This window comes from Electrophorus electricus, chromosome 5, assembly GCF_041902795.1.
Source record: "Electrophorus electricus isolate QZ-2024a chromosome 5, ASM4190279v1, whole genome shotgun sequence".
NCBI lineage: Eukaryota > Metazoa > Chordata > Actinopteri > Gymnotiformes > Gymnotidae > Electrophorus > Electrophorus electricus.
Genome location: NC_137501.1, coordinates 15,851,420 through 15,923,508, shown reverse-complemented (window position 1 = coordinate 15,923,508; position 72,089 = coordinate 15,851,420). Strand labels below are relative to the sequence as shown.

The window sequence follows — 72,089 nt, the reverse complement described above, 5'->3', positions numbered from 1 at the left end:
AAGCAGTGTCAAACCTGTTTTTACATTTAAATGTTTTCACTTGGTTTTACATTTTAATGTTAACAAAATAAGAAACAATACACATTATAAATGTTAGATAGCTACATATTTGTACTTCTTGTACAAACTAAGAAAATAATAGAACACTAATTTAGTTATGTGACATATTGACACCTGAGCAAGACATGGGTGAGGGATAAAAAGGCAGGATATTAGTCACACAAAGCACTGCCAAAAAGTTTTAAAAACACAGATGTGGGGAAGCTCATGAAGACAGGCTCAGCTTTAGTCCACAGTATGCTAAATGGGAAACACTGGAGGATGGTACATGAGGGGTTTAAATAGGGAGAGAGTTAATTAGAAGCAGGTGATCGTGATGGTTGATAAGTGTGTGATTGTGAACCGAGCAGTGGTCGTGGTAGGTGATTTGTGCGGATATGTGTGTACGTGTCTGTGTGTGCGTTCCTGGTTCGGTGCGGACCAGAACCTGCCAACTTGTTTCCACTTGATATCAGAATTAGTTGAAGAGAATAGCTGGTCCTGTCCTTTATTGCAACTTAAATATAAACATGCTTTTGAGGGACCCTCTGGAGAATGTCTGAGGGGTACACAAGAGTTTAATTCTTATAAACTTTTTCAAGGGCAATTATGTAAACAACCCTCCTTTTTTTCCATATTGTTCTTTGAAGTTTGCACCATTATGCTCAAATTACACATGACATTATAAAAGCTAGTCACCTATGAACCTGCGGGCTTATATAGAAGGGAAAATAAACTATGGACTATTTGTGCTCTGCATTCTTGCGTATTTATTTATGCTAGGCTGTACATAATGCAGCCTTAAAAACATAGGATAAAAATCCCCATGTAACACAATTCAGGTTCTGTCTAAATACATGGCTAGCTAGCTAGATATTTTACAATCCCATTTAGAACATATATCGTCGTGAATGTTCTGAACAAAACACGCTGTACCTAATCCCCATAAATGACATATCTCTCACTGAATAAAAACTTGTATGCTTCAACAGTATACAGTGGTAGAAATGGCGATCACCTTTAAAATGATTTCTTACTGTAGGCCTATTATAAACAACATGGAGGAAATTAAAATAAAAATAGGTGTCTGTTGAATTCCGAGCGATATATATATAGAGGTTGGAAATTGGTTGTCTAAAAATGAATTGTGATTGTTAAGTCACATAGATGTAAGTGGACATGAAGGGAAAAAATAGTGTGGGTGCCAAGTATGGTGATTGTATTTTTAAAGCTGTAGGAAATGTTACATTCAGAATGTTTGTGAGACAAAAAAAAATAAGATACAATTACTATCCATGGTATAATTGACTGTGTTGCAGACAACATAGGCAGGGATTAGACTGAAAAATGTCAGAGTATTTTTAATGCTCTTTATTGCTGTCATCGGAGGTTATGCAGCCATATCCTCCCGAGCAAGTACGGCTTCTAATCCTAACAGTTTGGCCGCCTGCAGACACAAATACCGTGTTGAGCAATATTTAATTACATCTACTTGAAATGCATATTTAATTTCATTGTTAGTATTTATGGAAAACAAGTGTTAGGATTGCTCTGCTCCATTGCAGACTTTCTTACTCTAGCAACTGTGGATTCCATCTCCTCAATCAGTTGGCCCATATCATATTCACAGGAACCATATTCCATCTTTATAAAAGAATTCAGTTTCAACTCCAACTATGAAGAGAAACAGTGTTAAGCAATATTTAATTACATCTACTTGAAATGCATAGTTCATAGCATTGTGAGAATTTATGGAAAACAAGCGTTAGGATTGCTCTGCTCCACTGCAGACTTTCTCACTTTAGCAAACACGGCTTCCAGGTCCTCAATACACTTATCCCTCTCATTGATATTCATATCTTTAGGTTCCACCTGTAGATATGAGTAGAAATATTGTTGAACAGTATTTAAATACATTTAATTGAAATATGACTTTAATTACATTTTGATACATTTGTAATTTATAATTTATTTGTAATTTATAATTTGGACTGGAAAGGAAACAAATACAATTTTTATCGCATAGCCGTAATCACATAGCCTGCAGGCCTAATGATGTAAAAATGTGCCCCCAAACATCAAATGTTCAACAGAAATAACAGGACCTGACACACTAAGGTACCGTAGACCCATTCAAATTGTGCTATTGGAATAATAAATTCCAATGCATTCAGTCATTTTAGCTAGTGTTGATTTTGATTCTCGCCACAATTATATTAATAATCAGTGTTACAACTCAGCATGCAAAGTCACCGAACAGTCGACTGTTAATTCTATAGTAAGGAGAATGTAAAACAAACAAACAAAAAACCCACCAACAGTATTTTTTTTTCCTGTAACTGACAAAGATTGCATATGCTAAATGTATGTGTCCTAAATATATTCTAAATACATTTACATTAGTGTTTTTAATTAATTTCTCGAACATTTGTTGAAATGCATTTGTAATTTATATTCAGAGACATTTCAGTGTACTTAAGTACAAGCATTCAATTAGCATCACTGTTCACCATAGCTGTTTTTCCATTTTTTGTGGCTTTTGTCCATTGCCACAGTATGGCTTTAAATCATTTGTCTTGGTTCTACTTTACTTACTATGGCTGATTGAGTTCCCTCAGTAGTGAAGTCATTCTTCATTAAAGAATTTGTTCTAGTATCTGTTTAAAAAGTAACAGAAAATGTCTTATTAGCATTGTATAGATACTTAGAACACTTCTACGTAGATCTCTCTCTCTCAGACAAACACACACACACACACATTTCATCCAAGTGGTGGCTGTGCTCAGAACTTACCTTTAAAGAAGTCATCCTCTATTCTGGCAGGGATCTGGGCTCGTGTTTTTTTGTTTTTCTTTTTCCCATATTTACCAAATATCCCGTGCTTTTCCTTTTCATATTTCTCAGAAGGAACATGTTCCTTGCGTCTTGGATTGCAATTGTAACTACCGCACTGACCCATAATAAATTTAGTGTACCCGTTATCTGTGATCTGTAGTCTAAAAATGGGTCACAGAAATTGTTCATTTGAAAAATCTGTTTGACTACATCATAATCGCTTAATTGATGCGGCTGCATTATGACATCACACGCCACCCACTGAAATAAAAGCTGAGGATGTCATTGCAGAGGTAGGAGGAGCCAGAGTAGAATATTACAGAATATTACATTGCTTGAATAGTGGCTCTGTCTGCCCTGGGGGTATTATTGAAACCCAAAGGCTGAAAGGATGGGGAGAGAGAGAGAGAGAGAGAGAGAGAGAGCGAGAATGTGTGAACATATTCTTGTCACGGTACGCCCCCCTCCTAAACGTCTCCCCGTGTGTGTTTGCTTGTGTGTCTGTGTGTGTGTGTGTGTTCATCCGTGTGGCCATGCTGCCTTGTGTTTCACGGCTGCCCTTCATTGTGTTGTTATTGTTTGCGTATATAAGTCCTTTGTGTAAATGTTAACGTTGTCAGTGTTTGATCCCACGATAGCCTTAGTGCTACGTTGTCTTCCATGTCTCTAAATAAACATCGTTGTATGCATCATTGCTCCTCTTTTGTATCCTGCCAGACCTCCCTGCGTTACAATTATGATAAAATTTGATAAAATACTAGATCATAGTTTGCAGTCTGAAGTACTTTTGACCTGCTGAGAGTTAGCCTGATTTGACTTAGCCTGTTCCTAACCTTTGTTTAGTATGTTGCATAAAAGCTCATGGAAATATTTCAGATGTAACATACATGTAACTGACCTAGTAGAGCAAAATTACAGAATTGTAAGGAGGAAGTGACGTTCTTGGGGCATATCATTAAAGGGGGAAATACACACAAGCTAACTCAAAACCGACCACAAGCCATAATTTCGCTACCTAAACCATAGTGGCATACTCCCCTCTTACTGTTTTAGTCCCACACGCATTACACCGAATACTGCAGGACCAAAGAGTGTCACACTTATCAGCCCAGTGGTAGCTGAGATACCACACCACCCTCTTAGATATGCCTAATATAACTGTCAAAAGGTGTATAACACTGAACCCAGCTACACTCCTTCCTACGGAGGAGGATGGAGATCCACAAGACTGCACAGCAGTCTTAGCTGAAGTATATATACCGCGGGTTGATCTCTTTGAAGAAGCCATAAGTAACCCAGACCTATGCCTCTATGTGGATGGGTCAGCATGCAGGGACGACACAGGGGTCAATAGGGAAGCATACGCGGTAGTAACAGATCATGAAATACTTAAAACAGAAGTATTACCATCCTCCTATTCAGAGCAGGCTGCTGAACTAGTAGCACTGACGGAAGCATGCAAACTAGCTGCAGACAAAACTGTTAATGATTTTGGAGCCATATGGAAACATAGGCAATTCCTGACAAGCTCGGGTAAATATATTAGACATCACCATCTTGCTAGAAGCCATTTCGCTGCCAAAGACAATTGCAGTTGTTAAGTGTGCAGCTCACAGGACTACAGAAGACCAAATCAGCAAGGGGAATACTTTTGCAGATAGAGTAGCAAAGGCAGCTGCAACTAAAACCGCTGTGCAAGCAATACAGGAAACCGCTGCTACCCCGCAGGCCACATTACGGGAAATTCAGTCAGGGGCTACCGCCACTGAAGGCACCAGGTGGAGACAACTAGAACCTCCTGTTAACAACCCACACTGCTGTCAAAATAGAAGGACGAGGAACCTGGGTACATCACACACACTGTAAGAAGGCTCCGACACCAGCCCCAACTCCAAGCAGCAGCACCCAAACAGACTAGGTCGGAACTGTGTTGAGTAGGGTGTTAAAGGCAAGGCCTACCCTTTCGACACTCGGAACCGTCAAGAGACGGTAGAGAAAATCAGACACAGCTAACACAGTCAGAACATAGACTGAATATTAATATGGATGAAGAATCCCATGACTTATGAGAAGACTTGTTACCATTTCAGGGTCCCAACGCCACTGAAGCAGAATGATTAGCAGCTAAATGCCAACAAAATACAGCGTGTATGTCAGCCATTGTGCATGCCCAACATATCGAGCAAGAGTACCTGGTGTGCCAGCACACCAGTGTTCCAAGGACTGTAATCCCTCTGAAAAACGCAGACGTAGGAGAAGTGAATATGACAATCTCTATGTGCCAGGTTATTAACCAGACCTCAAACTGTCCCAGTCCCACTAACCCCGCACCACCGAAAATGATGCTGCATGTGGCAGCTAGTAAGGGTGAGATATTTGTATAGCAGATGAAGCAGCAGGTGCCGGAAGTCTGGTCCAGATGCATCGATTATGTGCAGGTGCACAGCAATGGCACTTGCAGTGACTCCAATAGCAGTTCCCTGTGGAATTGCTCCATGACAACCCTGCAGGGGTATTGGAATGTAATGTGGGTCGGTGGTTCGGTGGCCTATGGTGAATTGCCACAGAACTGGACTGGTTGTTGTTATCCAGCTGTAGTGCGCCCAAGGACGCAGGTGTATACACTTCCCCATGCCAAGCAGCACAGGGTGAGGAGAGACATAACCAGCACAGACTATTGTGGTAGAATTCTGAGGGACCCATGGACCACTCCGGGTGAAACCATTGGTTGGTCCCTTTTCCTGGGCGGTGGCACAGTAGCAGCCCTGCAAAAGATCCATGGCTTAGCTTATCAGTTACTGCAAGTAGTTAATGACACCTTAGCAGCAATAGGTGCCTTAAAGATAGAACAACAAGTGATAAGGGCAGCAGTGCTTCAACATAGAATAGTATTAGATCTCCTAACCATGAAGGAAGGAGGAGTGTGCAAAATGATTAACACTTCCTGCTGTTTTTACATTCCAGATCTCAGCGCTAATATTACTGATTATATGAATCTTATGTGATCTGCCTTCACTCCGCAGCCTACAGTTCCAGTAGCGGCTGTAGCGTTGCCCATTCTGCTACTCATTCTTCTTCTTTTTCTTCTTCTTCTGTGTTTACCTCCTTTTTTGTCGTTGCGTGTCAGACGTCTTTCTAGTGTGTTTACCATGCCAGCGCTCAGCTGCCATGCCAATGAACAATGCCAGCTCTTTGAAGACATTCTGCTCCCCAAGATGGGCGGTACTGGTGATCCACATGAAGACATCGTACTGCTATTTGCTGAATAAATGTGTGATAATGTGTGATATAGAATAAAGGGGGGAAATGTTGTGGAAATTTACCTTACTTCATTTTGTGGAAATTTACTTTGCTTTATTTTACTTTGCTTTATGTTTCTATAGTCACAGCATAACAGTCTGCAGATAAGCATGTGAGTCAGGGACACCAGCTGCTCACATACCGTTCTAACCATAGCGATAGAAGAAGCCTTCAGCGCTCAGGCTAACCAAAACATGAATTAGCAGATACTCTGTAGGAGTCGTTTTTCTTTTTTTTCTCTTTCTTCTGTTCTCTGTATAAGGGGAGAGGGACCCTACTGCGCGTCAGTCCTCTTACTCTGTTAACAGGGGACAGAACTCAATAAAATTTTACTCTTTACTACTCAATGCATAAAGCTGTCTATGTTTGATGTGCTCTCATTTTTCCACCACATCCATTTATCAGTACTTCTGAATAACCGAAATGGCTTAAAACAGCTGACGGGATGTTTGAAACTGAGTAATAAGATGTTCAGCAATTTATATATGATAATACAAGGCAGTAAATTAAATTTGGATGAACTGGACAATAGTACCTGGCATGAAAAGTATGTCGTAGAGAGAGTAACAAAAAACTCAACCTCTCACCTCGCGCTCTGAGATGTCTCCGTCACTGTCTGTAGTGTCCTCTAGGATACTGCTGCCCTCACTAAAGTGTGTCACCCTGACCGGGTCAAACATCTCTTGAACATAATAACTACACAATGGAAAATCAGCTTCAAGTGCTGCACTGAGCAAGAGTGCACTGTAAATGGCCAGATATAAATGGCAATGTCAGTAGTAAATGTATATATGCAGTCATGGAACAGGACCTAGCTGTAGAGCACAGCTTTAAGGTGCATATTATGATGTGGTCTTACCAATCATCCTCCTGGCTGTGTCTTGCTCTTTTGGCCAAATGTTTCTCTTCCAAAGCAGACAGACCAGACTTGCTGCATATTACTCCGTGCACTATAAATAAACCACATGTATAATGCCTTGTAAACAATGGAACAAGGGAAATTTGAATTGTGACTACTCTGTTAAAGGGGCGGATAAGGCAACCCACCCAAACCCCCCCGAAAGCTGTTCTGTTATCTCTAATTGCTATGCAATAGTCCTGTGATTAACTCAAAGGCTGGAAAAGTTTTACCTTTCTCTACTTGAATCCTGAAGGCTGTTCGGTTCTGTCACCCACAATCCATCCTGTGTAATTAAACATTCACATCATAACTCGACCCCGTGCAATAGGGCAAACTCACTCGGATGGGGGAAACTGGACCTTAGCCACTGTCAGCTCACTGACCACTGCCTGCAGATGCTGTTCCCACACCAGCACAAAGCCCACATCCTGGAGTGAGTGGACAAGCGGGAGGAGGGATGTGTAGAGAGTCTTGATTGTTGAGTGCACAGTGAACACTAACATAGAACATAACACATTTTACTCTTTTTCTCACAATTTAACACAAAATCCGGCAGGGTGACTGAACATAGAAGCTGTGTGTGTTCATTGTAAAGCATTGTATGTTCCTTGAAAGGCTCTATATAAATGTAACTTTGCTCATTCAGTCATATCCTGTGTTCCTTCAAGGACTTAATTTTTCAAAAGCAAACAGCAAAAAGCCTGATTTTCTTGGTGATTTTATTTGGAAATGACGACCTCTCTCACTGGCTGCCTGGTTCACTGATCACTGCCTGTACTTGGCAGGATGGACCTCTGTGGTCTACAGAATATCCAGACTGCTTGTAGAAACACATGTTCTCATTAAAAAGAGAAATAAGGCATAACAGACTCTTTATGATTTACAGTTTCATGCTTGATAAATAACAAGTCATTTGTACAAGAAATGAAAGAATTGATATTTTGTTTAAAATGTCAAAATGCATAATTATCTGGCCATTAATGACTCAGGTCCACTGACACAAATATACTATTTATTGCTTTGCTTATTCATTCATTTGCTAATTCAGTCATTCGTTTATTCATTCATTCGTTCATTAATTTAATTCATTGATATATAAATCTACAGGTGTTTGTACTGCTACACGGTGATTTAGTAGAGGGAGGTGTGTTTGGGAATCCTGAACAATGTGGTAATTATAATCCATCTAATTTCAGCCTCAGTCACAATGACATCATTGATGTGTCAGCAAAGAGGATCTATGATACTGTCTCCACCAACAACAATATTCACACTGTGAGGTAACTGTGTGTGTGTGTGTTTAGGCATTTAAAATAAGGCTGTATTTATTTGAGTTTAAAATTTCAAATTTAAAAGCCTATTTTGATTTTATAGGCTCTTCAACAACAGAATTACAGGCATACAAATCTTCCTCTCAGACAAGTGCTTTGAAGTCTGGTGATGTTGATGTGTTGTTGGCACTGTAATGATGAGATTTGATTTTACTAGATTATTGGGACTATCCAAATTATATTTTTGTTTTACGTGAAAAAAAATGGAATGATTAAAAAACAAATTTTAGTTATCTTATGAATTTTAAGATTACATATAAAAATCAAATACTCAAAATTTATTTATAAAGTACTTTTTAAAATTGTATTTTATTTTATTTTATTTACAACAGGTGCTATTACAAAGCAGCTTTTCAAATGTCCAAGTCCAAGCCCCCAGTAAGCAAGCCAAGGGTGACAGTGGCAAGGAAAAGCTCCCTAGAGCATGAGGAAGAAACGTCAAGAGGAACCAAAACTCAAAAGGGGTCCCATCCTCCTCTGGCTGTTTAAAGAGAGACATAAATTAAAAAATGAAATAAGCATTTAATGTTTAGTCCAACTTTCTGGAGGTTCTAGTCTTGTCCCGATAGTGTGCATGTGTCTGAGACCCAAGTCGCAAGAGAACGTCCATTAAGGGCAACAGAGAGTAGTTGGTTGGGGTGGAGGTGGTGTGGGCTACAACAGGGGACATCAGGGGATGATGGGAATAGCCAAGGCATGTGAGACAGGATGAGGCTCAGTAACATCACGACATCAGGGGTAGGTGTACCTCAGCAGAGTCCACTATCAGTCCAGTGTATTAGAGCAATGATGTTTGGTTCCTACTCAAAGAACATGTGATATTTCCAACATTCACTTTAGGTATCAATGAAGTTGTGACATCAAGCAAAGAAGGACAGTGAGACATGAGTAGACAAGCACAAGTTGGACTTATTAGGGACAATGAAACAAAACCTGAAGACAAGACAACAGAAATGAAAGCCTGAGTGAGCTAAACTGAACTGAATCAAACTCCTACCGCTATATGGACCTAGCTCTGTAATATAGTTGAAACTGTAAGTTGCTATAGATAAGCGTGTCTGCCAGATGTCTGCTCACATTAAGCAGTGCAGTTGTGCAGTGTGAACATGACATCTGTCTTTTACAGCAAAATCTAATTATTTTATTATTCTTTAAATGTCTTTAAATGTCTTCATGGTCTAGCAACTCATAATGGCATTAGCACTTGAAAGCAAAAAAAAAAAAAAAAAAAAAAAAAACCAACAGCAAAACAAAAACATCTCAAAACACACTTATTGCATTGAGTTCTGTTTAGATGACTTTTGATTTTATATTAACACATCTACTGTTATCTATTTACCTTTTCCTTTTATCATTATATATGTCATTTTATTTTTTATCCTTTGGGCAATTAGTCTCTTCTCAATGCGTTTTATTTTTTGTGTGCAGAGAGAAGGGGTAAGAAGATGCATATACAGAGGTCTGGACTAGCCGTGCTGTCAAAGGTTAGGGGAAATGAAATAAATAAATGTTCCAAAATGTTTTTTTAAATAGTTTAGTATCCAACATTTTAAATTCTAACATTTATGGTTACCCCCAGCAGTGATCAGTGGTAGCTCAGTGGTTAAGATACTTGACATGTAGTCAGAAGCTTACCAGTTCCAGCCCTACTGCTGCCAAGTTGCCACTGTTGGTTCACTGAGCAAGGCCCTTAACCCTCAATTGCTCAAGATATACTCACTCGTAAGTCACTTTGGATATAAGTATCAGGTAAATGTATGATTGTGTTTTTTATAATCTTGTACACATAAATGTCATATTCAACCAGAATATGTAAAACACACTGTCAAATCGTGTTTATAAAAATACGTTTTAGTTTTAATTTTCTATAACTTTCTATAACTTCATGTCACTTATGTTGATATGGTTGTTGGCTCAGACAACAATGGCCACAAGAGGGAGACAAAGAGCTTCCCTAGTAATCAATGAAAACAGGAATACCCTGTAACTGTATGCTATACTATTCTTTTATTTTATATTTTTCCTTGATGTCCACTTACAATGTTTGCATGGCTTTATGTTCCAAAAAAAATCATAATCTATTTTACACAAATATTTTCCAACCGGTTTGTCTTGTAGAATTAAATAGGACATGTATTACATGACGAATAAAGAATTCTGCGCTTAGACATTGGTAATATAACTTGCAGTTATATAACTTCTAGTGAAAATCCTTGAAGCAGTCAACACCATCATCTGAGTGAGCTCCATTTAACCCTCTGAAGTTAAACAAAGAATTGCAGCTAAATGTGTGAACATTATCACATGTGTCACTTCATAACAAGTTAAGCTTCATAATAGGTCACGAAGTCAAGAAAATTCATACCTAAGCATTACTTTGTTTGATATGTTTATGGATGTATTTGGGTATAACCAGGTCATTTGCCTGTTTTTATGTATTGATCTGTATTGCTCCAAAAAACTACTCACGTCTTCCAATGTTCTTGATCCCCACTTCTAAGAAATAGTAAATGGACTAATCCTAGTTGTGGATAAGTATAAGACTAAACAGCTGTGAACTAATTCCACACGAGGGGAGTCATCACTGGAAAGGTGTTCTGGTGCGAGGCGTGCAGTGGTCCCTGTCCTGCGAACACAGAGAGACACAGAGGCGAGATACCAGTTAAAAAGGTTTGAGAAAGCACATCCTCCACTGACAAGATTCTGTTGTTTAAATGTAAATGGAACAGGTCTGCTCCTTCTCTCAGCCAATATAGAAACAGCAAACTGCACTACAACAAGTACACAAGGTGTAATGAACTTGCTATGAGAATGATCTCAGTAAGTAACTCAAAAAGGAAAGGAGCTTCTCCTTCCTGTTTTCTTTGTTCTCTTCTTGTTAGTGTTTGTATTTGCTCTTTCAAAACACTCCTGCACACATTCCTCACACTAAAACATGAACCTGGTGTTGTTTACACAGTGACTTGGTGTGAGGCATCTGATCCATGATTTCCCCCTGGGGTCACAGGTCTCGTTTGTCGCCTTTTTTTTCTCCTTAAGACAAAAACAAATTAAAATAAGAGCAGAAAAACTGAGCAGAAATAAACAACTATTAAAATTCTAGATGCACTGTGGAATGTTCAGAGAAAAACAAGACACTCCAGTCTCTATTGTATTTAATATGTGGTATTTAACTGTCAATATGGGGACATTACGACAAGGGAGTGGGCTCAGCTGACCTGTCTATGATTTTATTTTATTTTATTTTTTTAATCCTAGTCTTTGATTAAGTTAAGGAATTTTTCTTTCAAAGAAAAGAAAAGGGATGGAACATGTGAAACACAAACAGAAAAATAGGTATGCATTTATCTAATAAACTGATGACTACGATTAGGTGAGACAAGTTTTAGGATATAATAATAAGTGTATAATTTCCATCACACTTTTCACCTGAGTCTCCTGTGTTTCTGAATAAAAGAAAGTAATATAACACAAGCAGTTATACAATTTCCGAAAGGTATATTATTTAGAAATAAAGAAGAACTTGGTTATTATTTGGTTATTAGGACACATGAGGAAAGCATTTTAGTTGCATTCATTTAGCCAAAAACATCCATGACTGAAACAAGCTTCCTGTCACCACTGACCACCCTCCTAGCGTTCATGTCTCCACGGTTTCCCTGTCTAGTGTCTTTATTTTGATTTACTCCCTTGTTGTGGTTCCATTCCTTCGTTTCGTTTTCTGCACCCCTCATAATTTGCACTTGTGTCTGGCTTAATGCTCATTTGACCATGTTTTTAAGCCCTGTTTTAGTTTAGTCTTGTTACTATTTATTGTAAGTCCAGCTGCTGTTTGTTAATCGAGGCTTCCGTGCATGTGAATATAAGCCTGAATGTTTATCCTCGCCCCAATGTTATAGCCTGCATCCCTGGTTTGTCTTCGTGCACTTTTCTTTACTTTAGTTTATCATGAATTCTCGGACTTTCCATGTTAATAATTTGACCCTGGACTTTGGATTTGCCCCTAATAAATCTCACTCTTTTCCACACAATGCGTCCGCCTCCCTACCGCTCATCGTTACACTTCCCCAACCTGCTATATTTACATTAAAACTCCGTCAACAGCAGTCTTTAGCGTTGAGGTTTTTTTTAATCTGCGTAAAATTACATAATTTCTGCTGTTTCAGAAGTGAAGGATTTGCGTGCTCTAAATTTTCATCATGCCAATGCACAGAGGTTTTGGTATGGAGATTTTATCCCGATCTATAGGAGCAGGTGTGATGGACTATAAAGTTGACGAGAAAGAAACCATCCGTTTCCCCGCCGTTTATGTCCATAGATGCTGCTATTACCAAAACTAGTACTGCGCTGATTCTTAGAGGACGGTTGATTTGACCGGATGTCGCAGCAGTACGGCCGACTACTCCTGATCATAACGTATTCATGACAACTCAGCCCTTTTTACGACTGAGGTGCTCACACGACAACGCGTGATTTTGCACCTTTTATGTGTTTTAAGAAAAACGCTCAGTGTTTTAAAGTGCAGCAGCGAATTTTCCTCTAAGGCGTTACTAAGCTCTGTGAGCAGAGTAATTTCTCCCATTGTGTTGAAATGAACAGGTGTCTGTTAAACTCATTCATGAGCGTATTTTAACGCGCGTTCAATATCGTCCGAGCTGTAATCTTTTGAATTCTGTAACCATGCGGCGTCATACGTATAACATTCTAGTCGCGTGGTGTGATAGCAACTGCTAGTCAGAATAAACAAGACAAACAGTAGTAGAAACATTTAAAAAAAGATACGATTACAAAAGTGAGATGCATTTTTGGCAGAACAGCGTTCATCCTTTTGAAGTTAGTTGCAGCAATTCTCCCACTTTAGAGCCGACCTACATTGTAAGACATCCTCCTGTTGAGCTGGATATCAGTGTGTTAAGCAGGTTTCTGTTTTGTAGGAGGACGGTAAGCAGCTGGAAGATTCCACCGTGTCAGCGCATCGTAGAGTGAGTTATCAACACAGCTGGCGACTGTTACAACTAACACACCACTTTAAATTTTGATATGAGCCCTTTTTAGATAGAGATTGCCTTTTAGGGATTAGAATGAGGCTCTGCAACATCTCAGATTGAAAAAGAAAAAGAACGCAGAGAAGAACAGAATAACTATATAACTATATATATATATATATATATATATATATATATATATATATATATATATATATATATATATATATATATATATATATATATATATATATATATATATATATATATATAATCTTTGTCGGCTGAAGATCTCTAGGGACCGAATACACATTGCTGGGTCATATGTCTCTGTATGTTCCAAATGGGAATCCATAAGGTGGAGGAGGAGTTGAGCAAAGAGACCCTGGGTGAATGTCGGAGAAAGACATGGGAGGACAACCGACGGAAGGCTGCACGTGTGGGGCGGTGTCTTGGAGGTCTAGACCTCGAGCTAGCAGTGCGAGAACTGCAGAGGGAGAATGTGGAGATCAAAGCTGAACTGAGAAGGCTGAGAGCACAGCTTGAGAAAGTAGGAAAAGAGAAACACTTAGTTACACTGCAGTGCACATCCAATGAAGCAATGTTCTGCTATACACAGCAGATGGTTTTAGATTGAAATAAGCAACTATAATTAAAGTCCAGGTAAATAGTGAGCATAAATGTGTTAGGGCATATCAACAAATGGATTGCCTATGGCACTACAATATCACTTACATTATATTTTTGATAGTATATCAAAGTGTGTGCACATGCATGTATTTAATAGTGATGCTAAATTAAATGCTTTTTCACAGTTGGAAAGCCCAAGGCCCAGTTTCCCCCTGGAGTCTCCCAAACCACGAGACAACAGGTTTCCCTCACTCTCCCTCAGACAGCCTACCAGATTTGCACCTGGTGAGCCCCACTGGTTCCAAGAAGCCCCATCATCCAGACCCTACAGGCCTTGCCGTCCACTACTGCCTCACTCAGATGTGAGGCCAGCACCAAATGCACAGGAGAAACAGTTCAAGGAGAAAAAGACACATGGGAAGAAGAAACTGAAACGTCATCAAAAAGACATAGAGCAGACATCGAAAGAAGCGAATGGAGCCTCGGAAGCAAGAACATGTGAGAAGAAGAGATTTCGAATTAGGATTGTATGGAAAGGATTTAAAGGAATTAAGTCTTTCTTTCAAAAATAGCTGTATGGTATAGAATTTCATGTCCTTTCCATATTAACATAACTTTACTCCTTTACTGCATGCAATAAGCCTGCCAAAATAATTTTCCAGGCATTTTTCATAGATATTTAATTGATTTATAATATGAATGTCTAACTTCTCATTTCAAAATGTGCTTATTAGTTCATGTCTGTTTTATAATGTAAATAAAGATATTTTCTTAAATAGGTGCAAAGTCTGGCATCATCTTAATAGGTACAGTTGCATCATTTAAGTCCATTTAAGTTCCAAGTAAGATCATGTCATGATTTATTGACAAAATATTAAAAATGTATAGTTTTGAAAGGATTAACAGCTCAACATTTATTCAGTAAGAGGTTCAGGAGTAGAAAAAATGTTAAGAAGCCCCCTAGTCCCCCAGTCCCAGAGTCACATGCGAGGTTTAACCATCAAATATTAAAACCCTGAGAAATGATCAGTCTGAGATCTGAGTGAATAGTTTAAGGAAGAGATTTGTCCAACCGTCCATGTTCTGTCACAAAAATGGGGTTGCGGTCTGGACCTCCTTGACACCAAGAATTGTACAACCGTTTCCCTTTGTAGATGATGAATCTGCCCAACAACATTCCCAGTGATGTGGACGGTTATCTGTTCCCTCCCACTTCCACCTGTAGTCTGCTACATAATCTTACAGGATTTGTCATGGACCAGTGACAAATCCTGTCTCATCTACATTGTAGATATTCTGGGGTTTTGTTGTGAAATCTGTGAGATAAGCATATCAAAGCAGTGGGTGAATATTCCAGTATCAGCTGAGGTCCTCACTGTAGCCACAGGAAACTGTTCTGATTTGTGAATGGTCTGCTCAGGATGATCTCACATAAAACAATAAAATCATTTTCTCCCATTGGGGAAAGGGCTCTCAATTCCACTAGCCAGATTATAATCCAGAACAAGATGTAAAACATCTGTTTCAGTAAAGCTCCAACCCCAGTCACACATAACCTGCCAGGATTGTAAGAACACATGGACACATTAGCCTAAGCCATTTTATGATCACATCGTAACTTCATATTTGTCATTCATTTATTCCATCAAACAGCATTTATTTTGCATATCATAATTTCTTACTTGCAGCCAGTACAGTGAAAACTGATGCAAGTTTGTACTTGAAGGAACTCCTCATTAAAACACTCTAAGGTCATCTTAAATGGAGTGTAGTGGGCTTAAATGGTTTCAAAGCGACTAATGGTGAAAATAGACAATGTGTTCATTTTTAAATAAAAGATATATTTACATGCATGGAGCCTAAATATTACGTGGACTAAGAATCATATTATTATTTTGCCCACATACAGAAATATTAATTTATTCTAATTCAAGGATTGCTTGTTGCCTATGGTTGGCATGCTTTTTGTAGTGCTGTATCATTTAAACCCACCTTTTAAAGAATCAAATTTTTGAAAATATTCAGATGTCCAGAAACTAGATGTCTGCTTATTTGTTAATATGTTAATGTAATTAGAAAACTGTGTACACACGTGGTAATGTTTAAATATAGGTGTATCTGCCAGTGAAGTTTATGCTTTGACCTTTAGATTAGCTGTAATGCTGAGACAGGCAGGGCAAGACACAAGCGTGTTGTCGAACTTTGTTTATTAGGAGGAGCAGAAACATTATCCAAGAGCAGGTTACCAGAATACATGATAAACAAAAAACAAAGTGAGGCTAACCAGGAAGAAGAAAACATAGAGGTAAAAGTAAGATAACACAGATATTAAGAACACGGGAACGGAGAACAATATGGAAAACGAACAGGCAGAGAAAGAATACATATGGTAGAACTCCAGTGTAGTGATGGGATGTTAGATACTGAGGCATCAAAGCTCACTATTGCAAAGCACATTGATTCAACACTGTATTGAAGATTGTATCAAAGTTACTATTAGCATATGACTAATGAGGTCTAAGCATCAAACGTCGTCTAAACACTGGATGAAGTGGCACTGTTTCACAGGTCTGGCACTGTCCTATAACTTGCAGGCTATAAGAGACTGTAAAATCTCCAGACATCTTTTTCCCACAAAATTTGAAATATGGAAAATATGGAAGCAAATCTTTCCATATGAGGATAAATAACATAAATTGATCAAGTACCATTTCTTAATACACAAAAATTAAAGCATTAAAATCTCATTTGACATAATATAAATGCAGTTACCAAAAAGTGGCTGAAAATAAGCAGGAAACTGGGCGTGTTATAAAAACTTATATACATTTACATACACTTATATATTCATTTATGTGTGTTTTGGAAAGTTTCCAAGATGTCATTTTGTGCCAGCATTGTTTAGGTTTTATTGAGACTCCTGTGTCAGGTAATCAACATATTACAGTCCATGGTAATTGGTAAATTCGGGTGAAATATTTATATTAATCTGAAATTAACTGCTCTGCCACTGTGTGTGTGTTTGTGTGTGTGTGTGTGTGTGTGTGTGTGTGTGTGTGTGTGTGTGTGTGTGTGTTTTGTTTTCTCAGTGTTGACAGGCTGCTGCTGAGGCTGCTCCACTGCTACAGTGTCTCTGACTTCCAGCAGGGGGCAGCAGCAGCAGATCTGCTCTCTGCTCTGCAGCACAGACTGGACTTCTCCTGCAGCTCTGCTCTGGACCTGACAGCAAACACACAGACACACACTCTGACTCTGAGCACCGAGGACTGCACAGTCGTCTCCATGGTCATCCAGAGAGCTCACACATACATACCTACATACACACACACACACACACACACACACACACACACACACACACACACACACACACACACACACACAGCTCACTCTGCATGACTGTGAGATAGAGGAGGCTGGAGTGGAGTTACTCTTCCCCATTTTACACACAGTCACCCTGCAGTAAGCCACTGACAAACAATTTAACACAATATCCAGCATGTGACTGAATGTAGAAGCTGTGTGTGTTCATTGGAAAGCATTGTATGTTCTTTGAAAGGCTCTATATAAATGTAACTTTGCTCATTCAGTCATATCTTGTGTTCTGTCAAGGACATTTTTTTGAAAAAAAACAGCAAAAAGCCTGACTTTCTTGGTGATTTTATTTCTCTTACTGGCTGCCTGGTTCACTGATCACTGCCTGTCCTTGGCAGGATGGATATTGTGTGTCTCTGAAAATGTATTAATATTATTAGTATGTGCCTAACGTTCCTCTCTATTCCAAAGCTGACCCGATTTCCATAATTCTCGTATTGCATAAGACATTTATTTCCATTATATGTTTTAGCAATCAGGTGGTCATTTTTCTTTTCAACAGTTATTGGCGGGATCCAATAGATCCAAAGTCAAACGAGTACGCACATCATGTGTTGAACCCATCCATAGTATTTTTCTGCTTATCTAATATGCCAATATTTGCTCGTAACCATCCCACCAAGTCCTAAAAACACCCAAACCTAAATGCTTAGTAACTAAAGTAAAGCTTGTGTCACTGTCTTAATTTATATTCTGCATTAGTTCATCAAATGGTTATTTATTGAGAGTGAGTCTGTATTTTGTATTTGAAAAAAAAAAAACTGTCACCATTAAGCAGGTTTGTTGTCAGGTTTGAAGGCTGTGGTTGTGCTATTTTTCTGGCCTTTCTGGTCAACTAATTTCTGTACCCAGTCATTTCATCAAGGGAGGTGTGTTGCTATTGAAATGTCTAACTTCCTTCATCTAGGGAATTCATGACATACATTAGAATTACATTTATTATAGCTGCAGTTGGCAATTAAGGGGTCCAATCATTTTATCACATCTGCACAACTTGGTTGCTGATAATATCCCATATAAAGTTCACCAGCCTTTGTGGTTGGTTTTGAGGTTTTGTTTCCAGGAATGTTGTATTTTGAAACCAATCTCTCAATTTTCTCTGCTGAATTGCTTTATATAAATATTATTTTTCTGATTCGACATGACTAAGAAATATAGTTCCCCCAGAAGGTCAGTTCACCCCAAATGTACTTGCATTCACAGTAGGTTCATATACACCATTGAAGTTTGGTGATAATCTAACACTCTATGGCTAAGTTTTAGCCTATTAATAAAAATCCTGCTCTTGGGGATTGATAGTTAAATACACATATTTTTGATCATTATTTACAAGAAGATCTGCATTTTTTACATTTAAAAGGTATCTCTAGATCAAAAGGTCACTGACTTGTTTGAAAGGTGCATTTGCCCAACTAATTTAGGTATCAAAAATCAGGCTAAAAAAAGGTTTATGAAACGTATTGAACTTTTTTTATGAAATAGTCACAAAGTATTGCACTGTATAAACTGCATTTCTCATGCACAATTGGTACACAATGGGATTGACTCATTTTTCTTTTTTAAAATACCTTTTCATATGTCAGAGGGGCTCTGTTGGCAAAAATGTCCTATAATTGCCATGCTAGCTCAAAGTCCATAAATCAATACTCATGTCAAGTTTCATAAGAATTACTCAAAGAAGTCTTAATTTTTTTTCAGCTGTTTTGAATGAATCAGTACACCTTGGAAGGATTGATAGGTATGTAGGGGCCATATACCATACAAATATCAACATGTTTCAGTCTCATCAACATTTTGATACCAAATTTGTGAAGATTGGAGAAAGGTCCTACGACTAGTGTGTTACAGTTCATCAGCAACATAAAAAGTAGTAGGATATTTAAATTTAAAGTAATTTCTACAAGAATCAACGTTATAGCAGTCCACTGAAGCCAGTTCTATGATTAGCCAATTACCTGAAAAACATTAGCCAATGTTTGAGTCATCCTTAGGAATACTTCAGCTTGCTTACAGAAGCAGTATGCAAAATTTCATCTTGATCAGAAGAGCAGTCGTTGAGAAACAGTTATTTGCATATTATAATGCCCCATATTGACAAAACTGCTACATTTGGTAAGCTACCTCAAAGTCAATACTGGTATAAGTATTTTAAATTTCATGAAATCTGAACATGTCCTTCAGGAGTTACAGCTAGTTAAAGTTAAAGTTAAAGCCTGACCTTTGTACTACTACTTTGTACTACTAATATTAGACTGGAATAGGACAGCTGTATTTTTTATGTCAGGTTTTTGTTTAAATAATTATTGAGATTCAGACTCTTGCAAATATTTTGACACCAATTTCACTCAGATTGTTTGAAAATCCTAGGACTGGTTTGAAATTAGCAAAAAAATAAAAAAACAAACAAACAAAAAAGTGAAATCTAATGGGCAGAGCCTATCTGAATTTAATTCTTGTATTGTCTTTTAGCACACATTGGCAAATGTGTCCATCCTCCTGTCGATTGTCCTTGGACTTGTCCTCGGCCTCACACAGCCAGGTGAAAAAGGCTGTCACGGAATTGAGGGCCACACCTTTGCCTCTTGTTGTGCTTGGACAGCAGCTGCTGGTGCACCTTCCTCTGCTCCTCCTGCTCCTCAAGTTTGGCCTCCTTATGAATCTGCTCGATGGTCTTGGGCCCGTGGTCAGCTCGCTGCGACACCCAGTTATTCTAGAAAAGCAAAATCAGCAGATGCATACTTTTGCATCACCATGCGCTGGAATGGCAAACACAAACACACAAACACAGGCAGAGTCTCTAACCAGTCGCAGGTCGATGACGTCCTGGAGCAGGAACCGAATGCGTGAGGAACCCCTCCTCTCCTTCACTGTCTTTTCTATATATTTAAAGTAATGATCCATTTTTGGCTGAGAGAGAGAGAGAGAGAGAGAGTGTAAGAGAAACGTCGACAAATTTCAGATTTTCTTCACCTTTCGATTCGATCAGGTGTGCTCTCAGCTGAACTCATGTCACAAGACGTTTATGACTCTTATGTAAACCCTGCTGCCTTGCACGGTGGTCAGTGCTGTAAAGCAGTTCACTGCCACTGTGGGTGTAGCTGTGCTGTCATCAGCTGCACTTGGCTTTGGGGAATCCAGGGTGCAGCAGCAGGAGGTGGCAAACGTGGAGGAGGCTGTGAGAGCAAAACCTTCTAACAGCTGACCAGTCCTGAATAAAAGCCTTTCATTTTGTCAGCTGCAGTAGGAGCAGAGCTAACAACCACACTAACAACTTCACTAAACAACATGAACTTGGACACTTTTAAAATAATTGCCAAGGCCTAATAATACACTGATATCAGCACAGCATGCTAGTCGCACTATAGATGATGATCCTAATTAGTTGGCTACCCTGTAGTCAGAGTGCAGGCTTTTATAAACTTTTATAAACAACATTTCAACATGCTTGTTTTTTGGTTAAAAACGTGCATGGAGAAAAAAAAATACAATAAAAAAGACCAGGAAACTTGAACACAAATAACTGTCACACTAGTTGGTGACTGAACTGTCAACATCACAACTGCCATTCCTACTAGAGACAAAATTGACAGTCAATATACAATATCCAAAACTTCTTCATCCAGTTTCGATGTGTAAAGTACTTGTTGTGAAAAACGCAACACAGACCAAATCTGGACAAAATCCGCACAGCCGCTGCACTGCACACTAGCACTCATGTACACATGTGCCGTAAACCTTTACATGACATATTAAAGATAAACCGATGCAAGTGCTGAGCATCTGCTGAGAATATTAAATCAACCCAGACCAGGCCCGCGGCCTGCTTACCCTGGCCTTCTCCAAGTCCAGGTCTTTGCCGATGGCTGTGAGGAGGTGGCACAGACGCTCCAGGCTCTCCTCGCTGTGGTTCATGAACAGCTTGACCACACAGTCGTGCATGATGGCCTCTGACAGCATGTGCAGCTTGAACAGCTCCCCGATGAACTTGATGTTACCGATGGACCTCCTGTGGGCCTTGTCCTTCGCCTCCTCCAGATCCTCCTCCAGCCTCTCCCGCTCGCTGGCCTTGCGAGGAGTAACCAGAACAAAGACAAAAGCAAGAAACAGCGCGTTTGGACCCGATAACGACCAGGCCGCCTCCCAGCACTGCTGCCGATTTCAGTCCCCTTTCTCCTGATCTGTGGGTTGGTGAGTCGGGTAAACTAGACAGGAGTGCTGCTTACTGAAGTGGCCGCTTCCAGCTGGTGCCGCAGCTTCTCCAAAACATCATCGTTGACCTTGTCCTTCTCAAACTCCTTCTGACAGCGGTTCAGCAGCAGCTTTTGGAAACCTACAGTGCTGGTGGGCTTGTCTGCCATGGGCACTTTTAACTACACAGGAAAGACATGTAGGAGAAACACTTGGGTATAAGACAGTGTTGAGAGTTCTGTTACTAAATAGAAGCTGATTAAAGCTCCATGTCAGTTTAGAGTGGTTCAAATAGAGTTCACTTCTGTGTGGCATTTGCCTTTGTATGGAACTTCAGCAGCAATGTATGGGAACATGTTACTCACCATAGCCAGGCAGCTGCACATATTGCCATAGACCATAGAGAAGCTGGGCTCATCGATGGCTTTTTCAAAAACCAGATCAACCACGCCTTTGAGGCGCTCCTCTGTGTCGATGGTGAGGTCCATCACCTGCTTCATCAGCTGGTTAAACATCTGCGGTGTCAGTTTGTTCAGGATACTGCGCACCTTCTGGAAAAGCTCCTGGAGAGGAAAACAGACTACCGACTAAGCTTTCCATTACAAAGATCCCAATCTTTTGTTAAATTCAGCAGTTCTTCCACATAATAACTAACTCCTCACTTTCACCAAATATTTACTCTGCCATTTGGGACTTCGTCATGAACAAAAATCACTCAACTTTGCTATATAGACCGATAAAGGCATCATACATCAATCACACTTTCCGAGAAGTGTAGCACTGGCAGCAAACAGTTTATCAAATCTTATCAACTAAAACCCCTCATGTGCTCCAAATTCTAATTAAAAGAAAACCCATTAGAACCAGCTACAAGAATTTTAGATTTAATCAATATATAACTCCTACAAACAAAAAAAATATATACATAATAACCAAATCTGATCCAATAATAACCCTACCGACCAGACAATGCAATGAAGATCTGTCAATCTCTCCCAATGCTGAATTGCGCACAAATTTGCAAGAATATTTTAAACACAACCACTGGGCGCTAACCTATAATATATACAAGATCATCCACAGGTCACCTTTCTCTATTTGAATCCTGAAGGCTGTTCGGTTCTGTCACCCACAATCCATCCTGTGTAATTAAACATTCACATAATAACTCGACCCCGTGTAAAAGGGCAAACTCACTCGGATGGGGGAAAGGATCACAGACTACCTGTACTGCTGCCGCAACTCTGCGGCCATTCCAACAACATCCACATACATTCCAGCAACATCCTATTATAGGACACAGTGTATCTGGCTTAAGTACACCCATTTAATAGCATGTTGGACCTTCTTTGGCCTCCAGAACTGCAGCAATTCTTTCTGGCATAGTTTCCACTATATGCTGAAAATGCTCTGCAGGAATCTTGGTCCAATCTTCATAGGATATTTTCTCTTAAATTACTTGGAGGGACTGACATGTTCTAAACTGCCTGTTATACCTTTACCCAGGGATGTTCTATAGGATTAAGATCTGGGGACTGTGAAGGCCAGGGAAACATTGAAAATTTGCTGTCTTGATACTGGAACAAATCCGTGATTATACAACCCTTGCGGCAGGGTTTCTTGTCTTGTTGAAAGTGTCCTTCTGCCATAGTTTAAGCAGCTGCATGAAGGGATGCACTTGGTCACAATACATAGGTAAGCCCTTCTGTTCAAACATCTACTGATTTCAGAGGACCCATGGTGTGCCTTCAGACATGTTAGTTGGAGCAACAGCATTGTATCTGGTTGCAATTTGCTTGACCATGCGCCACATGATCATCAGAATGATTCTTGATGTCATCCTCTTCTGATCCCTTTCAAAATATTGGTCCTGGCTAGTCTGTTCCATGCCTCGTTCGCAGTTCGCTTCGCTCAGACCGCTTGATTTTCCCATTCTAATGTTTACATGGCGTTTTTTGCAATTAGTCAAAACTGACCTTTCATGACCTTCATTATAAACTTTTCTAAGCAGTCATGACCTCACCCTGTCATAATATTTACTATCAGATCTTCCCTGTGTCCAAAGTGATCTCATGGCAGGAATTTTCCCAAGTGTTTACATTAAAGGAATCTGACTATACTGATTACTCTTCGCCAGCTAACAGCAAATAAAAGATGCTAGATTTTGGATTATGTGAGTATATAACACGTGACTGTGTTTGTGTCAGAGAAGGGAGAGGAGAGGCTTTGTCTCCGGCCTCCCGCTGCTTGCCGCTGTTCAGCTTCTCACTGCTGAGATCCTTCTCATTCTCCTTCTCACCATTGCGTCCCACTCCGCCACTGCTGCTGCAACTTCAACCGCTGACAAAGTGCACCAGCTCAAAGCGTGGTCTAGAGCCAAATTTGAACACGGGCATCTTCCTCATTGGCTCATCTCCTCAGAGGGGCAACACATGCACAGTTTCAGCTCCTATCGATACCCACGTAGAACCTTATAAAATCAGACTGACAATGACAAGGAAACCATATTTTCAACACCTCCAGCACAACAAGTAGAAGTTTTTAGCAATGCACTACTTTTAGTGGTTGTTGAGCATCTGGAAAGAATGCAAGTCACCAGGGTAACATCATCAAGAAGCCCTTTTAGACTTACTTCCATCAGATGAATTTGGCCTCTTTTTTGCTTCAGTATTTGAGACTAATTTGTAGGAGGGCATTTTGCCAACATGAATCCCCTCTGCCATGACATGCACTCTCTGCATCAGTTGTGGGACATACCTGCTAGACCAAACATTTACATTCTGAATACTTTGGCTGAAGTTGTTAAAATGTTAGTATAAAAATCAACACTTTTATCTGTATCTTAATTTCAGGCTGATTTAACAAGTAGATAAGCTAACGTAGTGAGTGGTTGTCTTGGCTTGTCCTAATGGCAGTCAGGGGCCAAAACACTTACTGTAACACTTTATACTTATAACGCACTTTCCTTAACTATTACAGATGCCGTTTAACAATGCGTTCATTTTTAAAATATGGAAACAGCAACTCAGCACAGAAGGCGTTAGACCCTACCTGCATCCTAAGAACACATGGGTCACCCACACCATCGATAGAGACAACAGCTGATCTAAGTCTTTTGTTTCGTAATTTTCAACGTGCTTGTTTATGAATAACTTTCCAGCTAACCACTGCTTATCACTTTCAAAGTGTTGTCAGAATTTATTGATATGAAAGACTCTCGTCATGCTGATAATTGTCTGGTAGGACCAACTGACGTTATTGCCCGGACATACGCTCGGTGAGAAAAGCATTGTGGGAATTTCAAATATGGCCTGTGCAATGCTCGGTTTGCCTGCTAGTGTCGGCTTTCCTTGGACATTTACATTTACTGCATTTAGCAGACACTCTTATCCAGAGCGACTTACAAAAGTGCTTTGTTATTTATTCATAGAATACATCCTAGCCAGTCCAATAGGTTAGAGTCCAATATAGCAATGATCTAGAATACTGTAGAAATACAGGGATTACTGCTGATGCCTAGAAGTGTTAGATACTGGAGCCTTTCTCTATTCAGGCACCCAACGCAAGGTCTCTGCCTATCAGCCATGACATGGCGGCTTGACCACAAGCTGGTCGCCCTAGGTCATCCGCTCCCTCTTCTTGTCTCCTTTACCCCTCCCTTTCTCTCTCTCCGTCTCTCTTTAAGCACAGGAGTGGCTAATGGCGGGCAAGGGAACAGCTCGTGGCTCGTTCATGCAGAGAACATCTAATCTTTAATAACCTTGTCCCTTTCCTTTCTACGTAGACCCTTAGAACATGCCTCACTTTTCTCCATCATCCTGTAGATTTAGATAGTAGATATAGGACACATATATACTCTGTGCTTTCCTCAATAAAGTGGAACTCTCTTGATTCACTACCTTGGTGTCAGTATCTCTTGACTTCCCCGGATCCGGCTACAGAGGACGGAGGGCAGAGGGTAACTTGGAGGAGATTGAACCTGAAGGACTTGTCACTTTGAACCAGTTCCTAACAAGAAGTACAAACTACATAAGGTCTACCTTAAACATTGATAAGTGCAATAAACAATAAGTACTAGAGTACTACTAGACCAGCAAGTAGTAAGTTGCAGTAGTTTAGCTTTGAGATCACAAGAGACCGCAAAAACACCTGGGTAGCTTCCTGCGAAAGAAAGGGCCAAATCCTTCGTATGTTACAAGGGAGAAATCTGAAACATGATTTGAAACATGAGTTGAGAATGACAACTGGTTGTCCAAAGTTATGATCGTGATACCAGGGAGTTCTCAAAGGGAACTGTGAGGTCCTGATAAGGGCTGGGAGTACCCCGGATGTACAGAATGTTGCATGTTAGCTAGGACAGCTAGCTGGCTCATTCGCTTTCTATCCATCTTAAAACTGCCAAAGTCTCGAAGTAAACATCACTAGTGAGTTATTCTACACATCTGGCATTAGCAGAGTGTTACAATAATAACAGTTCACCGCAGCAGTAAAGCGATAAACACTTGTCTTATGTAGCTGACAAGCTCGCAAAATACACCAAGCCCGTTGTCATAGCAACCAGCACTTAGCTTGTTCGAACTAGCCTAGCTAAGATAGCCTTAATGGGCTAACAAAGACTCATTTCTACGCCAGGCGCACATACTACAAATGCATATTAGCTACATAACTGTTCAAATAAATGCGTGTATTACCATGCTATTCATTAATTTTCCTGTATGTGCACAACTGTAGACCGGGGGTTCTTTAACGTAATCCTCTTCGCCATTAGCTTAGCTAGCTAATAAAGCTAAGCTAGTTAGCCAGCCTAGCTAACTAACTGATATGTTTCAATGTGGAGACGCAGTAAGAGTGTCTCTAATAATTTGAGTTTGTTTTCAGTCGGTACGTACACTCAAACGGTGTCATACAGTTATTGAATAAATCAGCAGAAGCTGTTATTAAAATAATTTTCTGCGTCCTTTCGAGGTCTTACCTTGACATTGGTGAAGCTTAGCAGTGGTAACCTACATACGATTCGCATTAAATAAATTAAATACAAAAAAAACAAACATATTTCTACGGTCAACCGAGAAGTCCATGTCTTTGTGAAATTTATTCTATGAGAATAATTTAATATTACTTGCTTTGGAAAAAGCAAACACTTCATGCCAAACTTAAAGTGTGCAGGGCACAGTAATTGCTGTAGAAGACACATACATGTATTTTCACAATACACAGGCTGTTCATGTCTGTTCAGTACATATGGTTATATTACACCTTGGTTATGTGTAATATGGATATAAATGTTAAAATGTGCTATTACAGAACACGACACCTGTTGCGTTTTATATTGGTAAATCTCTGATATGACCACTGTAACATAAAGTTGCGGTTATAAATACGTGAAACATTTTGATCGACTGAAATGTAGCTGTATGTACATGCAATATATTTGTGATTATGTAAATTAAACAGCTATTCTTATTCTTATGGCTAGCTAAATAAATTGCAATTTCGTCGTCTTCAAGGTATGGCATGGTGTTTATTCATTCTTCGGCATACAAAATGACGCCTTTTCACGTTGTGGAACTACAAATATGGCGGCCTTTTTTCTTTAGCGTTTTAATGACGTAAAAGCAGAGTCTCACCGTAAAGTCGGGCAGGAGGATCTGGACTCATTTATTTCTTCGTATCTTCCGCCATCTAGCGGTCAATAACGGGTAGTCTTGAATTGATTTCTATCGCGTAATACTTTGGATATAAATGTTTAAATTTCCTGTTGCAGGACAGACAAAGTATAGTCAACCAGTTCTAACCTTTTGATAAAAACTTGAACTTCAAAGTAGGTGAATCTATTTCCTTAAACCAATCAGATCACAGTTAATTTACATAACATCAATGCTTTGAGTGCTTTAGATATGAGAACATCACAGTGATCTTTCTGCTCACACATCAGTCAGTCTATAATTCTGTATTATGTGTTTCTATAGCTTCCAACTTTCATGAGTTCCTTGAATCTGTGGAGAAAAGTGCAGACCAATGTAGTTTCTTATTTGTGAACATTTATACATTCATTTTAATTTATTTATCATTTAAATGTTTTATTACTTTTAATTTATAGACATAAGGACACAGAAAACTGACTGAATTGTTACAAGGTAATATTTTCTAGACTGTGTTTACCATATGTTTTTATTTCTAAACGTTAATGCAGTGTGTTAATCTGTCACACCGAGGCAGAAGGGGTGAATCTGATATACCCCTCTTCCATTGTCAACTATTCAGAGTCCTCCAGTGGAGCTCATACAACTAAAGAAACACATACAGAGGTCACTGGAGGTTCTAAGTTACATCTAAAGTGGTCTAGTTCTGACGTTGTGAGGATAAGCAGGATGCGGGGACGAGGCACGATGAAATGCACTTTTATTTTTGCAAACATGCAAAACATACAACAAAGCTCAAATACTATGCACATCTCAAACACCAACACACGTACTATGAAACACGAGACATATATACACCCAAGCCGATTACACATAACAGAGAACAGGTGAACGGCACGAGAGTGTGTGGCAACACAGACGAACACACACACACCAAGATTTTTGAGGAGGGGGCGGGGCCACAACATGACACTAAGCCTGTACACACTGTTCCAACACTACCCTGTAGGGCACCATCTCCATGGAAGTATATTTTTAAAAGCATGTTTGATAACCATATTTATACTGGAACAATTTAATCAAATGAGTTGTGTTTTTTGTTCCTCTCTAAGACGGTTCGGATGCCGATATTGAGATTTGAGTCTGAGCAAGTTGAGAAACCCACTGTGAGGGTTTCTGGGTGCTCTGGAGGAGCATCCAGAAGTTGTACACCTGCACCAAGCCTGAGACCCCTCTGCCCCTGACACAATTGCCCAGGAATGCGGGCATGTACCTAGACTATGAGGATGGACAGCTGTCTTTCTATTACATACTAACATATCTACATATTTATCGGAAACCTCCGGGAGAAGAAGCTGTATCTCCTCTTTGCGCTGCTGGACAGACACACTTATGACACTGTACTCATCAAAAGCAGCACCAGAGATGCACTGAGTCATATCCCGCTACACACCTCTCAGACCAGCTTGTTTGCACATTTTGTCATAAAACTTAAGATGTCATTTGTTGCTGTTATATATAAAATTACCAAATTAAAAAATAAATAAATCAAAAAGTACTTGTGGCTAGAGAAGCACAGCCAATCACATAAACAAGATATAATGTCAGTAATGTTTGCGGCAGGTGTTTCAAATGTGCCCAGACTCATATTCAAAAATATCCATGTTTCAACAGTTTGAAGGTGGCCATGACACTAACAGTCTGGTGGAAATTCCACAAGATATCAAACTCCACACTCACACGAACTATTCATTCTCCCATTTGGAACAATCCAGGCTTTACCATGAACAAAAATATTAAACTTTACATCTTGGATAGAAAAAGGCATTACAAACCTTAAACATATTTATCCTAAGACTTGTTTCATGTCACGCCCACAACTAGCCCCAAAATATGCTATAGAAAGCCCCCAGTTCCTACAATACCATCAGCTAAGATCACCTATGTGTTCAAAAATCAATTCCGATACCTACATCCTTATCAGAATTTATAAACAAGCATTCTTAATACAAAAAACCTATTATCTAAGATATACAAAATAATAGTGAAATCAAATCTCACAGTTACTCTCCCATCGAGACAATAGGAGGAACATTTATTACTAGCCCCCGACGCTGCAGTTTGGATTAAAATGTGTAATAATAATTACCACATGACAGCAACACTAACCTACAATGCATTCAGTACAAAATAATACAGAGTACATTATACTACACATTGGATGTTTAAAATTGGTTTCACAAGCTCAGCAATCTGTACATACTTTACTCAAATCACAGTTGATGATTACATTCACGCCACGTGGCAGAGCACACCTGTCAAGCAATTTTGGCAAGTCGTCATCAAGTTCGAGTTCAAGTTCAAGTGGTTTTATTGTCATTTCAGGTATATATACAAGTACACAACAAAAACGAGACAACGTTCCTCCAGGGCCATGGTGCAACATAAAAACAACAGTGCAACAGACAACATGCTACACAAGTGCAAACAGTCCAATATAGTGCATCACCAACATATCCCATGCTTTAAATAACCATATCCATCCAACACCATCTTTATGTCTCCTAGGAGACATATCATCAACCAATATGACAGGATACTATGTATAACATTATTATATTGATATAATAAAAATATTCTTGCAAAAAAACAACAAACAAAAAAACATTCATGAACTGGAAAACAAAAAATAATATTAGTGTCACCCAATAGAAAAATCTATTGATAGAGTATATATATCAATAGAATAATTCTCAGAATTAATCAATAACAGAACCAATAATCTAGAGTGGACACCTTTGATAAAATCCATACAGAGCCAATCCATAAACGATAAATATCACACTCTAATACGTGTACATATACAATCCAACATACATGTACTCACACATAACCATATACATAGATACATACATACATACATACATACATACATACATACATACATACATACATACATACACACACACACACACACACACACACACATTATTCCTGTAATGGTGCAGATGGCGAATACTTAAAAATATTATATATACATTTTGCGTTTGTCTGTTCATCTGTCTGTCTTATTTTGAATAATAAAGCTCTAAAGGTCCACTGATGGGGGGTAATAATTTCATATATTTATTTCTGCAGATTTCTAAAAGAAGAGGCTGTGGTCAGGGTGGAGTGAATCTTTGATAACCAAGATTGTTGTTGTTTTGGCCTTCGAATAGACAATGGCATTACCCAGTGTCAGGTCTTTCTCAGTAAACTGCAGAGAATGATATAGAGGGCAAGAAATGGTCAAGCACAGTTTAATTGGGTGTGTGTCTGTGAAAAACACTACAGCTCTCTGATACATTTTTGTTTCAAGATTTAATCATCATGCAAATGATTGTGATTAATGTTTTGTCTGTTTAATTCAAATATTATACTATAAACCTAATATTTTAATAGGGTTGGCAACTTTCTAGATCCGATTACTACATGTTGTTCATGTAACTGTGCAAATAAACTGCAAACACAATTACTTTTAGAAGTATCATCCAGTTTGTTTTCACAATTGCCAAAATGTAATGAATCACAGCCAGTGTTCTAAAACAGAGCTGGAATGTATTCCTGGTTGATGTGCCCTGTTTCTGGTTAAAAAAATAAATAAAAAAAATTGGTGGAGGAATTTTCAATGAAAGTGCTTCACTCAGCAGCCATTAATGATTCTTATATCCAGTATGAATAAATTGAAATTCCTATCCTTGTATCAGGTGCAGCAATTGTGTGTAACAATTGTGAAGCAAAAAAGCAAAAGCAAAATTGTAATATAACAATATAGGTAATATAGAACTTGATCTAATGATATTAATTAGGCTATGCAAATAACACAACTACTTCGGTAGCACATCATTTATGCCTGTTGAATAGGCAGTTTTCTGCTTTGCAGATACTTGAAATCTTTTACTAATCTTTCCCCAAATCCAGTAGGAGCTGCCTTTTACATTAACATGCCAGGATACAGACTCACTGGATGTTTAATCTTTCTAGTGGTTAAGCTATATTCTTATGGTCAAGAAAGATATTTTTTAATTATTAATCAGTTAAAAGGATTTCTTACTGTAGGCCTATTATAAACAACATGGAGGAAATAAAAATAAAAATACTTGAGTTAGACAGTGGACACAGGTTGCTAATAAATCAAGTAAATGAAACTGGATGGACTGCTTAATTATGTAACAACACAACATTTATGGCGACGAAGATGTTTCACACATATACATTCTTACGTGATGCTGACCTCGATATCCATATTTCACATTGATACTGTAACACTATAGATGAACCTAAACCTCACATTCTCGTCACGTTGATAAGCTTTTTGAAAGTTTGATCATGATCAAAGATCATGATCTTTGTTTTCTAAGTGTGTTTCCAAATTGCCTTTGACTGCTGTATGCCTAATTGCGGCATTTAGCACCTCATTTCGTCTCTAATTTTTGACATGTACTCTTGACATAAGTCTTGCATAAGTGGAAAGTCGATCAGCCCCCATTTAAAAATGGTAAGCTTTTACTGTCACGTTAATAACATCACGCACACGCACACATAATGCTTCGACTGTCCTACACTTTAAATATCTTTTGCACATTATGGAGGGTGAGCATAGTTACCAGTTCCCTTCATGCAAAAGGGTTGTCTTAGGTTACTGTAAAGTCTAATGCACATTTGGAATTCTTAAAAGTAGTTTATAATCAATACGAAATTTTACTGGGAGCCAAAGTAAAGTAGCTAAGATATGATTGATGTGATCAAATTTTCTAGCTCTATTAAGAACTATGGCTGCTGCATTTTGAACTCGCTAGGCACTTTAGGCACTTAATAGCACAGCTAGATAGTAAGGGATTACAGTAGTCCAATATTGAAGTAATAAATGCATGGACTACCTTTTCTGCATTATGTGTGGAGAGCATGTTCCTAATCTTTGAAATGTTTCTAAGGTGGAGAAAGGGGGTCCTAGAAACATTATTTATTTACGTGAGCTTCGAACGAGAGACTGGGATCCATAACTCCAAGATCTTTAACTGTTAGAGAAGATGTGATTGGGAGACCATTGAGGTTCATTGAGTAATTAGAGAGCGGAGACCTAGCTGACTCTGGGCTTAATAGAAATACCTCTGAATGTCTCTGAATGTTAGAAATTAATTAAAAATACTAATGTCAATGTATTTACAACGCATGTATTTAGGACGTAATTTTTTCAATCACAACAAAATATGTTGTTGTATTTTTTGCATTATGCTTACTACAGAATTAACAGTCAACTGTTCAGTGACTTTGCATGTAGAGTTGTAACACTGCTTATTACTAGAACTGTGGCTAGAATCAAAATCAACGCTAGTGTCATTCCTAAACCCCAATCAGCTAGTCGTAAAGTTAACATTCAAATAGAAAATAAAGATGCAGACTTCAGAATTAGTTAAAGAGAATAGCTGAGAGAATAGAATAAATTATTCGTTACTACCCCTGTCTTTTATCATCCCTCCATCCCTCCATCCCATGCCATCTTCCTCTATTATTTGCTTTTCTATTTTGTTCTGGTATCTCCTTATCTCTTTTTAAAAAAAACATTGGCCAAAAGACTAACGAAAACACTGACATACTTAAGACCTTTAATATTTTTTTTAAATATAACATTAAAAGGAGAATGTTACTTATTTCACCCTGACTGTCCACTTATATATCTGGTTTGAGTATGATTTTCCTTGTTCAAGTGAAAACAGTAACAAATGTAGCATGTCACAAATATATACATGACTATGTATGAAAAATGAAAGACATCAACATGAAACACTGGAGCTGATTTCAGTTAAGCACCTAGTTATGGAAACTATAAAGACTAACATTGTCATAAAAATGTTGTGAAAGTTAATGCTTAGAAGATTACAAGTGGCTAAGACATACCTTGTTATAGGCTGTGCTTACTGATGTACACCAGGTGGACATAGTGTCAAAGCAGAGGGTCTGATGGAGCAGGTGGAACATCAACATTTAAAACAAAAATGAACTGCTTGTATTTAGTGAACTAAATAAGGCATAAGCGTCCTATGCATGGCATACAGATCCCTATAAGCTTTGATAAAATCCATCCTCATGTAAAAGATGTATTGTCCCAATCACAGTAAGTGAAAACTATGACATAAAAAACTTTCTTTACCTAATATAAGCAGGCAATTATCTTTTAATTTGACCTACCCCAGTAAATCACGGTACCTAAGTTGATGAATAACAGGAATAATCACAAACTTCTAATGAAGCAAAGTAATATATAATTACAATTATAAAGGACTAATTTGGTTCGTCTCCCCCAAAGCCATTAGAATGTTCTTTATATAACAGGTGAAAATGACCTACACCAATGTGATATACAAACCAATCCTGCTTTTATTACACAGAAGAGCTGAGCAATTATGGGGAGGCACCCTAAAAAGTTGAGGGTGGAATTACCTGTCAATAAACAAAGTACAGAATAGAAAAGCAAAACTATTCTGTTGCATCGTCTTTGAAATGACTCTGCAAGGAAAATGTTGATATGAATAAATGCTTGCATTCCTTTCTGATACAAGTCAAAAAATATCTTTAAAGTGGCTCAAACATAAGAACTATGTGCATTCCTTCAAAAACATATACAAACCAATGAAAAAATCTCCCCTAATATGTGTATATACACAAGTGTCTGTGGGAGCCCCAAAGCTATATTATGCATTCAAATAACAAAATATATATCACAGTCCCTACAAAAAATGAAAGTAAAAAAGCTAACAAACAACAAAAAGGGGAAAATCATAAATGAAAATATCCCAAAAATAATTTTCTAATGTCATGTTTGTAAGCAGCCCTGCTTTCCTGCTTCCTAAAATGGTGACATATTTTAGGTACTCAGGCCACTGGAAACAAAAATATGCACAGCAGTTCTTCCACACATTTAGAGGAACCTGATTTTTTGTTAGATAAATATGTGTCGGTTATGACCGTTAAAAAGACCTGAACAAAAAAAAATGTTTGGATTTTTATTCGCTGTCACCTTTCATCACGGGCAACATAAAAATTCACACTACTGCAATATCGCTAACATGTTACTGGCATGCGAATAAGACACCTGAGCACAGAGAGAAACCCAGTGTTATGATTACAGTTGACATTGGAACTAGCTAGATAGCTCATATTAAGACACTTCTTTGGAGAACACGTGCTAAAGTGTTTTCCCCACAATCTATATGCATAATTTATTTGCCAACTGTGACCAGAGAGAGAACATACCTTACTCACAGCCTAGGACATGCATGGATTTTGATGAGGACTGCATATGCCTGGGATCAATTCAAACACGTCATGACGATGATATAAAACCTGATGAAACAAGCTTGACAAGCAGCAGTTCCGTTTTTTCGTGAAAGTATCAAGCACAGATGAAGACGTTTCTATGGTTATCTCGGTTTTATAAATATTAGCCTATAGGGTTGGGCTTAGTACGTGAATAAAAGATGGAATTAAACATGCATAAATTACGGTGTCCTGGAAAACCCATCGTGCTGCAAATACACAAAGCATATTCATCAAAGTGGTAACACACTTTAGAAATGCAGTGCAAATTCAGAAAACGCATACAACTTCAGGAACAAATCCCGTCACAACACAACGGTAGTGCTGTTTCCGGAGGACACGGAAAGGGGCGGACTTCTATGAGATTAGCGTGAAGTCTATTGGAAGTAGTGACAACTGAGTAAAAAGGGTTGTTTTTTTTCCAGTTACCACGGTGTTATCAAGGGTAGGTATGTGATACAGAATGGAAGACTGACCTATTCATGCTCTGCATTCTTGCATATTTATTTATACATAAGGCAGCCTTAAAAACATGGGATGGAAATCCCATTTAACAAAATATGCACTGTTTTACAGTCAGAGTGAAATAAGTAACATTCTCCTTTTAATATATATATTTTAAATGTTAAAATTCTTAACTATGTCAGTTAAGCTGCCAAAAATGCCCCTTTTGAAATTTGTATTTCTAATGTCACAAGAACACTTTATTTACGTATCTCTGCCTATTCAGCCTATAGAGGTTTAGCACACCCACTTAAATTGCCTTTCTCAGGCATTTCAGCTCTGAGTACCTTTTGAATGAAGCACAATACAGGGCAGCCAATCATAAAGGAGCTCATTTATCCTACATCCGTCTTAAAGGTGCAGTAGCAACAGGTGCCTGTTGAATTCCAAGCGATATCTATAGAGGTTGGAAATTGGTTGTGTAAAAAAAAAAAAAAAAAACAGGCTGAAAACGAGTCGTTTCCGCTCTGTGAATTGGGAGAAAGGGACAGTGTGTGGAAGCCCAACCCCAGTCATATAGGTTTGCTTCTAACAGTACCATTACCATCACCCACTCTGGTGCACTAGTTTGAGTGTATTAGAACTAGTAGCAATGCTGAAGCATTACATGTATCTATAACAAATATTCTGACCATGATGAAGTGATAGGTTTGTTAAGGCAAACTGTGTATGCAATACATGTTGCTTAGGTCACTTGCTCCAATTGTACACAACTCTAAAGCTACACAACTGTACATTAGTTAAAGTCTACACAGTGTCAGTCATGTGAAGTACAACTGAAAGTTCCCCTGTTGTATTCTTCCAACAATCAAGTTCTGCGTAAGTGGGGGCAAAATAATATGAGCTTCACATCAAAGAACATTTTAAACAAATGGACTGTATGTACATCTTTTTTTCTAATGTTACAATTGGAGTCTAAAGTTATATCTCTTATCAGTGGAGGATGCACTTGCTCAAACCTTTTCTTTAGATTCCTTTTGTACACACTACAGACTGTGACCTCGAGATGCTTGAATGAATGTTGAACATTCACACTTGTGTATGAGTGCCGATTGTTAGCTAATGCATCATGATGAGCCTATCCTTTTTGAGTTACTTACTGAGATCATTCTCATAGCAAGTTCATTACACCTTGTGTACTCGATGTAGTGCGGTGAGCAGTTACAATCTTAGTTACAATCTTAGTTATCAAAGACTCACTCCACCGACCAAAGCCTCTTCTCTTAGACAACATGACAAAACCATCGCAGCTTGAGAGCAAAAATCTAGCCTCGTAAGAGGTGTTATGTTCCATAGGCAGATTGACATCTTAATGCGATACACATGAACTCAATTTTCTTTGCATACATGTACATTGCACTTGTAATGTTTCTGATATTGCTTCTCTCCTGAATAGCTCAGTCAGTAGAGCATCAGACTTTTAATCTGTGGTCCCTGTTCAAGTGAAAATATTGTTCTTTGCCACTAAAGTGCGCTTGATAAGTTTCTTGAAATACCTCTAGATCAACCTCAGTCAAGGGACAGGACCCTGTTGCCTTGAGCCTTGCCGATTAAACTGACATTTCACATCCGTTTCCCCCAGCTGTGATGCTGTGCATTGGCTGTCATCCCAGGTTAGGCTAGCTAGTTCTGCTGGCAAGCTTGAAATATCAAAATCCTTCCTACTTTAAAAAAAATCAACACTTCTGAGCCTATCCTTTTTGAGTTAATTACTGAGATCATTCTCACAGCAAGTTCATTAGACCTTGTTCACTCATTGTAGTTCGGTGAGCAATTTCTATATTGGATGAGATAAGGAGCAGACTTGTTCAAGTCACAGAATCCATTCACACTTAAACAACAGGAGCTTGTCAGTGGAGAGTATACTTGCTCACACCTTTCTTTTCAATTCCTGTTGCATAAGGGAATAAGGGACAAGGGAAGTCATTTTGGAACAAACCTGTGAGGCAACTGTCTTTGAGGCAAAGTGTCTGTATCCAGGGAAGAACATGCGCATGTTCAAGTGCTTGCCCTGTACTTCATTCTCTGAAGTTTACTGAGAAAGACCTGACAGCAGTTGAACACGTTTGGTTGTTGTCTGCTACCTTGTCTCTGTCTCTCTCTGTGTTCGCATGATAGGCACCACTGCATGCCATGCACCAGGCCTCCTTTCTTGTGAGGCTGTCCCTCATGACATCTATGGAGTGCATAATTGAAGACTAAGTGAAAGGATTCCCTTAAGATCTGAATACCTTTGGTTGTTGTTGTACATCGTCTCTGTCTCTCTCTCTATGTGTTAAATGCAAACTGCTCAGGTCATGGTTTTGACAGCTTCTAGTATTTTCACTAGATCCAAAGCAGTGTCAAACCTGTTTTTACATTTAAATGTTTTCACTTGGTTTTACATTTTAATGTTAACAAAATAAGAAACAATACACATTATAAATGTTAGATAGCTACATATTTGTACTTCTTGTACAAACTAAGAAAATAATAGAACACTAATTTAGTTATGTGACATATTGACACCTGAGCAAGACATGGGTGAGGGATAAAAAGGCAGGATATTAGTCACACAAAGCACTGCCAAAAAGTTTTAAAAACACAGATGTGGCGAAGATCATGAAGACAGGCTCAGCTTTAGTCCACAGTATGCTAAATGGGAAACACTGGAGGATGGTACATGAGGGGTTTAAATAGGGAGAGAGTTAATTAGAAGCAGGTGATCGTGATGGTTGATAAGTGTGTGATTGTGAACCGAGCAGTGGTCGTGGTAGGTGATTTGTGCGGATATGTGTGTACGTGTCTGTGTCTGCGTTCCTGGTTCGGTGCGGACCAGAACCTGACAACTTGTTTCCACTTGATATCAGAATTAGTTGAAGAGAATAGCTGGTCCTGTCCTTTATTGCAACTTAAATATAAACATGCTTTTGAGGGACCCTCTGGAGAATGTCTGAGGGGTACACAAGAGTTTAATTCTTATAAACTTTTTCAAGGGCAATTATGTAAACAACCCTCCTTTTTTTTCCATATTGTTCTTTGAAGTTTCCACCATTATGCTCAAATTACACATGACATTATAAAAGCTAGTCACCTATGAACCTGCGGGCTTATATAGAAGGGAAAATAAACTATGGACTATTTGTGCTCTGCATTCTTGCGTATTTATTTATGCTAGGCTGTACATAATGCAGCCTTAAAAACATAGGATAAAAATCCCCATGTAACACAATTCAGGTTCTGTCTAAATACATGGCTAGCTAGCTAGTTATTTTACAATCCCATTTAGAACATATATCGTCGTGAATGTCCTGAACAAAACACGCTGTACCTAATCCCCATAAATGACATATCTCTCAATGAATAAAAACTTGTATGCTTCAACAGTATACAGTGGTAGAAATGGCGATCACCTTTAAAAGGATTTCTTACTGTAGGCCTATTATAAACAACATGGAGGAAATAAAAATAAAAATACTTGAGTCAGGTGTCTGTTGAATTCCGAGCGATATATATATAGAGGTTGGAAATTGGTTGTCTAAAAATGAATTGTGATTGTTAAGTTACATAGATGTAAGTGGACATGAAGGGAAAAAATAGTGTGGGTGCCAAGTATGGTGATTGTATTTTTAAAGCTGTAGGAAATGTTACATTCAGAATGTTTGTGAGACAAAAAAAAATAAGATATAATTACTATCCATGGTATAATTGACTGTGTTGCAGACAACATAGGCAGGGATTAGACTGAAAAATGTCAGAGTATTTTTAATGCTCTTTATTGCTGTCATCAGAGGTTATGCAGCCATATCCTCCCGAGCAAGTACGGCTTCTAATCCTAACAGTTTGGCCGCCTGCAGACACAAATACCGTGTTGAGCAATATTTAATTACATCTACTTGAAATGCATATTTAATTGCATTGTTAGTATTTATGGAAAACAAGTGTTAGGATTGCTCTGCTGCATTGCAGACTTTCTCACTCTAGCAACTGTGGATTCCATCTCCTCAATCAGTTGGCCCATATCATGTTCACAGGAACCATATTCCATCTTTATAATAGAATTCAGTTTCACCTCCAACTATGAAGAGAAACAGTGTTAAGCAATATTTAATTACATCTACTTGAAATGCATAGTTCATAGCATTGTGAGAATTTATGGAAAACAAGCGTTAGGATTGCTCTGCTCCACTGCAGACTTTCTCACTTTAGCAAACACGGCTTCCAGGTCCTCAATACACTTATCCCTCTCATTGACATTCATATCTTTAGGTTCCACCTGTAGATATGAGTAGAAATATTGTTGAACAGTATTTAAATACATTTAATTGAAATATGACTTTAATTACATTTTGATACATTTGTAATTTATAATTTGTATTGGACTGGAAAGGAAACAAATACAATTTTTATCGCATAGCCGTTATCACATAGCCTGCAGGCCTAATGATGTAAAAATGTGCCCCCAAACATCAAATGTTCAACAGAAATAACAGGACCTGACACACTAAGGTACCGTAGACCCATTCAAATTGTGCTATTGGAATAATAAATTCCAATGCATTCAGTCATTTTAGCTAGTGTTGATTTTGATTCTTGCCACAATTATACTATTAATCAGTGTTACAACTCAGCATGCAAAGTCACCGAACAGTCGACTGTTAATTCTATAGTAAGGAGAATGTAAAACAAACAAACAAAAAACCCACCAACAGTATTTTTTTTTCCTGTAACTGACAAAGATTGCATATGCTAAATGTATGCTTTTAATAGGACAAGACAATGAAAGCCAGCCAAACAACCAAACAATCAGCTCAGAGCTTATTATGAGGGAGGACTAGATGAGAGAGAACTTTGACCTGTGGAGTGGATGACGCGAAGCAGCGGCCTGCAGCCGATCAGGGGCTCGGGCTGTGGGACTGAATGGCTTACCTGTGGAGCAGTAGAGGTAGTGCAGGGACGTCCCACTGGTGGGCTTGTGTTCTGGCTAATGCCTACTCCTGACATGATCTCCTCTGTGATATCCTTGCCATCCTGGTTAGGGTCTCGGATACGGATCTTAGCGAACAGCAAGTTATTTGCATCTAGTCAATCCACAATTAAATTAATTTCACATCTGAGGCATGGGGAATACTCACTGTTTTCTTTACCCTCTTAGTGGGTGGAGGCTGCTGAGCTGTATGCACTATTATGGATGGAGATTTGGTGTATATGATCTGGCCAGGATAGTATGAAGGCCCTGCCACTAGTGGTGACCAAAAAAAAGCACTGGTTTCAGTTAGAGAGCAAAAGAAAAACCAGTTTCAGCCAGCAGGAATACCCAGAAGAAAGGTCTCTTTATCGGTGAGAGCACGCATGTAGGTTTCCCAGGTGGGGGTAGAGAAAGCGAAGTCCAAACTCACCATATGCTAGTGGGCAGTCTGCAGGAAAGAGCCCAGGGTAGAATGTACTGGGTCCTGTGGGCTGGACGGAGTACTGCTGGGGATGTCCCACGTAAGGAAGGCCACTGTGGTGATACTGAGAATGAAACAGAACAGCAGAGGTAAAGGGCCTAGCACCAGACATGGCCATTCATATAGGACACTCCTAAGAGATATTCAAAGCAGTAAACAAACAAAAAATACAAAAACATTTAGTTTTTACACTGAAAAAAAACTTAACTAGAACTTCTCATTTCTGCTTCCAAGATAAAACATATTTTTATCTACACATTTTAGGAGCAGTTTATTTATTGCTGGCCAACCTGTTTATAGACAGATTTTCAACCCATTTGCTACACTGTGTACATATTTGCACAGGCGCTTTTCTCTGCTCTGGGTACCTGAGGCACGTAGTACTGGAGTACGTAGTACTGGCCGGTCTGGGATGAGGTGAAGGGCATGGGTGTCAGGAACATCATGATGGGCTGGCTGGACACGGGTCGAAAGGAAGCGCTGTTACTTGGAATGGCAGGCTGGGCTGTCTGCATCTGAGGGATCTGGAAAAGCTGGGAGAGGAGAGGAGTGGAGAGTGAGGGTCACAGAGCAGCGTGGCGTATGCCGCAGCAGCCGGCTCAGACGCTCGGAGTGAAGACTTTAGTCAAGAGTTGAGTCGTGGACTCTACAGCAGTTGTACTGGGAATGTTGAGGAGATATATACATAAAAAAAAAAGTTTAAAATTTAAGGGATTTTGAATGTCCTATTATGCTAGGCATGCAAGATACAAAAAGAAAACCTTTCAAGAGTCTGTTTCACATGCATGGCACTAATACAAGGGTGAATGAATTAGCATGAAAAATTAAACAATTACAATGATGGATGCAGCTAATTAGCCATGATTGCAGGAGAGGGGATATATATGTAAAAAACAACTAATCTTGAATGTAAATTTGTACCGATAACCTGAGTCTATCAAAGCCAATGCTGACAAAATATGACATGAGCTAGAATTCAGAATGTGACAAAACCCCCATCCCAGTTGGCTTTGATGCTCAGAATGGGAACATAGTGAGGGAATTCCTTCTACATGAGAAACAGTAAAATGAGCCTAAGACGTGATTCTCACATACTGTCTCCCACCGAGCTGTTGCCATCTTAACATTTTCTGGACATAAAATCCTCCCTCCAGCAGTTATGCAGGCAGGCAGAAATGAACCTTTGTATGGGCTCCTGGGTAATGGAGCAGCCATACCATGTCCAAAACAGATTATTAAAAAGCACTGGAGTCCAAAGGAAATAAAGAGAAACAGACTAAAATAGACTAAACATAAAAGACTAAACATAGGTGCTGGCATCCTCCGAACTGGGGAGCAGAGTGGAGCGCAGGTGCACCACTGAGCTACTGGAATGTCTTTCAATGCATTTTTTGAAGACTGCAAAATTACCTGAATGGATCTCAATCCTCCCTTGAATATTGAAGCAGGAACGAGAGAGAAGCTAGTGGAAGAACGCACTAATGGGTGTGGAGGGTCAGAGAGACTGTAACACGCTCACATACACTGGCACACACAATTTAAACAAATCTTTAAACAAATTTAAACCAAAACAAGTTTGTTTGTTTTTTTTAAATGACGGAATTGAACACTGTTGTTACAGTGGAATTGTGAGGTCAGAGGCAGAGCAAATGTGTTCCACTAACCTTCCTGGCCCTTTAAGTGCACTACTGCAGATAGACTGAAAACAAATTTCACCTAAATAAAATCACACTGTAACACTGAAAACATAAACACAGACAAGCACTGAATGAGTGGTAAAGGGCATTAAAGCCTAAGTATTACATGGAGATCACCGCTCACATTTTCAATTCTTTCCTTTGACAAAACAACTCACATCAACAGCCAAGGCACTGCACTGGCTTTCTAAAAGGAGATGGCAGATGGCACTATCAATTAGCTTCACTCAAAAATGGGAGAAAACAAGGAATGCGGCATGTTATGCGCTCGTGCACATAGTTCGGTCACACGTCTCTGCTATGGTCTTCCAACGTACACTGCCCTTGATATGAGGCAATATGGCAACCTACTGTAAGCTCAACCTTGGGTCACGATATCATACAGAGCCTTCATAATACCCTATGCTTCTGTGCATGTGCTAGTCAGATTCAAGCTCAAATATCGTCTCTCTCAGCTAGCACAGCCCGGCCTCATCTGTCTACAAAACTTCCAAGAGGTCTCCGGTACACTAGACAAATGTTGCTGTTTTGTATTCACAGAGAACATTTATCCAAGTATGTGTACAGGTCAAAAAGTTGGGATGCGGCTGGGAGACAGGAATCCATCTGCCTCTGAGATTGATGTGTGAGTTGGGGAGGGGAGTGCAGTGGCTAGAACACTAAACTTGGCGAGGTTTTACCACAGGCACACAGAGGAGCATGCAGCATACAGTGGGAGGTGCTGCGCTGCGGCGGCGGACATTAGCTGCTGGTGGGTAGGATGAGAGAGCAAACTGGGGGTGGAGGAGGGTGGGGGGAGCCAGGCAGAGACTGTGGGGGCAGGATGCGTGCAGACGCATGTCACATGCTGCAGGAATCTGGACCATGTTGCTGACAAGTTCATTGAATGTTTTGAAGCCAACTACAGCACATGCATGTCTGTGTTGTATCTGGGCTTGGTGGATTAGGGTCAAGGAAGACTTATTTTTAGCTGAAGATGTCTATCAATAGCAACACACTTAACTGCAGATAACCATATTTACTGCTAAACTTTGGCTGACATCTCAAGTGAGGCGCACTTCATACAGAATGAATACAAGAGTTAATTTACTGTCTTGTGCAGTTCAATATAACAAGCTCATGGTTCATTGCAGGTGGAGCCACCGTCCTTGTTGATTGAAAACCTTAAGAAGCAGAAGTAACAGTCCTATTCCAAGCTAGAGAAAAAAGGCACAGGACTCTCACACAGCAGACTCTGAAATGGAGGATCTCTCACATTAAGGTATGGCTATGCAGCCTTGAATTTTTATCTCCAGACATTCTTGTGTGGTTCCTAGATTTTTCCCACATTCCAGTCCTTTTCTCAAGTACACTTTAAATAGAAAATAAAGTAATTAATTGAAGGGAATAGCCGGTGCCATCTTTATTCTGAGCTCAATGTTGCATACAGACGAGGTATTGACCACAGAATGTCTAACAGTCTCAGGTGGGTTCAATATTTATACATTTTCATCAAGTTACAAAACCATTTTTTTTTTTTAATTGTACCTTTAGGTGGTATCCTGGCCTCAATCCTGGACTTGCCACAGAGGCCATATTTGGTCATTCTCACTTCCTGCTTACTTCTGAAGCCTAATTTGGTCTTTTACAATTCCTGCCATCATATTATTACATCAATAATTTCATTTTATTACCTCACTTGAGTACACCTCTAGCTGGATATTGAACCACTTGGTTGTAATCCTAAATGAATCATGAATGATACAATCAAAGGATCACTGCTTGAAGCCAAGCAAAAAAGTTAGATTTTTCACATTCACAGACATGAAGAACCAGCAGGACGAATCAAGACTCATGTGAACTGTGTGGGAAAGTAGACTTTTCACATACTGTAGAACAAAACCGCTTTGATGAAGTTGTAAGCAAAGAGCTATTAAGAACATAAGCCTGTGTAAATCCTGATAAGCAATTGTAGTTCAGAAGTGTTTGAATATGTGTATTGTTTGTTTGTATTTTCACAGGCCAAAAACAAGTACTGATTAGCAAGATTTACTACCTCCCAGTACACCATTTCTTTTTACTGCCTGAGTAGATGTTGATGGAAGTCAAAAGGGCAACAGAAGCAACAGCCATCTGGTGGTTGCTTCCAGACTACCAGATCAGCTTGATATTCTCTATTGCCTCTCTCTGGCAGAATACCCACCAGGTCATTCCACATTTGCAGTTTTGGTGATGCTCTTTGCTTTGGCTTCAGTGTCACTTTGGTGGGCTTCTTTGGGTGGGATGATTCCCCCGCTGAGAGTGTGCGGGCTGTTGTGGAGAGAGGATGTGTCTCCAGAGTCACATCCAGACCCACATATGGCCAGCGCAACCAGAAAAGCACAGGTGAGGAAGGCAAGGCTTCTGAGAGCTACCAGCCAAGCAGGTGTGGACAGAAAAGAGGTGCTCTGTAGCAAAGAGAAAGGAAGCTGATTGCTTGGTATGTAAAAGGAGAGAAACCTGGAAGCTGGTGTGGATAGTATGAAACCCACCAAAAATGAAAACAACAGCTTCATTTGGAAAGAAAACAAAACAAAAAAAACAAAAAAAACCCCACAAAATGCAGCAAGAGAGAACAGGTCTTTGCTTATCTTAGATAAATCAATGTTTGAAATAATCAATGCTTTAAAAAGCATGGTAGCCAGGAACAAAAAAGTAACCAAAAGTATTCAAGTATCCATTTTTTTATATCAATTTTTATCTCTGACAAGGAAGATGTGGAGGGGAACCTGGGAGCCTGTTGGACAGGGTAATGAACTGGATTGCAGGCTCAAACACTGTATGCACTTATATGCACTTGAAGGACAGTGTTCACTACCAGTTCCGTGTACGCCTTTTTTTCTATCGTCACTTTGTATCAACTGGGAAGGAGCAACTGTCATTCACACCCAACAGGAATGCAGCTAGATGTGATCTTGAGAATTCTTGGCTATAGAATCGCCAAAAACTATCTTAAGCACTTTAGCACCATTCTAAGACAACCATTGACAATAATTACTCACCTTAATGAATTCTTTGTCTGCATCTTGGCTGCATCTGAGCTGGTGGTTGAAAAGCAGGGCCCGCAGCTGTCGGTTCTGGTGCTGGATGTCATACTGCTTAGCTGTCTGACAGGCCCGCACAACTCGTAGGTCTGTTCAAGGTGGCACTTGTACACCTCAATTTCCATCGTAATTGTCCTGTACAACCATTAAAAATTTGACAGAAGTTAAAAAACAGCAGAACGGTTTGTTACAACTGGAAAAAAATAAATAAGAAAATATTGTTTGTTGTTGTACATGAAAGTCAGAGAGCCATGAGGATAAGCCCTCTTGTCCAAAGTTCTGATCAGCAGTTATGACCTCCTAACACTGCAATCAAAATGCACGGGCAAAAGATGCATTACTGAAAAAACACTCTGCACATCTGGATTTCATGTCACCACAGTCAAAGTTGAAGGCTTTGTTCGGTGAAAAGAAAACAAATGTATCAAAGTTGATGTTATACTCAGTAAGAACTCAGTACAGTAAGAAACTGCAAAATACTCAGAAAACTCTGTGCATGAGTCAGTGGCTCAATAGTCCAACTAAAATCAGCCAGGACCACAGTTTAGTTGGGTTAAACATGAGTCAACTAAATCCTTAGTCAGAGAATGATATTCTGTCTTTGCTGCTTACATGATCAGCTTCTTTCAAATAGCCATGTAAACTTAGTTATTTAGGAATAATATCAAACTACATGTGGGCCATCAGATCCTGTTTGCCCTTGAAGACCCACTCACAATCTTTGCCCAAGTCCAGCACTGGACATGCATTACCTTGCACAGTTTCACAGCTCTGGCACTGCAATCAACAATGCATACGTCTTAACTAAGAAGGCAACAGTTCAAATGGAAAACCTACTTCCTCTCTGGGAGTGAAGGAAGCCAGCTGCTTGATCTTCAGTGTCTGGTTGAGTCTTGGATGCATCAAGCACAGGGACACCAGCTGATACCCCATGGTTGAGGTGCTCCATATATTGTGCAAGGATCGGTTCGTTATAATCACCATTCTGCATTTTTTAACAGCAGCAACAGCATAAAATGGTTCAGGTAAGGGTGCATCATTGGAAGACTTTCACTAAAATATGTCCTCACCATGTCTCAAATACAGCAATACCTCTTAGAAGCCATTGTACTGCACACAGAATGGACAGTCTCAGCAGTTTCTGTTCTCATATGGAACCTCAGTGTTTTGATTACAGAACCAGCAATTCACAATGACATGAACTGGTTTCTTCCCATTGAATAGGGAGTTTATATATATAACTGAATTTGATCAAACTATAGCAATGATTGTGAGCAAGGAGCTTTCATTTTACAGCCTAAAAATGAAAGTGGCAAATAAATGTATGTTACAAATAAACCAAACTTGAAACGTTATATGAATAGCTTCATGTTGAATATACACAGTTAATCAGTCATTACAAACTACATTCTATTAATACAGAATGTTTATGAAAGTTAATTTAATCTAATTAACAATAAATGAACAGTCGAATATTGTAGTTCAAACAGTCCGATAGCTGTAGTAATGGCTTAAGTCATTTTGCTTATTTAGAGAGAACGATACATTTGAAAACCCACAGGTTTGTGAATTTGGGTCTCTAAATCATACAAAAGTAGGTTTTCTATTGCTGAACAGTTAGCTAGCTAACAAACTACCAGCACCTAAACGATCAAAGTTGAAAGCTGAACAATGAAATGGTTCCACAAGGAATGGTTTATAGCCCCGAGTTTGACACTCGCTGACCTCAACTGTTAGCTAGCTAACTAGCGTATCGCTGTGATAAAGCGATACAATCTTTAGCAATGAGGACATGAATAAAGTATCCTTTACAATTTTCACAATATTGTTAAATTTAATTTGCTGGCATTGGAGGTTATTAAATATTCACAATATCAATAATAATTCCTTGGCTCACAGAATCAGACATTACATTTTTGCTGTTATGGCAGCTGTTATAAAGATCATATTTATACAGAACCCTGTTCAGTTAGTGCTAGTATTGAGGAACCATTGCATAACTAATAGCGGTACAGAGACAGAAACATCATGTGTTCAGATGAATAACTGGATGTGTGTGAGACAGTCTGTGAGAGGTTTGCATTTGTGTGTTGCATGACTATGAGTGGGAAAACCATATAAAGGTAAAAACATTACCTCTGCAACAAGGATCTCTTCTATTTGAAGGAAAGGTTTAAGTTAGACACAGTCTCAACAGAGTAAGTTAAATCTGTCTGTGTTAAGACCAGTTGACATATCAGTGGTTTATCACTGATTATGTCTGCCACTGAGATACCACAAATTAAGCTTTCCAGATTCCAAGACATACAGTTGTGCAGTGTGAGCCATACATCAATTTGAAAACTTCAAAAGTCACGTAATGTGTGCATGGCATAAGCGTATTAGCAGGTCCCGAAAACATTTGCTATCAGAAAGGATTTCATCATAGAAAAAAACTACAAATTCTAGACTTGAGAATGTGAGCATCAATCCCACTAACACTCACATACTAAAAGAGCACTCTACCACTTGACCTAGTTCTCCTAGAGTGGGACTTGTTTGCAGATCGGACAAAAGCTGAAGACACAGTGGAATGGCAATTCTCTAGGAGATCATACCAAATCCTGCATCCACCCTAAATATTTCATCTAGCTGTGAAGTCAAAAAAGCTTATTCCTGAAATGACAGGAATAGTTCTTGCAGATTCTGATATGCTATGCAAACACTATAAAATGTGAGCTATGTTAGATCTGGCAGCCATTGGCTCTAACTGTCTCTTTTTATTGAGTTAAGCAATGCTTACAGAATAACTTTCTATGGCTTCAAATACTTCCAAGAATTAAACCTTGCAGAGCTCTGTAGCTAGACACATTGTCTCTGTAGGTTTGACATGTTCATTTGACAAACTAGCTAAAATAGCATCTTTTGGTTTGAATAAATTGCCCCTTAGACCCAGACAAAAAATTGCTCAAAATCTTTTTGCTTATTCATGCAGCAATGACACAGATTTCCAAAGAAAGAGGACGTATGGTTAAAGCTAGAAAAAAATGCCTACTCTGTGCAGAAAATCTGATATTTTAAATATGTCCCTAAAAGGTTTATATTCCTTGGCTCACAGAATCAGACATTACATTTTTGTTGTTATGGCAGATTTCATGGTGTAATAGACAGCACTATGTAACTCGCAGCAATAAAGCTCAGTGGACTTTGCAATTGATGATTTCGTCACTGTGTACAACTGCACTGAATTGCTCTTTAACAAAAGCTTCTCCACATTTGCTTTTGAAGTTTAATTCAAAAGTTGGCTGCAGAATAACCATTTGTCAGAGGGAACAATAAGTGTCAACTTTCACCTATGCTCGGTCGAAAAAGTGGCCGTAATCTCGTTGACACCAAGTCTACAATTTCATGGAAAGGTTCCCTTCAGTGCTCCACCAAAAACTGCGAAATGAATGGAGAAAGGCCGATTAGCTCAGTTGGTCAGAGCGTGGTGCTAATAACGCCAAGGTCATGGGTTCGATCCCCATATGGGCCATGTGGGTTTTGTTTGATGAATGACCCCTTGTCAACAAACCACCTGTTTGAACTTGTGTTGCTTATAACATTGCTTGTAAATCACAATCTGCTAAGACATGTTCCAAGTACATGAGAGTGTGTTCTTGATTACAAAACTTTACCCATGGATTTGTGCTTGTTTACAAATCTTGGACAATGCAGAGAAAAGTATGAAATCAGAGGGACTCTGGCATTAGTGTAAGGCTCTCGATCGCTGTGTGAATAGGTCAAAGAAGCCATTCCAGAGGCATGCAGACAACCTGCATCCTCCCCATCAAATTATAGCCAGTTAGGTGTCTGGAAGTGCCAGGGAGTTCAAATCGTTTAGTCTGAAATGTGTTGGGATATGATTATGCCTGCCACTGAGGTCTGACAGCTCCACAGTTGCCTTGTGAAAAGAATAGAGTATAGAACGGCACCCACATACATTACTGTACACATCAGAGATCAGCGCAGGAATATCAGTTTGTAAACCCGCCAAATCTGCCCCCACAGGCTCCCTGAGTTCTACTAATCGCTCCAACACCTTGTTTCAACCTCAGTTTCTTTTTTTTTGAAGCGCATGAGGCAGCTTCAGCTATTTCCACAGGCAATCATATTAGATGTGCCATCAGTAACCAGACATGTGACTTTATTTTATTCCCCATTCTTCCATAAGAGAGGATTTCACACAGGCCAAATTTTCAGCCGTATGCGCCTGCAGGAATTTCACAACACCAAGTAGTGTAGACTTCAGAAATGTGTTGTCATCTATAAAATGGCAGGTCACAGCCAAGAAGGCATCCACATTAAGAGATGTCCACATATCTGCTGACAAACTCATTGCAGGAATTTTCTGGACCTCAGCTTTGGCCTTCTCTTTCTCTTATTGACATTTGGCCTCAACCATGGCCTTTACAGTCTAAAGGGAAGGAAGAAAATAATTATATATATTTTTAATACTACTCTCATAATGTATCCATGTCACCACACATACCTTCCTAGTTAGGAGAATATAAGTTGAATCCAATTTTGCTACCAAGTCCCTGAAGCTTTTATCCTCAACTATGCTAAATGGCTGTGTGTCTCTAACTATCATGGGGACCAAAGCCTCATCCAGCTCTTCCTTTCTGGTCACTGCTTTGTAAAGATTAGATTATACTTTGTCACCAAAAAATATAGTACTCACCAATGAAATTCACTTTATAATCCAATCCAAACTGCAAATAACATTTAAGGTGCAGAGAATAATGCAATATATATATATATATATATATATATATATATATATATATATATATATATATATATATATATATATATGTATATAGAGTATATACACATTTTATATACATGTGCATAATAACGTTAACACCTTGTGACAACTGATAAATAAGCCAAATGACATTGGCAAGGGTGACAGTAGGAAAAACTCACTGGAATGGTGGAAGGGACTTGGAAGGTGTCAGACTCAAAAGGGAACTCATCCTCCTTCGGTTAACCCTGGATAAACCTGGGCAAAGATGAGTTGGGTAGAGGATGGCTGACAAATTGTAAGCATGAAAGATACACTACAGCATTCCTACACAAAGACATCATAGGAGATAGAAACAGAGCACAGTTCACCTGGATAGAACACCTGGGTAGAAATACAGTAACTCATTATTATAACAGTACAAAGAAATGAAATGTGGATCATCCAGGTGAGGTTCATCTGCTAATCTGCACATAAATATTGTTTGTGACAGTGCAGAATGTTGCAGGTAAATGGAGGGCAAGGTGCTGTCATTTTAAGCATTTTAAGGCAGGTCCAGGAAGGAGAAACCCCAGCAGGTAGGAAGAGTTAGTGGGGAGCACAGATAGCACAGCACTCCAGAATCATGTACTGGAGCATGGTGTGTCCACTGGGGGGAGGTGGGGTGGTTGGAAGAGCATAAAAGACTGTTGTTACTGCAAAGATTCATTTAGACCTTTCATTTGGACTGTTATTCTTTTTTTAGGGGGCGGGGGGGGGGGGGGCATGTATTTAATGAAATAATAACGAAAAATTAATAGATGAATTCATACCAACTCAAATTTGCTGGTAAAGAAATCATTTGTAAGGTAAAAGTTATTTTAAGAGTGATGTTAAGGAATTTTTTAAAATGTTAATTATAATTTCATTAGAATAATTCTAACATCTACGGGATGATCTGAGCGTTAAAGAAAAAAGAGGTGGACCTTATGGGCAATAAAGCAAAAGTCATTATTGTAGTACAAGACCCTTTGTTCTAGCTAAGTGATCTGCTGCATCTCAGTTTGAGTCATGTAGAATTCTAAAGACAGAAAGTCTTTATTCTGGCATAAAATAAAACTGAAGGGGGAAACATACTTTGAGTTAGTACCAGTAGTTATTGATTGTACACAAAGTCCAGTATGCATCCAAATGTAATCAAGAGATATCTGTTGGTAGCTGAACATCTCCAACTCGTACAATGCAATGTTTCTTCTTTGTGTCAAATGAACTTAACAATTCAAACATCCATAACTGGCCGTGTTTCTTGCCAACATACTGGTGTTTGGATTTATGGGATTACATGTCTGTTGCCTTCAATAGCTTAGTTGGTAGACTGGAGGACTGTAGAATTTAAAACTGTTATCCTTAGTCTGTCAGTTAAAATCTGACTCAAAGGAAGTTTGTTTTTTCACATACAAGCTTCTTTTTTAAGTGAGCAAAAAGAGCGTCCCCTGACCAGGAATCAAGCCCAAGTCGCAGTGGTGAAAGTGTTGAATCCTAGCCACTCACCCACCAGCAATAAAGCTCAGATGCTTCTGACAAACATTTTTCAAACTCTGTATTCCTAGTATACTGACGATGTTTGTATGCATACTGGACTTGGTATGCATGAGCATTAGGAGGTCATAAAGAGAGGTATTCATATTTCTTTTTATTCCACATAAAAATTAAGTTTGAAAGAAAATCCTAGCCACTAGCTCACCAGGGATAAAGGTGACAGTTTCCTCTGACATGAACATGAGCTACATTCATTGGTAACATTTTGATCGAAACCAGGCAAAAGTATTTAGTCACTATCTGAAATAGCTCAGCTGGGTGAGTGTTAGATTGAATATCAAAATACTCCTAGTTCAGTCCTGGGTTTTGGTAGCTGTGCAAGACCAAGCTCCTCATCAAACTGTCCTCTTTTTAAGAATATTTCATAAACTTTTACATTCCTTTCCTAAAAACGAATGACATTACTGTTTTTACGCTATTGTTAGAAGTCATAGTGTAATAGTGCTCTAGACTTTGAATTCAGTGATCCTACTTAAACTTTAGTGGAATTTGCACTTCCTTATGATATGTTTCCTCACTGCACAGAGAGCCATTTGAACATTGGCTTCTGTATAAACGCTTTTGAAATGTTTTTCATTAGTTGTCTACTGGCCAAACCACTGGACAAGGGGAGGGTAGGTGTCAGCTTGCATGTATGCTTGTGTTGGTATCCTGGTTCACACACTCCCTGTGTTTTCATGGAATGGGGCCTACCTCAGCTTCCTTTGGCTCATGGATGGGCTTTGTCCTACCAAAAAAGGTGATGCAAATAAGTCATCTGCTTACTAAAGTTCTTGAAAATCACACTCTGCGAAGAGGCATTGCATAATGCAAAAAAACCTTCAGAAACAATACACTCTAATGACAGCAACCAACATACTTAATACAGGAGTGACCTCAGGGGTGATCTCATCCAAAGGCCACAACAGGAACAACAGGCTTAAGAAGGGACACATGAAATGACCTCAAAACACAAAAGTGAGCAGGTAAGTTGAGTTGATATGTGACTTCATTAATGTGCTTGGTAATTTCATATGGACCGATATACTTGGGACCTAACCTGCGACATGACCCCGGCTTGCGGTAGTCCTGTGTAGAGAGCCACACTCTGTCACCAGGTTGGTATATCGGGTTCTCCCCTCTGTGCCTGTCCGCAATTTCCTTATACGTTCAGAGAACTCATACAATACACTGATCTGTTTCCTCCCATACCCTTTCGCTCCGCTGCATCCACTCATCCACAGCGGGGAAACCAGCTGATATGGAAGTCCATGGGACATTTGAGGCTGATAACCTAAAATACAATAAAAAGGAGTCAAGCCAGTGGATGAACTAGTAAGTGAATTTTGGGCCATTTCTGCCAATAAGAGGAACTTGGACCGGTCTGATGGATTGTTCATATAAAAACAATGTAGGAATTGGCCATTTGACTGTGGATGTAAAACTAATAGCTACCCCGATGTGTTCAATATAGGAAGCCCAAACTCGAGATGTGAATTGATGTCCCCAATATGATATTATGTCCTCTGGGATGCCAAATATACGGAACACCTGGTTAAACAAGGCTTCCACAGTTTGGCAGGCTGTAGGCATACTCGGAAACACAATGAACCACACACCCCTGGAGAATCCATCAACTACAGTGAGGACAGAGAGGTCAGTAACGCAATCTAAGGTGATGTGAGACCAAGGACTTTCTGGTACGGGAAGAAGCATGAGCTTTCCTGTGGGTAGGGTCTTAGGCATCTTGCTTTGACTGCAAATTGAACATGAAGAAACATACTTATAAATATCGCTTGTCATAGCCCTGAACCAGCGAAGAATGAGCCCACTTCAACAGATGGTCACAGCACAAGGTAGGTAATGTTTTCCCGACAGACATTCCATTGGGATGACTGTGTCTTGGATGGCTTGTTTATTCCATCATCTATTTTATATACACTTGTCTATTTAATCATCTATTGTAACTTGGACTTGTCGTATCGTTGTGAAAGTACAGCTCCTACCCCGATGTTAGCAGCATCAGCTTCCACGACAAATGGAATGGAAGGATCAGGATGTCGAAGTATGCTAGTCGTGGTAAAAGCTTCTTTCAGTTTCCTGAATGCTTCATCAGCCTCCTGATTCCAAAGTAGCTTGGTCATTGCTCCTTTCAGGAGGGCTGTGAGAGGAGCTGCAATGCTGCTAAAATTCCATATGAAGCATCGGTAAAAGTTTGCAAATCCCAAGAATCTCTGGAGTTTTTTAACTATAATAGTAATGCGCCACTGGAAGATGGCTTTGATCTTCTTATCATCTGTAGTGATTTCACCATGGCTGATCACGTATCCTAGAAAAGTTATAGTTGGAAGGTGGAACTCACATTTCTTTCCCTTTACAAACTCAATAAACCTTTACTCTTTACTACTCAATGCATAAAGCTGTCTGTGTTTGATGTGCTCTCATTTTCCCACCACATCCATTTAGCAGTACTTCTGAATAACCGAAATGGCTTAAAACAGCTGAGGGGATGTTTGAAACTGAGTGATAAGATGTTCAGCAATTTATATATGATAATACAAGGCAGTAAATTAAATTGGGCTGAACTGGACAATAGTACCTGGCATGAAAAGTATGTCGTAGAGAGAGTAACAAAAAACTCAACCTCTCACCTCGCGCTCTGAGATGTCTCCGTCACTGTCTGTAGTGTCCTCTAGGATACTGCTGCCCTCACTAAAGTGTGTCACCCTGACCGGGTCAAACATCTCTTGAACATAATAACTACACAATGGAAAATCAGCTTCAAGTGCTGCATTGAGCAAGAGTGCACTGTAAATGGCCAGATATAAATGGCAATGTCAGTAGTAAATTTATATATGCAGTCATGGAACAGGACCTAGCTGTAGAGCACAGCTTTAAGGTGCATATTATGATGTGCTCTTACCAATCATCCTCCTGGCTGTGTCTTGCTCTTTTGGCCAAATGTTTCTCTTCCAAAGCAGACAGACCAGACTCGCTGCATATTACTCCGTGCACTATAAATAAACCACATGTATAATGCCTTGTAAACAATGGAACAAGGGAAATTTGAATTGTGACTACTCTGTTAAAGGGGCGGATAAGGCAACCCACCCAAACCCCCCCGAAAGCTGTTCTGTTATCCCTAATTGCTATGCAATAGTCCTGTGATTAACTCAAAGGCTGGAGAAGTTTCACCTTTCTCTATTTGAATCCTGAAGGCTGTTCGGTTCTGTCGCCCACAATCCATCCTGTGTAATTAAACATTCACATCATAACTCGACCCCGTGTAAAAGGGCAAACTCACTCGGATGGGGGAAAGGATCACAGACTACCTGTACTGCTGCTGCAACTCTGCGGCCATTCCAACAACATCCACGTACATTCCAGCAACATCCTATTATAGGACACAGTGTATCTGGCTTAAGTACACCCATTTAATAGCATGTTGGACCTTCTTTGGCCTCCAGAACTGCAGCAATTCTTTCTGGCATAGTTTCCACTATATGCTGAAAATGCTCTGCAGGAATCTTGGTCCAATCTTCATAGGATATTTTCTCTTAAATTACTTGGAGGGACTGACATGTTCTAAACTGCCTGTTATACCTTTATCCAGGGATGTTCTATAGGATTAAGATCTGGGGACTGTGAAGGCCAGGGAAACATTGAAAATTTGCTGTCTTGATACTGGAACAAATCCGTGATTATACAACCCTTGCCGCAGGGTTTCTTGTCTTGTTGAAAGTGTCCTTCTGCCATAGTTTAAGCAGCTGCATGAAGGGATGCACTTGGTCACAATACATAGGTAAGCCCTTCTGTTCAAACATCTACTGATTTCAGAGGACCCATGCTGTGCCTTCAGACATGTTAGTTGGAGCAACAGCATTGTATCTGGCTGCAATTTGCTTGACCGTGCGCCACATGATCATCAGAATGATTCTTGATGTCATCCTCTTCTGATCCCTTTCAAAATATTGGTCCTGGCTAGTCTGTTCCATGCCTCGTTCGCAGTTCGCTTCGCTCAGACCGCTTGATTTTCCCATTCTAATGTTTACATGGCGTTTTTTGCAATTAGTCAAAACTGACCTTTCATGACCTTCATTATAAACTTTTCTAAGCAGTCATGACCTCACCCTGTCATAATATTTACTATCAGATCTCATGGCAGGAATTTTCCCAAGTGTTTACATTAAAGGAATCTGACTATACTGATTACTCTTCGCCAGCTAACAGCAAATAAAAGATGCTAGATTTTGGATTATGTGAGTATATAACACGTGACTGTGTTTGTGTCAGAGAAGGGAGAGGAGAGGCTTTGTCTCCAGCCTCCCGCTGCTTGCCGCTGTTCAGCTTCTCACTCCTGAGATCCTTCTCGTTCTCCTTCTCACCATTGCGTCCCACTCCGCCAATGCTGCTGCAACTTCAAACGCTGACAAAGTGCACCGGCTCAAAGCGTGGTCTAGAGTCAAATTTGAACACGGGCATCTTCCTCATTGGCTCATCTCCTCAGAGGGGCAACACATGCACAGTTTCAGCTCCTATCGATACCCACGTAGAACCTTATAAAATCAAACTGACAATGACAAGGAAACCATATTTTCAACACCTCCAGCACAACAAGTAGTAGTTTTTAGCAATGCACTACTTTTAATGGTCGTTGAGCATCTGGAAAGAATGCAAGTCACCAGGGTAACATCATCAAGAAGCCCTTTTAGACTTACTTCCATCAGATGAATTCGGCCTCTTTTTTGCTTCAGTATTTGGGACTAATTCGTAGGAGGGCATTTTGCCAACATGAATCCCCTCTGCCATGTCATGCACTCTCTGCATCAGTTGTGGGCCATATCTGCTAGACCAAACACTTACATTCTGAATACTTTGGCTGAAGTTGTTATAATGTTAGTATAAAAATCAACACTTTTATCTGTATCTTAATTTCAGGCTGATTTAACAAGTAGATAAGATAACGTGGTGTGCGGTTGTCTTGGCTTGTCCTAATGGCAGTCAGGGGCCAAAACACTTACTGTAACACTTTATACTTATAACACATTTTCCTTAACTATTACAGATGCCGTTTAACAATGTTCTATTTTTAAAATATGGAAATAGCAACTCAGCACAGAAGGCGTTAGACCCTACCTGCATCCTAAGAACACATGGGTCACCCACACCATCGATAGAGACAACAGCTGATCTAAGTCTCTTGTTTCGTAATTTTCAACGTGCTTGTTTATGAATAACTTTCGAGCTAACCACTGCTTATCACTTTCAAAGTTTTGTCAGAATTTATTGATATGACTCGTCATGCTGATAATTGTCTGGTAGGACCAACTGACGTTATTGCCCGGACATACGCTCGGTGAGAAAAGCATTGTGGGAATTTCAAATATGGCCTGTGCAATGCTCGGTTTGCCTGCTAGTGTCGGCTTTCCTTGGACATTTACATTTACTGCATTTAGCAGACACTCTTATCCAGAGCGACTTACAAAAGTGCTTTGTTATTTATTCATAGAATACATCCTAGCCAGTCCAATAGGTTAGAGTCCAATATAGCAATGATCTAGAATACTGTAGAAATACAGGGATTACTGCTGATGCCTAGAAGTGTTAGATACTGGAGCCTTTCTCTATTCAGGCACCCAACGCAAGGTCTCTGCCTATCAGCCATGACATGGCGGCTTGACCACAAGCTGGTCGCCCTAGGTCATCCGCTCCCTCTTCTTGTCTCCTTTACCCCTCCCTTTCTCTTTCTCTCTCTCCGTCTCTCTTTAAGGACAGGAGTGGCTAATGGCGGGCAAGAGAACAGCTCGTGGCTCGTTCATGCAGAGAACATCTAATCTTTAATAACCTTGTCCCTTTCCTTTCTACGTAGACCCTTAGAACATGCCTCACTTTTCCCCATCATCCTGTAGATTTAGATAGTAGATATAGGACACATATATACTCTGTGCTTTCCTCAATAAAGTGGAACTCTCTTGATTCACTACCTTGGTGTCAGTATCTCTTGACTTCCCCGGATCCGGCTACAGAGGACGGAGGGCAGAGGGTAACTTGGAGGAGATTGAACCTGAAGGACTTGTCACTTTGAACCAGTTCCTAACAAGAAGTACAAAATACATAAGGTCTACCTTAAACATTGATAAGTGCAATAAACAATAAGTACTAGAGTACTACTAGACCAGCAAGTAGTAAGTTGCAGTAGTTTAGCTTTGAGATCACAAGAGACCGCACAAACACCTGGGTAGCTTCTTGCGAAAGAAAGGGCCAAATCCTTCGTATGTTACAAGGGAGAAATCTGAAACATGATTTGAAACATGAGTTGAGAATGACAACTGGTTGTCCAAAGTTATGATCGTGATACCAGGGAGTTCTCAAAGGGAACTGTGAGGTCCTGATAAGGGCTGGGAGTACCCGGGATGTACAGAAGGTTGCATGTTAGCTTGGACAGCTAGCTGGCTCATTCGCTTTCTATCCATCTTAAAACTGTCAAAGTCTCGAAGTAAACATCACTAGTGAATTATTCTACACATCTGGCATTGGCAGAGTGTTACAATAATAACATTTCACCGCAGTAGTAAAGCGATAAACACTTGTCTTATGTAGCCGACAAGCTCGCAAAATACACCAAGCCCGTTGTCATAACAACCAACTTTCTACGGTCAACTGAGAAGTCCATGTCTTTGTGAAATTTATTCTATGAGAATAATTTAATACTACTTGCTTTGGAAAAAGCAAACACTTCATGCCAAACTTAAGGTGTGCACCGCACAGTAATTGCTGTAGAAGACACATACATGTATTTTCACAATACACAGGCTGTTTATGTCTGTTCAGTACATATGGTTATATTACACCTTGGTTATGTGTAATATGGATATAAATGTTAAAATGTTCTATTACAGAACACGACACCTGTTGCGTTTTATATTGGTAAATCTGATATGACCACTGTAACATAAAGTTGCGGTTATAAATACGTGAAACATTTTTGATCGACTGAAATGTAGCTGTATGTACATGCAATATATTTGTGATTATGTAAATTAAACAGCTATTCTTATTCTTATGGCTAGCTAAATAAATTGCAATTTCGTCGTCTTCAAGGCATGGCATGGTATTTATTCTTTCTTCGGCATACAAAATGACGCCTTTTCACGTTGTGGAACTACAAATATGGCGGCCTTTTTTCTTTAGCGTTTTAATGACGTAAAAGCAGAGTCTCACCATAAAGTCGGGCAGGAGGAGCTGGACTCATTTATTTCTTCGTATCTTTCCCCATCTAGCGGTCAATAACGGGTAGTCTTGAATTGATTTCTATCGCATAATACTTTGGATATAAATGTTTAAATTTCCTGTTGCAGGACAGACAAAGTATAGTCAACCAGTTCTAACCTTTTGATAAAAACTTGAACTTCAAAGTAGGTGAATCTATTTCCTTAAACCAATCAGATCACAGTTCATTTACATAACATCAATGCTTTGAGTGCTTTAGATATGAGAACATCACACATCAGTCAGTCTATAATTCTGTATTATGTATTTTTATAGCTTCCAACTTTCATGAGTTCCTTGAATCTGTGGAGAAAAGTGCAGACCAATGTAGTTTCTTATTTGTGAACATTTATACATTCATTGTAATTTATTTATCATTTAAATGTTTTATTACTTTTAATTTATAGACATAAGGACACAGAAAACAGTTCATATACTGAATGAATTGTTACAAGGTAATATTTTCTAGACTGTGTTTACCATATGTTTTTATTTCTAAACGTTAATGCAGTGTGTTAATCTGTCATACCGAGGCAGAAGGGGTGAATCTGATATACCCCTCTTCCATTGTCAACTATTCAGAGTCCTCCAGTGGAGCTCATACAACTAAAGAAACACATACAGAGGTCACTGGAGGTTCTAAGTTACATCTAAAGTGGTCTAGTAGTGACGCTGTGAGGATAAGCAGGATGCGGGGACGAGGCACGATGAAACGCACTTTTATTTTTGCAAACATGCAAAACATACAACAAAGCTCAAATACTATGCACATCTCAAACACCAACACACGTACTATGACACACGAGACATATATACACCCAAGCCGATTACACATAACAGAGAACAGGTGAACGGCACGAGAGGGTGTGGCAACACAGACGAACACACACACACCAAGATGTTTGAGGAGGGGGCGGGGCCACAACATGACACTAAGCCTGTACACACTGATCCAACACTACCCTGTAGGGCACCATCTCCATGGAAGTATATTTTTAAAAGCATGTTTGATAACCATATTTATACTGGAACAATTTAATCAAATGAGTTGTGTTTTTTGTTCCTCTCTAAGACGGTTCGGATGCCGATATTGAGATTTGAGTCTGAGCAAGTTGAGAAACCCACTGTGAGGGTTTCTGGGTGCTCTGGAGGAGCAGCCAGAAGTCGTACACCTGCACCATGCCTGAGACCCCTCTGCCCCTGACACAATTGCCCAGGAATGTGGGCATGTACCTAGACTATGAGGATGGACAGCTGTCTTTCTATTACATACTAACATATCTACATATTTATCGGAAACCTCCAGTAGAAGAAGCTGTATCCCCTTTTTGTGCTGCTGGACAGACACACTCATGACACTGTACTCATCAAAAGCTGCACCAGAGATGCACTGAGTCATATCCCGCTACACACCTCTCAGGCCAGCTTGTTTGCACAGCCAATCACATAAACAAGATATAATGTCAGTAATGTTTGCGGCAGGTGTTTCAAATGTGCCCAGACTCATATTCAAAAATATCCATGTTTCAACAGTTTGAAGGTGGCCATGACACTAACAGTCTGGTGGAAATTCCACAAGATATCAAACTCCACACTCACACGAACTATTCATTCTCCCATTTGGAACAATCCAGGCTTTACCATGAACAAAAATATTAAACTTTACATCTTGGATAGAAAAAGGCATTACAAACCTTAAACATATTTATCCTAAGACTTGTTTCATGTCACGCCCACAACTAGCCCCAAAATATGCTATAGAAAGCCCCCAGTTCCTACAATACCATCAGCTAAGATCACCTATGTGTTCAAAAATCAATTCCGATACCTACATCCATATCAGAATTTATAAACAAGCATTCTTAATACAAAAAAACCTATTATCTAAGATATACAAAATAATAGTGAAATCAAATCTCACAGTTACTCTCCCATCGAGACAATAGGAGGAACATTTATTACTAGCCCCCGACGCTGCAGTTTGGATTAAAATGTGTAATAATAATTACCACATGACAGCAACACTAACCTACAATGCATTCAGTACAAAATAATACAGAGTACATTATACTACACATTGGATGTTTAAAATTGGTTTCACAAGCTCAGCAATCTGTACATACTTTACTCAAATCACAGTTGACGATTACATTCACGCCACGTGGCAGAGCACACCTATCAAGCAATTTTGGCAAGTCGTCATCAAGTTCAAGTTCAAGTGGTTTTGTTGTCATTTCAGGTATATATACACAAGTACACAACAAAAACGAGACAACGTTCCTCCAGGGCCATGGTGCAACATAAAAACAACAGTGCAACAGACAACATGCTACACAAGTGCAAACAGTCCAATATAGTGCATCACCAACATATCCCATGCTTTAAATAACCATATCCATCCAACACCATCTTTATGTCTCCTAGGAGACATATCATCAACCAATATGACAGGATACTATGTATAACATTATTATATTGATATAATAAAAATATTCTTGCAAAAAAACAACAAACAAAAAAACATACTCATGAACTGGAAAACAAAAAATAATATTAGTGTCACCCAATAGAAAAATCTATTGATAGAGTATATATATCAATAGAATAATTCTCAGAATTAATCAATAACAGAACCAATAATCTAGACTGGACACCTTTGATAAAATCCATACAGAGCCAATCCATAAACGATAAATATCACACTCTAATACGTGTACATATACAATCCAACATACATGTACAAACACATAACCATATACATAGATATATACATACATACATACATACACACACACACACACACACACACACACACACACACACACACACACACATTATTCCTGTAATGGTGCAGATGGCGAATACTTAAAAATATTATATATACATTTTGCGTTTGTCTGTTCATCTGTCTGTCTTATTTTTAATAATAAAGCTCTAAAGGTCCACTGATGGGGGGTAATAAATTCATATATATATTTCTCCAGATTTCTAACTCTGAGAGAAAAAAAACGTCCTTTTACAAATTGTACCTCGTTGTGGACCTCGGCTAGGTTTACATTCCAGGTGATTATTTTTAAGTTATAAATAAAAATAAATAAAAAATAAAGTGTAACAGTTCCCGATGAGGCGGTATGGTGGTAGCGGGCCAAAAAAATCAAAATCTTCAATATGTCGCATGTAATTTACTCTAAATAAAAAGATTTAGATATGATTTACATACGAGTTATATTTTTAGGCCTACTAAATGTATACTTTAAATACATTTATTAATTAGCACAGATAATATATCTGCTCTTTATACTTGGATTTCTAACCTACATATTTAAAAATTTAACTGATGTATTTATTTCTGCAGATTTCTAACTCTGAGAGAAAAAGACGTCCTTTTACAAATTGCACCTCGTTGTGGAACTCTACTAGGTTTAATTCCAGGCGAGTATTTTTAAGAGGCTAGATTTGTGCTCACAAGCTGCGATGGTGGTTTTTTCATAGCTTCTAAAAGAAGAGGCTGTGGTCAGGGTGGAGTGAATCTTTGATAACCAAAATTGTTGTTGTTTTGGCCTTCGAATAGACAATGGCATTACCCAGTGTCAGGTCTTTCTCAGTAAACTGCAGAGAATGATATAGAGGGCAACAAATGGTCAAGCACAGTTTAATTGGGTGTGTGTCTGTGAAAAACACTAGAGCTCTCTGATACATTTTTGGTTCAAGATTTAATCATCATGCAAATGATTGTGATTAATGTTTTGTCTGTTTAATTCAAATATTATACTATAAACCTAATATTTTAATAGGGTTGGCAACTTTCTAGATCCGATTACTACATGTGTTGTTCATGTAACTGTGCAAATAAACTGCAAACACAATTACTTTTAGAAGTATCATCCAGTTTGTTTTCACAATTGCCAAAATGTAATGAATCACAGCCAGTGTTCTAACACAGAGCTGGAATGTATTCCTGGTTGATGTGCCCTGTTTCTGGTTAAAAAATAAATAAATAAAAAATAAAAAATTGGTGGATGAATTTTCAATGAAAGTGCTTCACTCAGCAGCCATTAATGATTCTTATATCCAGTATGAATAAATTGAAATTCCTATCCTTGTAGCAGGTGCAGCAATTATGTGTAACAATTGTGAAGCAAAAAAGCAAAAGCAAAATTGTAATATAACAATATAGGTAATATAGAACTTGATTTAATGATATTAATTAGGCTATGCAAATAACACAACTACTTCGGTAGCACATCATTTATGCCTGTTGAATAGGCAGTTTTCTGCTTTGCAGATACTTGAAATCTTTTACTAATCTTTCCCCAAATCCAGTAGGAGCTGCCTTTTACATTAACATGCCAGGATACACACTCACTGGATGTTTAATCTTTCTAGTGGTTAAGCTATATTCTTATAGTGAAGAAAGATATTTTTTAATTATTAATCAGTTAAAAGGATTTCTTACTGTAGGCCTATTATAAACAACATGGAGGAAATAAAAATAAAAATACTTGAGTTAGACAGTGGACACTAATAAATCAAGTAAATGAAACTGGATGGACTGCTTAATTATGTAACAACACAACATTTATGGCGACGAAGATGTTTCACACATATACATTCTTACGTGATGCTGACCTCGATATCCATATTTCACATTGATACTGTAACACTATAGATGAACCTAAACCTCACATTCTCGTCACGTTGATAAGCTTTTTGAAAGTTTGATCATGATCAAAGATCATGATCTTTGTTTTCTAAGTGTGTTTCCAAATTGCCTTTGACTGCTGTATGCCTAATTGCGGCATTTAGCACCTCATTTCGTCTCTAATTTTTGACATGTACTCTTGACATAAGTCTTGCATAAGTGGAAAGTCGATCAGCCCCCATTTAAAAATGGTAAGCTTTTACTGTCACGTGAATAACATCACGCACACGCACACATAATGCTTCGACTGTCCTACACTTTAAATATCTTTTGCACATTATGGAGTGTGAGCATAGTTACCAGTTCCCTTCATGCAAAAGGGTTGTCTTAGGTTACTGTAAAGTCTAATGCACATTTGGAAATATTAAAAGTAGTTTTGCATGCAGAGTTGTAACACTGCTTATTACTAGAACTGTGGCTAGAATCAAAATCAACGCTAGTGTCGTTCCTAAATCCCCAATCAGATAGTCGTAAAGTTAACATTCAAATAGAAAATAAAGATGCAGACTTCAGAATTAGTTAAAGAGAATAGCTGAGAGAATAGAATAAATTATCCGTTACTACCCCTGTCTTTTATCATCCCTCCATCCCTCCATCCCATGCCATCTTCCTCTATTATTTGCTTTTCTATTTTGTTCTGGTATCTCCTTATCTCTTTTTAAAAAAAACATTGGCCAAAAGACTAACGAAAACACTGACATACTTAAGACCTTTAATATTTTTTTTAAATATAACATTAAAAGGAGAATGTTACTTATTTCACCCTGACTGTCCACTTATATATCTGTTTTGAGTATGATTTTCCTTGTTCAAGTGAAAACAGTAACAAATGTAGCATGTCACAAATATATACATGACTATGTATGAAAAATGAAAGACATCAACATGAAACACTGGAGCTGATTTCAGTTAAGCACCTAGTTATGGAAACTATAAAGACTAACATTGTCATAAAAATGTTGTGAAAGTTAATGCTTAGAAGATTACAAGTGGCTAAGACATACCTTGTTATAGGCTGTGCTTACTGATGTACACCAGGTGGACATAGTGTCAAAGCAGAGGGTCTGATGGAGCAGGTGGAACATCAACATTTAAAACAAAAATGAACTGCTTGTATTTAGTGAACTAAATAAAGCATAAGCGTCCTATGCATGGCATACAGATCCCTATAAGCTTTGATAAAATCCATCCTCATGTAAAAGGTGTATTGTCCCAATCATAGTAAGTGAAAACTATGACATAAAAAACTTTCTTTACCTAATATAAGCAGGCAATTATCTTTTAATTTGACCTACCCCAGTAAATCACGGTACCTAACTTGATGAATAACAGGAATAATCACAAACTTCTAATGAAGCAAAGTAATATATAATTACAATTATAAAGGACTAATTTGGTTCGTCTCCCCCAAAGCCATTAGAATGTTCTTTATATAACAGGTGAAAATGACCTACACCAATGTGATATACAAACCAATCCTGCTTTTATTACACAGAAGAGCTGAGCAATTATGGGGAGGCACCCTAAAAAGTTGAGGGTGGAATTACCTGTCAATAAACAAAGTACAGAATAGATAAGCAAAACTATTCTGTTGCATCATCTTTGAAATGACTCTGCAAGGAAAATGCTGATGTGAATAAATGCTTGTATTCCTTTCTGATACAAGTCAAAAAATATCTTTAAAGTGGGTCAAACATGAGAACTATGTGCATTCCTTCACAAACATATACAAATCAATGAAAAAATCTCCCCTAATATGTTTATATACACAAGTGTCTGTGGGAGCCCCAAAGCTATATTATGCATTCAAATAACAAAATATATATCACAGTCCCTACAAAAAAATGAAAGTAAAAAAGCAAACAAACAACAAAAAGGGGAAAATCATAAATGAAAATATCCCAAAAATAATATACTAATGTCATGTTTGTAAGCAGCCCTGCTTTCCTGCTTCCTAAAATGGTGACATATTTTAGGTACTCAGGCCACTGGAAACAAAAATATACACAGCAGTTCTTCCACACATTTAGAGGAACCTGATTTTTTTTGTTACATAAATATGTGTCGGTTATGACCGTTAAAAAGACCTGAACAAAAAAAATGTTTGGATTTTTATTTCCTGTCACCTTTCATCACGGGCAACATAAAAATTCACACTACTGCAATATCGCTAACATGTTACTGGCATGCGAATAAGACACCTGAGCACAGAGAGAAACCCAGTGTTATGATTACAGTTGACATTGGAACTAGCTAGATAGCTCATATTAAGACACTTCTTTGGAGAACACGTGCTAAAGTGTTTTCCCCACAATCTATATGCATAATTTATTTGCCAACTGTGACCAGAGAGAGAACATACCTTACTCACAGCCTAGGACATGCATGGATTTTGATGAGGACTGCATATGCCTGGGATCAATTCAAACACGTCATGACGATGATATAAAACCTGATGAAACAAGCTTGACAAGCAGCAGTTCCGTTTTTCCGTGAAAGTATCAAGCACAGATGAAGACGTTTCTATGGTTATCTCGGTTTTATAAATATTAGCCTATAGAGTTGGGCTTAGTACGTGAATAAAAGATGGAATTAAACATGCATAAATTACGGTGTCCTGGAAAACCCATCGTGCTGCAAATACACAAAGCATATTCATCAAAGTGGTAACACACTTTAGAAATGCGGTGCAAATTCAGAAAACGCATACAACTTCAGGAACAAATCCCGTCACAACACAACGGTAGTGCTGTTTCCGGAGGACACGGAAAGGGGCGGACTTCTATGAGATTAGCGTGAAGTCTATTGGAAGTAGTGACAACTGAGTAAAAAGGGTTGTTTTTTTTCCAGTTACCACGGTGTTATCAAGGGTAGGTATGTGATACAGAATGGAAGACTGACCTATTCTTGCCTATTTATTTATACATAAGGCAGCCTTAAAAACATGGGATGGAAATCCCATTTAACAAAATATGCACTGTTTTACAGTCAGAGTGAAATAAGTAACATTCTCCTTTTAATATATATATTTTAAATGTTAAAATTCTTAACTATGTCAGTTAAGCTGCCAAAAATGCCCCTTTTGAAATTTGTATTTCTAATGTCACAAGAACACTTTATTTACGTATCTCTGCCTATTCAGCCTATAGAGGTTTAGCACACCCACTTAAATTGCCTTTCTCAGGCATTTCAGCTCTGAGTACCTTTTGAATGAAGCACAATACAGGGCAGCCAATCATAAAGGAGCTCATTTATCCTACATCCGTCTCAAAGGTGCAGTAGCAACAGGTGTCTGTTGAATTCCGAGCGATATATATATATATAGAAGTTGGAAATTGGTTGTGTAAAAATGAATTGTGATTGTTAAGCCACACAGATGTAAGTGGACATCGAGGGAAAAAATAGTGTGGGTGCCAAGTATGGTGATTGTATCTTAAAGGCTGTAGGAAATGTTACATTCAGAATGTTTCTGAGACAAAAAAAAACAACATATAATTACTATCCATGGTATAATTGACTGTGTTGCAGACAACATAGGCAAGGATTAGACTGAAAAATGTCAGAGTATTTTTAATGCTGTTTATTGCTGTCGTCAGAGGTTATGCAGCCATATCCTCCCTAGCAAGTACGGCGTCTAATACTTGCAGACACAAATACCGTGTTGAGCAATATTTAATTACATCTACTTGAAATGCATATTTAATTGCATTGTTAGTATTTATGGAAAACAAGTGTTAGGATTGCTCTGCTGCATTGCAGACTTTCTCACTCTAACAACTGTGGATTCCATTTCCTCAATCAGTTGGCCCATTTCATGTTCACAGGTATCATACTGCATCTTTATGAAATAATTCAATTTCACCTCCAACTATGAAGAGAAACAGTGTTAAGCAATATTTAATTACATCTACTTGAAATGCATAGTTCATAGCATTGTGAGAATTTATGGAAAACAAGCATTAGGATTGCTCTGCTCCACTGCAGACTTTCTCACTTTAGCAAACACGGCTTCCAGGTCCTCAGTACACTTATCCCTCTCATTGATATTCATATCTTTAGGTTCCACCTGTAGATATGAGTAGAAATATTGTTGAACAGTATTTAAATACATTTAATTGAAATATGACTTTAATTACATTTTGATACATTTGTAATTTATAATTTGTATTGGACTGGAAAGGAAACAAATACAATTTTTATCGCATAGCCGTTATCACATAGCCTGCAGGTCTAATGATGTAAAAATGTGCCCTCAAACATCAAATGTTCAACAGAAATAACACGACCTGACACACTAAGGTACCGTAGACCCATTCAAACTGTGCTGTTGGAATAATAAATTCCAATGCATTCAGTCATTTTAGCTAGTGTTGATTTTGATTCTTGCCACAATTATACTAATAATCAGTGTTACAACTCAGCATGCAAAGTCACCGAACAGTCGACTGTTAATTCTATAGTAAGGAGAATGTAAAACAAACAAACAAAAAACCCACCAACAGTATTTTTTTTTCCTGTAACTGACAAAGATTGCATATGCTAAATGTATGTGTCCTAAATATATTCTAAATACATTTACATTAGTGTTTTTAATTAATTTCTCGAACATTTGTTGAAATGCATTTGTAATTTATATTCAGAGACATTTCAGTGTACTTAAATACAAGCATTCAATTAGCATCACTGTTCACCATAGCTGTTTTTCCATTTTTTGTGGCTTTTGTCCATTGCCACAGTATGGCTTTAAATCAATTGTCTTGGTTCTACTTTACTTACTATGGCTGATTGAGTTCTCTCGGTAGTGAAGTCCTTCTTCATTAAACGCTTTGGTCTAGTATCTGTTTAAAAAGTAACAGAAAATGTCTTATTAGCGTTGTATAGATACTTAGAACACTTCGACGTAGATCTCTCTCTCTCAGACAGACACACACACACACACAGTTCATCCAAGAAGTCATCCTCTATTCTGGAAGGGATCTGGGCTCGTGTTTTTTCGTTTTTCTTTTTCCCATATTTACCAAATATCCCGTGCTTTTCCTTTTCATATATCTCAGAAGGAACATGTTCCTTGCGTCTTGGATTGCAATTGTAACTACCGCACTGACCCATAATAAATTTAGTGTACCCGTTATCTGTGATCTGTAGTCTAAAAATGGGTCACAGAAATTGTTCATTTGAAAAATCTGTTCTTTGACTACATCATAATCGCTTAATTGATGCGGCTGCATTATGACATCACACGCCACCCACTGAAATAAAAGCTGAGGATGTCATTGCAGAGGTAGGAGGAGCCAGAGTAGACTATTACAGAATATTACATTGCTTGAATAGTGGCTCTGTCTGCCCTGGGGGTATTATTGAAACCCAAAGGCTGAAAGGATGGGGAGAGAGAGAGAGAGAGAGCAAGCGAGCGAGCATGTGTGAACATATTCTTGTCACGGTACGCCCCCCCCCTAAACGTCTCCCCGTGTGTGTTTGCTTGTGTGTGTGTGTGTGTGTGTGTGTGTTCATCCGTGTGGCCATGCTGCCTTGTGTTTCACGGCTGCCCTTCATTGTGTTGTTATTGTTTGCGTATATAAGTCCTTTGTGTAAACGTTAACGTTGTCAGTGTTTGATCCCACGATAACCTTAGTGCTACGTTGTCTTCCATGTCTCTAAATAAACATCGTTGTATGCATCATTGCTCCTCTTTTGTATCCTGCCAGACCTCCCTGCGTTACAATTATGATAAAATTTGATAAAATACTAGATCATAGTTTGCAGTCTGAAGTACTTTTGACCTGCTGAGAGTTAGCCTGATTTGGCTTAGCCTGTTCCTAACCTTTGTTTAGTATGTTGCATAAAAGCTCATGGAAATATTTCAGATGTAACATACATGTAACTGACCTAGTAGAGCAAAATTACAGAATTGTAAGGAGGAAGTGACGTTCTTGGGGCATATCATTAAAGGGGGAAATACACACAAGCTGTCTCAAAACCGACCACAAGCCATAATTTCGCTACCTAAACCATAGTGGCATACTCCCCTCTTACTGTTTTAGTCCCACACGCATTACACCGAATACTGCAGGACCAAAGAGTGTCACACTTATCAGCCCAGTGGTAGCTGAGATACCACACCACCCTCTTAGATATGCCTAATATAACTGTCAAAAGGTGTATAACACTGAACCCAGATACACTCCTTCCTACGGAGGAGGATGGAGATCCACAAGACTGCACAGCAGTCTTAGCTGAAGTATATATACCGCGGGTTGATCTCTTTGAAGAAGCCATAAGTAACCCAGACCTATGCCTCTATGTGGATGGGTCAGCATGCAGGGACGACACAGGGGTCAATAGGGAAGCATACGCGGTAGTAACAGATCATGAAATACTTAAAACAGAAGTATTACCATCCTCCTATTCAGCGCAGGCTGCTGAACTAGTAGCACTGACGGAAGCATGCAAACTAGCTGCAGACAAAACTGTTAATGATTTTGGAGCCATATGGAAACATAGGCAATTCCTGACAAGCTCGGGTAAATATAGTAGACATCACCATCTTGCTAGAAGCCATTTCGCTGCCAAAGACAATTGCAGTTGTTAAGTGTGCAGCTCACAGGACTACAGAAGACCAAATCAGCAAGGGGAATACTTTTGCAGATAGAGTAGCAAAGGCAGCTGCAACTAAAACCGCTGTGCAAGCAATACAGGAAACCGCTGCTACCCCGCAGGCCACATTACGGGAAATTCAGTCAGGGGCTACCGCCACTGAAGGCACCAGGTGGAGACAACTGGAACCTCCTGTTAACAACCCACACTGCTGTCAAAATAGAAGGACGAGGAACCTGGGTACATCACACACACTGTAAGAAGGCTCCGACACCAGCCCCAACTCCAAGCAGCAACACCCCAACAGACTAGGTCGGAACTGTGTTGAGTAGGGTGTTAAAGGCAAGGCCTACCCTTTCGACACTCGGAACCGTCAAGAGACGGTAGAGAAAATCAGACACAGCTAACACAGTCAGAACATAGACTGAATATTAATATGGATGAAGAATCCCATGACTTATGAGAAGACTTGTTACCATTTCAGGGTCCCAACGCCACTGAAGCAGAATGATTAGCAGCTAAATGCCAACAAAATACAGCGTGTATGTCAGCCCTTGTGCATGCCCAACATATCGAGCAAGAGTACCTGGTGTGCCAGCACACCAGTGTTCCAAGGACTGTAATCCCTCTGAAAAACGCAGACGAAGGAGAAGTGAATATGACAATCTCTATGTGCCAGATTATTAACCAGACCTCAAACTGTCCCAGTCCCACTAACCCCGCACCACCGAAAATGATGCTGCATGTGGCAGCTAGTAAGGGTGAGATATTTGTATAGCAGATGAAGCAGCAGGTGCCGGAAGTCTGGTCCAGATGCATCGATTATGTGCAGGTGCACAGCAATGGCACTTGCAGTGACTCCAATAGCAGTTCCCTGTGGAATTGCTCCATGACAACCCTGCAGGGGTATTGGAATGTAATGTGTGTCGGTGGTTCGGTGGCCTATGGTGAATTGCCACAGAACTGGACTGGTTGTTGTTATCCAGCTGTAGTGCGCCCAAGGACGCAGGTGTATACACTTCCCCATGCCAAGCAGCACAGGGTGAGGAGAGACATAACCAGCACAGACTATTGTGGTAGAATTCTGAGGGACCCATGGACCACTCCGGGTGAAACCATTGGTTGGTCCCTTTTCCTGGGCGGTGGCACAGTAGCAGCCCTGCAAAAGATCAATGGCTTAGCTTATCAGTTACTGCAAGTAGTTAATGACACCTTAGCAGCAATAGGTGCCTTAAAGAACAACAAGTGATAAGGGCAGCAGTGCTTCAACATAGAATGGTATTAAATCTCCTAACCATGAAGGAAGGAGGAGTGTGCAAAATGATTAACACTTCCTGCTGTTTTTACATTCCAGATCTCAACGCTAATATTACTGATTATATGAATCATATGTGATCTGCCTTCACTCCGCAGCCTACAGTTCCAGTAGCGGCTGTAGCGTTGCCCATTCTGCTACTCATTCTTCTTCTTTTTCTTCTTCTTCTGTGTTTACCTCCTTTTTTTGTCATTGCGTGTCAGACGTCTTTCTAGTGTGTTCACCATGCCAGCGCTCAGCGGCCATGCCAATGAACAACGCCAGCTCTTTGAAGACATTCTGCTCCCCAAGATGGGCGGTGCTGGTGATCCACATGAAGACATCGTAGTGCTATTTGCTGAATAAATGTGTGATAATGTGTGATATAAAATAAAGGGGGGAAATGTTGTGGAAATTTACTTTGCTTTATTTTACTTTGCTTTATGTTTCTATAGTCACAGCATAACAGTCTGCAGATAAGCATGTGAGTCAGGGACACCAGCTGCTCACATACCGTTCTAACCATAGAGATAGAAGAAGCCTTCAGCGCTCAGGCTAACCAAAACATGAATTAGCCGATACTCTGTAGGAGTCGTTTTTCTTTTTTTTCTCTTTCTTCTGTTCTCTGTAT

The 72,089-nt window shown here is 39.1% G+C and overlaps 1 protein-coding gene and 1 non-coding gene across 2 annotated transcripts; one reads left to right on the top strand and one right to left on the bottom strand.

Moving 5' to 3' along the window:
* Positions 1-21,188: 21,188 nt before the first annotated feature.
* On the bottom strand, positions 21,189-21,754 carry LOC145657957 (eukaryotic translation initiation factor 4 gamma 3-like). The gene is made up of 2 exons (XM_081714837.1): positions 21,620-21,754; positions 21,189-21,461 (listed from the first exon to the last, which is right to left on the bottom strand). The coding sequence occupies exons 1-2, from the start codon at positions 21,752-21,754 to the stop codon at positions 21,189-21,191; spliced, it is 408 nt and encodes a 135-aa protein (XP_081570963.1).
* A 26,960-nt stretch (positions 21,755-48,714) lies between these two features.
* trnai-aau (transfer RNA isoleucine (anticodon AAU)) lies at positions 48,715-48,788 on the top strand. Its single transcript has one exon. It is a non-coding gene; the product is annotated as a tRNA-Ile (tRNA).
* Positions 48,789-72,089: the final 23,301 nt, after the last annotated feature.

Bases quoted from the DNA above. Each gene is read 5' to 3' on its own strand.
- LOC145657957 (XM_081714837.1), bottom strand. From the start codon at position 21,754: ATGGCAGACAAGCCCACCAGCACTGTAGGTTTCCAAAAGCTGCTGCTG. The intron at 21,462-21,619 runs GTAAGCAGCACT...ACTCCTCGCAAG, and splicing joins AGCTGGAAGCGGCCACTTCA to GCCAGCGAGCGGGAGAGGCT.